This window comes from Lycium barbarum, chromosome 9 (genome assembly GCF_019175385.1).
Source record: "Lycium barbarum isolate Lr01 chromosome 9, ASM1917538v2, whole genome shotgun sequence".
In the NCBI taxonomy this organism is placed as follows: domain Eukaryota; kingdom Viridiplantae; phylum Streptophyta; class Magnoliopsida; order Solanales; family Solanaceae; genus Lycium; species Lycium barbarum.
The window spans coordinates 80148746-80220834 of NC_083345.1; positions in this window are offsets into that span (position 1 = coordinate 80148746).

The window sequence follows — 72089 nt, forward strand, 5'->3', positions numbered from 1 at the left end:
TCCCGTATGTTCATACGTTAAATTATTCGCAAGCAAGTCGACTCAAGTTAAATGAAGAATCTCTTTTTGGACACGACATAGAAATCTTTTAATTTGCAATTTTAAGTAGAACATAAATTGTTTATAAATTTTATTTAGTGTAAAAATATTATTGGAGATTAGGGATTAATTAATTGTGATTAGATTACTAAGTAGGAATTAGTGATTAATTAAATTAATTTAATTAAGTCTAGTGGGCCCCACCCGAATTAAATAAATAAATAAATAAATAAAAAAAGAAGAATGGATGACTTATTAGGTTGGACACGTGTAGGATTCAAAGGACCTATATATATAAGTCAAGAATGACTCGTTGAGTCATCACTGTCACACTTCAATTGAACAAAAATGGAGATGGAAAGAAAAAAAAAAGGGAGCAGCCATGGATGCTACTGTTCACGGCCAGCCATGGCTGTTGTAAAAAGAAATTGCTTTGATTTAATTCCAAGGTGAATTACAAGTTCAAGGAGGTGATAGCAACATTTGATATTAAGTCGGTGAAGAAGAAATTGTAAAATTGGAGCAATTGAGCGTAGAAATTCCTCCGAGAAAAATTTGGTAAGATTTTATTATTTTATGGTGTAATTGTGTTAATAGTATTATAATGGAATTATTAAAATTGGATTGGACGAAATTGGAAGTAAGAAAATGCATGAAATTGATGTTATAGGAAATTGTGGGCTGAAATGAATTTAGAGAAGTTGTTGGGTTGTTAGAATTGTTATGGGCTGAATTGTGAGAATTTTATGTGTATATCATTGTTGTTGGTATTTCTGTGTTGACAGGAGGACAATTAGAAATTCGTGTTAGGCGGATATATAGGGGAAATGCTGCCCGATTTTCGTTAAGCCCTTAATTAATGGAAAACCCTAAACGAGAATGTATAGGTTAAAGAACAAGTTCTATAATGTGATGGGCTACGGATTTACGAACTAGAAAGTATAGTTACTGACGATAACGTTACCTTTATGTTAACTAGGCTAAAAGAGCGACAAAGCGAACGGTTTTGCGATTAGTCGTCAACAGATATGTAAAGCTGTCCCTTCTTTCTTTTGGCATGTCTTAGATTTAAGTGATGAACGATATGAAATTTGGGGTAATTCAATTCATAAGCTTTGAGTGATATTTATGATTCTTATTCACATCTTGATGTTACAATTCGCAAGTGATTGAGCCTCCCTCTTCAGTTTTCTGTACGTTGGTTAATAGTCGATATATATTTGTTCCTATTCTTAGGAACTCTATAATAACTAGTGACATATGACTATGATCCTTAAGGCTTTGTGATATACTTATGATGACGTCAAGGGATTTTGATATGTTTCCGATGACCTTCGAAAGGTATTTGATACGACTATTGTCTTGATTTTCAAATGGTAATTCGTGTTGATTATTCTATTGAGTCTTTGAAAATGTTTTTAAATTGCATATAGTTTCTCACTACTCTGCTCGTGCATGCCTCAATATGTCTTTCACTGAGTCCCGTGCCAGGATATGTATTCGTGCACAGTTTCACTGCATTGTTCACCAAGTCCCTCACTAGAGGGCCGAGTACGGTATATATATATTATGGTGTTATGCTGTGTTATGGAGTTATGCTGTGTTACGGAGTTATGCTGTGTTATGGAGTTATGTTGTGTTCTGGAGTATGTTGTGTTATGGCGCCAAACACGGGGTGGCGACCATTTTCACCGAGTCCCATAATGGGCCGGATATGATATGTGATATTGACATGCATGATTTATGTTCAAAGGCAAGAATTTTTGTATTCTGGTTATTGTACTCGTTTTCGGTACTACTTATTTCAGTTATGATCCTGTTTACTGTATTTCATGCTTTACATGCTCAGTACATATTCCGTACTGACCCCCTTTCTTCGGGGGGCTGCGTTTCATGCCCGCAGGTGCAGATACTCGCTTTGGTGATCCGCCAGCTTAGGACTCCCTTTCTGCCGTCTTTGAGAGCTCCGTTGTTCCGGAGGCTAGACTTTTGGTTTGAATCTTATGATATATATATATATATATGTATATGCTATCCAAGGGTACGACGGGGCCTGTCCCGTCATATTTCGCTATTCGAACTCTTAGAGGTCTGTAGACATATGTGTGGGTTGTGTATAGGTTCTGTTCAGCTGTGTCTATACGATGTGTTGTGGTATGATATTCGTCTATAGTGGCAGCCTTGTCGGCTTGCATATGATATTGAGATGTGATGGAAGCCTTGTGGGCTTGCGTACTATCTGATATGATTAGTTGTGACTCCTCAGGTGACAGTGATCTCGAGGTATATATATATATATATATATATAATGATGTTACGAATTTTGGAGTTCCTTTATAAGTTTCCGTATTGTTGCAGTTTCAGTTTGGTTATATGTAATAGGTTGGTATATGGGTGCCTAGTTCGGGCACCAGTCGCGGCCCACGGGGTTGGGTCGTGACACCGTCACCATATCTATATGTCAAAATAGCATACCAAATGGGACTACAGCTCCTATCAGAGTAGAGCGCACTGTCTGCAGCTGAGTGGAAGACCTACTGAGCTAGATCGCCTGTCTGGCTATCTGAACCTCTAGGCATGAACGCAGCGACCCCAAGCAAAAGGGATGTCAGTACGAAATAATGTACCGAGTTTGTAAGGCAACCGATAACTGAAATTGAACTGAAAACAATACAATTTGGGGACTAAAGAATTCCCAGAATATCTCAGCTGACCTGTCTTATATGAAATGCAATATATTATTAATATATATCTCACTGGCCAAGTGGCCAGGCAACTGTAAAATCTCACTGGCCAAGTAGCCAGACAATATGTCTCACTAACCCGTCGGCCAGGAGATCTGTCTCACTGACCCGTAGGTTTGGCAATCTGTCTCACTGACTCGTAGGCCAGGCATATCTGTCTCACTGACCCATAGGTTAGGCATATCAGTCTCACTGACAAGTAGGTCAGGCAAAAGAAAATGTCTCATAGACTAAGTGGACAGGCTAAAGAAAATACATGTATATCATGCATATGCTAAAAATATTGATACTGTAATATGCCTCTTCTGTCTCTCTATAAACTCAAGGACATAGGGATGGGATATGGTCCCTCAGAAAGAACAACATAACACTCGGAAACTATGCAATAATATGACAAGCTCTACTTTGACAAATCTCTACTCATAAGGTCCATTACATCCTTACCACATATGGAATCATGCCAAGAAAAGAAGGAACAACCTTAACATACCTTTTGGGTCTCCTTAACTACTCAATTCTTATCCTCCCGAGCATGTAAATCTACATTCAAAAGAATTCATACTCTTATTTGGCTTATCGTCACTTGCTTGTCTTAAACCTTCAAATTAAATCCTCTTAGAATCTTCCGAAATTCGGGCAGTATCTCCCCTGTATTATTTACTTCATCCAAATTCCAAAACAACTCCCAAATATCATTAACAATATCAACCATAATGTAATCAAGATACTACATGACAAACGTATACAAATCCGTCCGAAACTTCCTACGAAAATCAATCCATAAGCCAACAACACCAACATATCTATCTATGACCTTTATGCCATGTTTTCCCTTACTTTAAACCATTAAAATCCTCAAAATAAACGATTTAATATCAACGTCAAGATGAAAAACATACCTTATAACTTGAAGATCTTCACCTCACACGATTCACCCTAAAGCCTATTTACCACAACTTCAATTAAAAGTACGAACAAGCTCCTTCCATGAACTAGTTAAGGATTTTATGGCTTGATCTTCTCTTGATTTGATTTGGAATGGTTTGGAGTGTTGGAGAGAGCTCATAGGGTCTAGAAGGTTCGGATTATTTTAAAATATGAGCCCTAAAGTCATGGCCCTTTTTTGATTCATCGAGATTTGTTGTTAATTTTACAAACCCGAGCTTAATTGGATATAGGAACTCCTAAATTTTCTATATCTTGGTGTAAGAATGTTGGATGAATGTTGTGGGAGCTTCTAAAGAAGTGTGGAGATGAGAAATAGTGAAAAATGAGGTGATGTAGATGTTATAGCCCGTATTTTGTACATTCGGATATTTCAAGATAGTCGTGGTAAGTTAAGGGCAAGACTATTTTCCAAATTTATTTTAATATACAAGTTGTTTATTAGTATGGAAATATTGAGAAAGGCTTAGGGTAAAAAGGGAAATTCACAAGGTGATTCATGGTAATATTGTGGAAGGCTAGGGGCAAAACGGGAATTTCACAAACAATTCAAGAAGGTTCTTGAAGGGACCACTTTGGCCGTGTGGCTTAAGTGTGTGGGTCCCACCCATGTCTTGGCCAATTGCCTTGAGCCATGAGGTGGAGCATGTGTCCACTCTTTCATAGGCTATGCATATATATATATATATATATATATATATATATATATATATATATATATATATATATATATATATATATATATATATATATATATGAGAGCTTACAAAGCAAGACAATTATTCATCTTCCACAAGTTAAGAAATTTCAAAAAGAGAAAGAGGAGCATTCAGCCATGGCTAGCCAAACTTGGCCCCATGGAAAGTTTATCAAAAAAATATTTTCTTCTAGTATTTCAACCAATTGGAAGGTCCTCATTAACATGAAGGAGTTGTTGGAGCATGCAAAACATCCATTGGGCAAGTTATGTACCCTAGCCGAGTGGAGGAATCAAAGGATAAAGGTAAGGTTTAATCTTCTCTTCCATGTATCATGAATGATTGTGAGTGTTGTAGTATGTAGAAACGGATGAAATTCATGAAATATGGATGTGGAGGTTATGGCCGAATATAGAGTGTGTTGGTAATATAAGATGAATTGATTTTATTTAGTAGTTTGATTGTTGTTGTTGTGGATTCCATAATAAAAATGAAGGTTTGATGGCTTGAAATGAAGTTGTAATTGTTGTGGGATTGTTGAAGAAGTTAATGTGACATTAATGTGGTTTCTTATAATTGTGAGAATGAAGTTGTTAATGTGTAGATTATTGCCGTAGTTCATGAGTTTGGAAGAAAGAGAATGTGTTGTTATTGTTCTTGTTGAATTTGGAAGGTTTCGTGTGAAGTGGTATGTTGGTTGGGTTGTTTGAATATTGTGTGAATTGTTTGAAGTGTTCTTGAATCAAGTTAGAATGATTTCGGATTATTGTTGATAATTTGGCCGAGTTGAATTCTAGAATTGTTGTTGATAAATTGGCCGAGTTAAATTCTCGGATTGTTGATTTATAATTTGGCCGAGTTAGATTCTCGGGGTTGGTTGGATTTAAAGGAGAAATGCTGCCGAAATTTCGGCAGATTATATGCGAATTTATTTGAAGAACTAAGACAAGCGTATGCTGCCGAGTCTAATGATTGTGTAAATCTTCTTGAATGTAGACTAGCGATAGCGAGCTTGGACAATTAAGCGTAGCTAATAGGACGTGGAACAGGTATGTAAGACTTACTCTTTCTTTCTTTCTTTTGGCATGTCCTAGAGCCAAGTAAGGTATGATATGCACCTTGGGGTTACTCTATTCTTTGATTCCGAGCTTGTTTGTGTTTCTTATTCACTTTTTGATATTTTTTTTAAAAAAAAAAGAAAAAGAAAAAGAGAAAAGAGAGAGCTCTATAAGAATTAATGTTCCTAACTTTCGTAGACGGTCTCGGATTGCTTTAAAACGTTCGTAGAGGTTTCTATAGTGTAATGTCCATAACTTTCTTATACTAACTCGGATTGCCTCGAAACATGTTTGTGATCCTCTAAGTATCGGTTAGCATACGTATTCATCGAGTCTTAAAAATTGATTTGTATGCATACGGTTTCTCACTACTCTGCTCGTGCATGCCTCAATGCATCTTTCACCGAGTCTCGGGCCGGGTATGTTATCGTGCGCACTCCACTGCATTGTTCACCGAGTCCCTCACTAGAGGGCCGGGTACAGTATATATATATATATATATATATATATATATATATATATATATGTATATGATGACATGATGATACGGGGATCGCGGCCAGGAGGGCATATGATGACTTTATTCACCAGGTCCCTCACTAGAGGGCCGGGTACGGTATATATATATATATATATACATATATGCATGCATGATGATATGATAGTATGATGACATGATTTTATCCACCGCGTCTCATAATTGGCCGGGTACGAAATATGATAATGATATGCCTGATTGATGTTTTAAAGGCAAGAGTTTTGATATTCTGAACATTGTACTTGTTCTTGTACTCCTTATATCAGTTATGATCCTTTTACTGTGATTCCTGCCTTACATACTCAGTACATATTCCGTACTGACCCCTTTTCTTCGGGGGCTGCGTTTCATGCCACGCAGGTGTTTACAGATGAGTAGAACACATTATAGAAGATGTTCCAGCGGAATTGGCAAGCTCCATTTGCTCCTGGAGTGTTGCTGAGGCAGAGTATTCATGCTATTGTATCTTGGTCGATGTTAGAGACTTTGCAGGCAGAGTTGTGGGTATAGAGTGTCAGTCTTGTTGGCGGCTCCACCAGCCGATGTGTCATTATGCATCATGTTATGAGTTTCATTTGATTACAGATTTTACTTGACTTAAGAATGATGAAAAGAATGTTTCTGAAAGCCCTTTCTATGTATTTCATTTTTATTTGATTTAAGAGATTAGGAGTGTAAAAGATTCAGCGGGTTCGCTCGGCTCCGAATATGGGGTCGGGTGCCCATCACACCCTAGCAAGATTAGGGTGTGACAAAGTGGTATCAGAGCAGGTTGTCTGCAAAGTCGTGTCGAGTAGAGTCCTGTTTATGGGTGTGAAGCCGGCCACATTTATAAACAGGAGGCTGCAGGGCATCTAGGGATTGTTGACCTTCTTTCTGTCTTAAATTGTGCGATAGAGCCAAGTCATAGGAAAATGAGATTCCTTATACTAACTTTTGATTTCAGCAAAAGCATAGTATCGACGGAAGAAGGTGAGTGGCGATATGGAAAGTCACAGGGGTAAGTTTTGGTATTTTCATTCTTCTACCCGAGATTGGAAGCTCTGGATGGCTGGGATGTGTCGTATAACTGTATGCCCTGTGAGGCATTGTTGGTATTTGCTGCGTGCAGATTCTGAATAGTAAGGATTGTAAAGGAGATTCTGCCAGAAATCTTTCAAATCAGGTCATTTAGTTAGGTATGCCTAACAGAAGGAAGTGTGGGAAGGAAATATTATAAATAGACGATAATTGAGGTGTGTTGTTTCAGAAGGGTTATGGACTTGGCATGGCATGAAGAATAATAGCGAGGAAGACGGTTAGTAGTCCGAAGGATTAAGATGGATAACATTCGAGGTTTAGTAGGAGCAAGGTCTGTTGGAGGATTCAGAGAAAGTCGACGATCAGTTTTGCTGTAGATTATTATATAAGGATGGTGAGTGGAAATCTGAACAGGCTGATACCCGAGTACTCATTGGTAACGGCGACGAAGGTGTGTTCCCTATCTTTAGGATCTAGGAATCTAGGACGGAAGGTAGTCATACACGTAAGTGAAAGGTGAATATTGAGGATTGAAAAGGGTATAATAGTAATTGTAAAAGAGAAAGACGTGTTACGAGAGTGTCTCGGAATCTGTAAGGCTTCGACTTGCTCCAGATCAAGTAATGAAGGTCATACAATGAGGTGGATGTGATTATATCAGCACTAATGCACCGGATTTCATCAAAGTTTCGAGGTTAAGCGTGCTAAAGTGAGAGAAATCTTAGGATGGGTGACCCCCTGGGAAGTGTGCAAGAAATCCTATAGATTTAGACATAAGAGACAAATGAGAAGCTAGAGTAGCCTAAGGGAAATTAGAGTATACGAAATGGTTGGAAACCTTAGGAGGTCGCGTAGGACGAGGCAGACTAGACCGGTGAAGAGACAGAGAGTGCATCACAACTCTGGAATTAGGATAAGCTTGAATAGCGTTTGGAAGTATTTTGTGGGCGAGATGGTAGTAATTATATATATATATATATATATATATATGAATGTCTATGATATCCCACATGTGATTGTATCGGTGGGCATGTGTGTCCCAGCAACCGGTGCTACGGTATGGAAGGCATCAATCGAGTAAGGGTACCGAAGTTCAAGTGACAACAAAAATAAATGGTACCAGTGTCACAAGGTAAGCTGATGTTAATTTCTCTATAGGTTATGATTGGAAAGTTCTAATACAACGATATTTGGAAAAGAAAGAGAGTGAGTAAATGGAAGACAAGGGGATCAAGATGTCGGAAAAGGGTGAAAGGTAAGAAACCTCAGTGAGTGAAGTCCCCAAGAGAAACTACCGGCAAAGCACGGGACTACTTGGGTAAAAATTTAAAGGTAGACACGTGAAGAGGATAAAGTGTGGTAATATGGAACAAAAGAGGAAGGTGTGGGGTTCGAGAACCGATTTCGTTAAGTGGGGCTAAAAGAATAGTGATTATGACAAGGAATGTGAAGTAAGAGAAAGAATGATTAAGCCTTGTGACGATGTTAGGAGATTTCTGCCCTTGAAAGGTATATAGAGGAATAAATGTGCAGCCATATTAATGTGGTTGCCTCGGACATGGAAGAGCTTTCCTGAAAGGATGACTTAAGAATGGAACGGATCTGCGCGTTTGAAGGAATGTTTTACGAACTTCAGAACCGATACTACAAATAACAAGAGAAGAAAAGTACTCGAGGAGGAAGAAAACCAAGGAGGGTTAAGGATGAAAGTAGGGAAGGTATATTAACGGGTTGGTCGAAGGAAGAGGAGAACATTTGGGAGTAAAACAATTGGAAATCTTTAACCATAAGAGTAAGAAGGTAGATAGGCTAGACTATACAATAACGGAACCCCGGTCTTAAGTAGAAGGTGAAGGGTGGTAAGTAATTACCGTAAACGAGGACACCCGAAGACTATTGGCGTATAAGGAGCCCCTTAAAGACGAGGGGGGGGGGGAGAACATATTATATTAGAATTAAAAGGAATCGCAACATTTTCGGGCTCCAAAGGAGGAAAATTTGTCAGCTCGGGGACAGAGTTCAAAATATATCGGCACATCAGAAGGATACCTGAAAGTAGTAGAAACGAATTGACAATAAGTATATCATTAGGCAGACATGAGGATAAAGGAGTAGCCTATAGCCACACTGGATCGTCAAGTGAAGATTGCGTACCAAAGGCGTGGCTTCTGTTAAGGTGTTGTGACGAAACGATAACAGAAAAGAGGTGACCTGGGAAGGACAAGGATAATAAGTTGGCGCAGTGGATTAGAAAACCCATGACACGGAATGAGGACTCATGTAAAGACCGAGGAGTTCAATTATAAAGGAAATAGGGTGAAAGATAAGGAGTGAGCATGAAGTAAAGGACAACTATAAGAGGGACCCTCCCGAAGTATTATAACACCCCATGAGGCCAGTTGAACATTTGAGGACGAATGTTCTAAAGGGGGAGAGGATGTTATAGCCCGTATTTTGTATATTCGGATATTTCAAGATAGTCGTGGTAAGTTAAGGGCAAGACTATTTTCCAAAGTTATTTTAATATACAAGTTGTTTATTAGTATGGAAATATTGATAAAGGCTAAGGGTAAAAAGGGAAATTCACAAGGTGATTCATGGTAATATTGTGGAAGGCTAGGGGCAAAACGGGAATTTCACAAACAATTCAAGAAGGTTCTTGAAGGGACCACTTTGGTCGTGTGGCTTAAGTGTGTGGGTCCCACCCATGGCTTGGCCAATTGCCTTGAGCCATGAGGTGGGGCATGGCAAGCAAAACTTGGCCCCATGGAAAGTTTATCAAAAAAATATTTTCTTCTAGTATTTCAACCAATTGGAAGGACCTCATTAACATGAAGGAGTTGTTGGAGCATGCAAAGCAACCATTGGGCAAGTTATGAACCCTAGCCGAGTGGAGGAATCAAAGGATAAAGGTAAGGTTTAATCTTCTCTTTCATGTATCATGAATGATTGTGAGTGTTGTAATATGTAGAAACGAAATAAATTCATGAAATATGGATGTGGAGGTTATGGCCGAATATAGAGTGTGTTGGTAAGATAAGATGAATTGATTTTATTTAGTAGTTTGATTGTTGTTGTTGTGGATTCCATAATAAAAATGAAGGTTTGATGGCTTGAAATGAAGTTGTAATTGTTGTGGGATTGTTGAAGAAGTTAATGTGACATTAGTGTGGTTTCTTATAATTGTGAGAATGAAGTTGTTAATGTGTAGATTATTGCCGTAGTTCATGAGTTTGGAAGAAAGGAAATGTGTTGTTATTGTTCTTGTTGAATTTGGAAGGTTTCGGGTGAAGTGGTATGTTGGTTGGGTTGTTTGAATATTGTGTGAATTGTTTGAAGTGTTCTTGAATCATGTTAGAATGATTTCGGATTATTGTTGATAATTTGGCCGAGTTGAATTCTAGAATTGTTGTTGATAAATTGGCCGAGTTAAATTCTCGGATTGTTGATTTATAATTTGGCCGAGTTAGATTCTCGGGGTTGGTTTGATTTACAGGGGAAATGCTGTCGAAATTTCGGCAGATTATAAGCGAATTTATTTGAAGAACTAAGACAAGCGTATGACGCCGAGTCTAATGATTGTGTAAATCTTCTTGAATGTAGACTAGCGATATCGAGCTTGGACAATTAAGCGTAGCTAATAGGACGTGGAACAGGTATGTAAGGCTTACTCTTTCTTTCTTTCTTTTGGCATGTCCTAGAGCAAAGTAAGGTATGATATGCACCTTGGGGTTACTCTATTCTTTGATTCCGAGATTGTTTGTGTTTCTTATTCACTTTTTGATATGTTTTTTTTTTTAAAAAAAAAAGAAGAGAAAATAGAGAGCTCTATAAGAATTAATGTTCCTAACTTTCATAGACGGTCTCGGATTGCTTTGAAACGTTCGTAGAGGTTTCTGTAGTGTAATGTCCATAACTTTCTTATACTAACTCAGATTGCCTCGAAACATGTTTGTGATCCTCCAAGTATCGGTTAGCATACGTATTCATCGAGTCTTAAAAATTTATTTGTATGCATATGGCTGTCACTACTCTGCTCGTGCATGCCTCAATGCATCTTTCACCGAGTCCCGGGCCGGGTATGTTAAACCTGTGCACTCCACTACATTGTTCACCGAGTCCCTCACTAGAGAGCCGGGTACGGTATATATATATGTATATGATGACATGATGATATGATGATACGGGGATGGCGGCCAGGAGGGCATATGATGACTTTGTTCACCGAGTCCCTCACTAGAGGGCCGGGTACGGTGTATATATATATATATGTATGCATGCATGATGATATGATAGTATGATGACATGATTTTATCCACCCAGTCCCATAATGGGCTGGGTACGGAATATGATAATGATATGCATGATTTATGTTTTAAAGGCAAGAGTTTAGATATTCTGAACATTGTACTTGTTCTTGTACTCCTTATATCAGTTATGATCCTTTTACTGTGATTCCTGCCTTACATACTCAGTACATATTCCGTACTGACCCCTTTTCTTCGGGGGCTGCGTGTCATGCCACGCAGGTGTTTACAGATGAGTAGAAGCCATTATAGAGGATGTTCCAGCGGAATTGGCAAGCTCCATTTGCTCCTGAAGTGTTGCCGAGTCAGAGTATTTATGCTATAGTATCTTGGTCGATGTTAGAGACTTTGCAGACAGAGTTGTGGGTATAGAGTGTCAGTCTTGTTGGCGGCTCCACCAGCCGATGTGTCATTATGCATCATGTTTTGAGTTTCATTTGATTAAAGATTTTACTTGACTTAAGAACGATGAAAAGAATGTTTTTGAAAGCCCCTTCTATGTATTTCATTTTTATTTGATTTAAGAGATTAGGAGTGTAATAAGATTCAGCGGGTTCGCTCGTCTCCGAATATGGGGTCGGGTGCCCATCACACCCTAGCAAGATTAGGGTGTGACAGTAGATGACTTAAGAGGGTATATATAGTAGTCCAATTTTGTTTGGGCTGATGGGCCAAAATTGGGGGAACCTTTTTAAGTGGCTTCTAGAATTTCTGCATATGTTCGCAGGCTTCTGGCAGTCCATTTTAAAATGCCCATAACTCCCTATTCCGTTGTCATATTGACGAACAGTTGTTGCGTTGGAAACTACACTCGAGAAACTTCATTTTAGGCTATTGAAACACCTCAAAACTCCTAATATACTAGGAGATATACCTCTCTGAAGTTGACCCAAAATTCTACCAAATTTTTGACAAACTTATTTTCTTCGATTTGCTTCATCCCGGAATCTTCCGAAACTTTCCATACATGATATTTATCATTAATTATACTTGATAAGGATCATGCCCTTTTATTCCAAGGTTGTCCTTCCCGGTTACGACTCATGAGATCATAATTCATCATTTACTTCATTGTTACGTACTTCCCATGGCTTGTACCTTTCAAAACTTCACATGACGTCTCTGATACTTCATTAATACGGTGAAATACGTGGCGTACTCATGCTCAGAAAAGTGCAAGGTGTAACAATGATTAGGAACTATAAAATAGCAAGAGGATTAGGAGAACTTACGACCAAGATTGTTCACCAATAATCCCCAAGAATAGTTCCCAAGAGCTTAAATTTCGAAATAGTATTAAATGATAGACTGAGGGCTTTTAACACTTTATTTAATGAACTAACTGCCCGTCACCCGCTTCTGTGATGCTAAGGCCGCTCCAGTGGTGCCATGACGGCTACAACGGTCATGCCCAAATTGCAAGGATCGCTTTAGCAGCACCGCTGCCACGGTGCTGGTGCTACCAAAGCGGGCACCAGACACCAGAAAGTTCTCCATGTTTTACACTTCAACCCGAATTTCCAACTAATTTTCGAGGCCATCTTCTCAAAAACCACATACGCAGACACACATAAAAACATGCTATGAACGAGCTCGTGGCCTCGGAATTCCCAACGGAGGTGATGTTGACTGAGTCAATCCCGATACCTCAATTCTAATTTCCCAACCCAAGTACAATAATGCATCCGAGTGCATTAGGAACCAAACCAGATATACACATAAGTTCTAAATGACCATCCGAACCTCTCAAAATCGTTGAATTTCCGAAAAAAGGTTCGTTTACCAAAAAGTCAGTTTTGAGTCAACTCTTTTTCGCTTAAAGCTTATATTTCACAAAAAGTCACCCGAATCAAGTCTAGACACCTCGAGAAGCATGTCAATGGCCACCTTGGGTCAAAAGTGAGCTAAACAAGCACGAAAAGAGGCGAAAATGCCAGAAAGACTATAACTACCAAATGAGTCGTTACATCAGATACCAATTGAACCACCGTTCGTCCTTGAGCGAAGAAAGGAAAAGAATGGGGAAATACCTCAATCAGCTAACAACTGGGGATATTGGCTATGTATGTCAGACTTAATCTCCCAAGTAGCCTCCTCAACAAGACTATGCTTCCCTTGTACCTTCACAGAAGCAATCTCCTTCAACCTCAACTTCTGAACCTACCTATCTAATATCGCAAGAGGCTCCATCTCATAGGTCAAATTCTCATCAAGTAATATCGTATCCCAACAAACACTGTAGGTACCGTCGGCATGGTACTTTTTCAGCATCGAAACATGAAAAATCGGATGAACTCCCGCTAAGCCTGGCGGCAATACCAACTCATACGCTATATCGCCCTCACGGTCCACAATCTCAAATGGGCTAATATATCTGGGACTCAACTTGCCCCTCTTCCTGAACCTCATAACACCCTTTATGGGTGATACCTTTAATAGAACCTGGTCACCAACAACAAACTCTAAATCTTGGACCTTCCGGTCCGCATACATCTTCTGCCGACTCTGAGATGCCAAAAGCTTGGCCTGAATAACTCTCACTCTATCAAGGGACCCTCTCAACAGATCCATACCCTAAGGCCGAACCTCAAACTCATCAAATCAGCCAACCGGAGATCTATACCTCTGTTATATCCCGCGTTTTCGTATAATTAAAAATCGTGAAATAATTATGACTCGGGTGTTAGAAGGACCTAATTTAATTTTTGTGAATATGGCTATGTTGGTTGTGGAATCTTTAAATGCTAAAACCTCGGGAAGGGCCAAGGATAAATTTGGAACTCCGTAAATTAGTTTCGGGAATTTCAAAACGGGGCATTTTAAGAATTGGGCCCAAGATAATTCAATGCAAAAACAAGGCCCAAAAATCAAGTGAGGGCCGGCCATGGCAAAGCCCAAATCCATTAGTTTATGTCATGTGCTATGCACATGACTATTAAGTGGATATATATGATGCAAATGCTTGGGATTTTCTAGAAAACAAGATCAAAATTTCCAAGAAATCATAATACTCCCTCTCGGCCGAACCCCTTTCCCCTCCTTCAAATTTTTTTTTCTTGCCTTGTGTTTAATCTAAAAATCTTGTTTCTCTCATATTCGTAGTAAGTTCGAGACGCTCTCCAACTTGATATAATTGATTTGGCGAAAGAGCGACGTGTGCGGCGAATTGAAATTTCAAGGAAAGGTAAGAATTTGGCCCTTTTAATGTTATGGAATTGACATAAATGTGTTAAGGATTGGTAATAGACGAGAATTTCGTTGTTTGATGGTGTGTATGAAGCCGTGTGTGTGTGTGTGATTGGTGTGGTGGCCGTGTGCCCTTAAGAAGAGGAAATAAATGTGAATTGATCTTGCTTAGTCTGCTTAATGCGTCGTCGTGACTTTTATGTCATAAATAATCGATTGATGAACTAAAGTGGCGTTGGGAAATGGTTTTGGACGTTATCGGAAAGTGTATACCTTCGGTATAACTGTGTATATCATTGTATATCTTTGATGCTAAAGGCTTTAAATATGATTTATGGTTGATATTAATGAATTCGGAATGAAATGACACAAGTTAGAACGTTTGTTGTGAGTTTCGATGGTTATGGGGAAGTTGTGGGTCTTGGAGCAATTTTTTGGTGTATGGCTTGGATTGTAGTTGGAATGTGATTGAATAATTTTAAGTGAGTGAATGAATACCATAATGTAGACATAAGTTTAGAAATTGTGAAATTTGAATGAAAATTGTCGACTTGTGTATTAAGGTAGAATCTTGAAACTAGAATGCTTTAAATTGTAGTTGCGTTGCTGTGACGTTTGGGTTGTTGTAGTTACTGTATTTTGAGCCGAGCTAAGTCTCGGGGGTGTTAGATTTATAGGGGAAATGCTGCCGAAATTTCGGTAGACAAAAATCAAGTTAATGGAAATTTTAAGCCTAAGAATCTCAATTGGTAACTTTGACCATTTGCAGATTTTTGACGAAACGGGACTGGACTTTTGGAAGGGCTTACGACGTCTGTGAGGTATGTAAAGCTTCCCACTCCTTCATTTGGCATATCCTAGTATGTTAGTCGAATATGAGACCCTCCGGATCATTTTTGTTCCTCGAAACCCGATCCACAGAAAAGTTACTATTCATTCAATTCAATTGAAGCCTAAGGGCTCTATTTTGGCTAGAATGCCACCATTCGCCTCCAACCTATCGAAATGTGGTCGGGTAACCTAGTAATGATTATGTATGACCCCTGGCATATAAATGTTCGTAAAAATATGTTCGTCACCTCACTTGACTCGAGGTGGGCCCGCTAACCCCGAGACGCCCTATGTGTCTCATTGGGCTGTCCTTTGAATAACGTTTGGAATAGCACTTTCGATTTTGGAACTTCCTCCTACGGGATGTATTTTGAATGTTACGATATGTTAAGTTACGTTTTGAGCTATACGTACTACCTTGGAAATATTTCGTGAAATGGAACTTTATATTGACTAAGTATGCGATTATTTTGTATTATGAAATAATTTATGAGACTATCATGTTTTGAAAGACTATTTTGAAATATGATTTGCATTGTCCGCTCACGACTCCGCTCGTGCCTTGTTATGACTTCGTTCACCGGTTCCCGGGCCGGTTTTGATTCGTGCGCTTTGTGATAATTCGGTCGTATGCTGTGCTACGGTTCCCGAGGCTTCGCCATAGGGCCAGGACCGTTTGGAGTTATGCTGTGATATGGCTCGTGATGCAATACGCTCACCTATGATTATGTTTGTGTTCGGGGATGTACGGAGATTTGAAACCTTCTGGTGTTATGCTGTGTGTGGCGCCTGCGTCGGAGTGGCGACCACGTTCTGTAACGTTTGCATGATTTCATTTGCATTACGTATATGTATGTGATTTTGACACTGATTTTGATGTACCGGTTTATACTCCACTTTACTGTCTGGTTTGCTATCAGTTTTAATCCATATTTCTGTACTCCGTGCTTTACATACTCAGTACATATTTCGTACTGACCCCCCTTTTCTGCGGGGGGCTGCGTTTTATGCCCGCAGGTACAGACATTGGTGATCCCCCATTGTAGGCTCCACTTTTCTGCTATCTCGGAGTACTCCTACTTGATCCGGAGTCCACTTCTGGTATAGACATCTGTTGCTGTATATATTTTGTATATTTGGCTGTTTGGGTACGGCGGGGCCCTGTCCCGCCATATGATTCTGTCGGTCTGTTAGAGGTCTGTGGACAGGGTTGTGGGTTATGGTCCTTAGGTATGGTTATGTGAACATGTCGTTGTGCGATTCTCATATACTGAGGCGGCCAGTCCGCATGTTTTGATTAGGCGATTCTATACGCCGAGGCGGCCAGTCCGCGTTTGATATATGTATATATATTGTCCTGTTAGCCCTGAGTGGCTTTTGTTGGTATTTTCTGCGTGCAGGATATACTGGGTAGTCCGTAAAACAGAGGAAACTCTGCCGAAATTTTCCTGGAAATGGTCCAAGTCTGTTTATGTAGCCTTACTGGCTTTGGCTAATCGTTTGTATGTAACTGGAATATGTAACCAGGTCTGGGTGCCCAAGTAGGGCGCCAGTCGCGGCCCACGGGGCTGGGTCGTGACAACCTCCTTCCATATAAAGCCTTAAAAGGTGCCATGCCATAACTCAAATGATAATTGTAATTGTATGCAAACTCTTCCAATGGTAAGTGCTTATCCCAATGACCACCAAAATTAATAACACACGCTCTCAACATGTCCTCGAGCACTTGAATGGTCTGCTCGGACTGGCCATCAGTATGGGGATGAAAAGTTGTACTGAGATCCAATCGGGTACCCAAGTCCTCATGAAAAGCCCTCTAGAATAGGGAAGTGAAGATAGTACCCCGATAAGATACAATAGAAATAGGGACCCCATGCAATCTCATAATATCCCGAATATACAACTTGGCTAACTTCTCTACGGTATAAGAAATCTGAACCGGAACAAAGTGAGCGGACTTCGTCAACCAATCAACTATCACCCAAATAGAATCAAACTTTCACAGGGTCTTCAGAAGACCCACCACAAAATCCATGGCAATCCTCTTGTACTTTCACTCTGGAATGGGCATCCTCTGAAGTACACCACCGGGTCGCTGCTGTTCATACTTTACCGGCTGAAAATTTCCACACTTAGCCATGAAATCAATTGTATCTCTCTTCATTCGACGCCAACGATAGTGCTGTCTCAAATCACGGTACATCTTAGTTTCCCCCGGATGAATGGAATAGCGAGAGCTATGAGCCTCAGACAAGATCAACTGAATCAAATCTCCAACACGAGGAACGCATACACGTCCCTTAATCCTCAAAATACCCTCAGAATCAATCATGGCCTCCTTGGCCTCACCCCTCAAGACTCTATCTCGAATCTTGCTCAACTGAGCATTCTCAAACTGATTAGTCTGGATTTGGTCCAACAAAGATGACCTCGCCTCTACACAAGCCAAAATCCTGCCTGGGGCTGAAATATCAAGGCGAACGAAATGTTGGCTAGAGTCTGAACCTCCATGGCCAATGGACCCTCGGAAATAATCAAACGAGCTAAACTCCCCATACTCACTGCCTTCCCACTCAAGACATCAGCCACCACATTAGCTTTCCCGGGATGATAAAGAATAGAGATGTCATAGTCCTTCAGGAGCTCCATCCATTAGCGCTGCCTGGAGTTAGGATCTCTCTTGGTAAAAACATGTTGAAGGCTACAGTGATCGGTGAAAACATCATAATGGACACTGTATAAATAATGCTTGCAAATCTTCAAAGCAAAAATCACGGCCAACAATTCTAAATCATGGGCAGGGTAATGCTTAACTGGTAGGAAGCGTAAGCTATTACTCTACTTGTAACACCCCAATTTCTTTTTAAAAAATTCATACTTGAAGTTTCGAATGATCATATCTATATAGTTAGGATATATTTACTTCGCACTCCCTACGTGAATTTGACCATATATGAAAATTGCTTACTTTAGATTGCGTTAATATTTACAAGGATGTTTTGTGATGTTGTTATGTTTACCACTTATCATCCTCTTGATAAATTTATTATGAAATACAATAGATATAGATATGTTTGGGCAGCCTTTTTTTCCATCCTTATCCAAGTAACATATATACCTTTTTGGGCTCTTATCTTCTCTGCCTCCTCCAATTTAGTTTTCTCCAAGAAAATAAAACCCCAAAACCCCTCTCCACTCATAAAATTCTCCCACTAAATCAATCATCAAGACTTGTTTTGGTTGAGCCACAAGCAACTCAACACGATTGGGGTAACTTACAAAACTCATTTTTGAACTGGACAGTTGTTAGTGTTTTCAGCATATTTCCTTGTATAAATTTAGTTTTAAGTGACCCAAGCTTTTCTATAAAGCTATTTCATAGCCCTACAACTTTTTTTCAGGCTCCAAAACCTAGTTTTTCTTGTATTTAATCAAAAAGGGGTGATGAAGTACAGGGCAGGTGCTGCCTATATTTTTGTTTTGCAAATCCTAAATGTACTACTGTTAGTATTTTTTGGCATATATTGTTGTACAAAACCGCTATAGGAGTGATTTAAATTTCTCTAAAACCCCAATACATGTATCTACAACTGTCATTAAGGCCACAAAGTCTATTTTTGGAGTTTACCCTTTTGAAACTGAGCGACAATACAAGATCGTAGTACTGTCCAGAATATCTGTTTTGATAGGTTAGGGTGATTTTCACTGGTATCATGTTTAGTTTCGATGTGCTGAAACCATTGAACTTAATTAGATATTTGATTGTGTATTTGAGGTATATATACTCTTGTACAAGCTAAGAGGAATTGTTTGACGAAGTGGACTTTGGTTGGTCTATGTCGTAGACGATTTGAACTCCTCGAGTTGTGGTAGAACTTGTAGTGTGGTAAAACACCAAGGTGTGTGTATAACCTTGAACTTTTAATTTCTTTATTTTTTGGAATTTCTTACGTATCTTGAGGTGTTGTTTCCTTTCTCTTCATCTCTTATCATTGTATGGTTATTATCTCAAGTATTACAAAATATTCCCCAAATCGCCCACTTGTACGAATTGCTTGATCATTTTGCATTCTTGTTGGGATTTTGTCCTTTTTATTGCTGTGACCATGTCACCGATATCGGCATGCCTCTTGACTTGGATCTTTTGCCATCTTGACTTTGGATTTGTGGTTCGTATTAGTTATGGAGCTTCTGTATGTTAAGTATGAACTAGAAAGCCATCTTTTAATATGGTTCTTGATTCTCTTGATTATTGGGTTTTGGCCCTGCTTGATTTGGGGCTTCGGTCCATCTTGATATTTATGTTCTTGGCCTGATGGCATGACGTACATATTGGGAGAAATTAGTTATTTGACAAACTCTCTTGAATCAAATTATAAGCTTTCTTGACACTTGAGCCTTCGAGTAATGATATTGATATTTTGAAACTCTTCAAGGTGTGATATTTGATACTTTTGATATGCTTGTTTACTTGATTTATTTTTATCTCATTGAGCTCCTATGATTTCTAAGGGAATTGGAGAATCTAATGGCTCCAAGCCCAAAGTTTATACGCCACTAAGCCTTATGCTTAGCGATAGTTGTTTTCTATCGTAGGTAATGTATGGGCAGAGATTTGAAGATGGCCATTTGGGGTAGCCTTTTTGGGAGCTTAGTGAAGATCACATTTGCATATGCATCTAGGTTTTGTAAAATTTTGGGGACTTGTACATGATCCATATGTCACACTTATATATGTAATTTTGGAGGCTTGTTGGACACAAGACCATATGCTTGTAACTTATACTTGGTGACTTGTTTTGCTATTTTGGGTTGTGCTTTCAACCCAAAACATGGCATGTACTAAATTTACATTTTGTGTTGTAATTATGTACCAAGGAGGAGAATAGTTTTCTTTTGATGTTCACAAGTTTGAAATTCGTGTGTAATATGAACCTTTAATGGTGTTGAATGGAAAATAGATTTCTTTTGAATGTTGTAAGTATGAAATTAGCTGTTGTTTCATAAGTGGCATCCTCCCAAAGGTGGTTCTACAAGTTTTTGTATCAGAGCCTTAGGTTTGTTATTCTTGGACTTTTGTTGTGACTTGTTGGTATACTTGTTTCTTTTTAACATGTTTTCTTGCGAGTATTGTGCATATACATCATGTGCATATCCGTAATGCAATGTGATATTCCCTTATGTAGGAATTAAGTTACGGCCTCTTCTTCCTATAATAGACCCATGGAAGCTGCTCGTGAGGGTTTAGATAACTCTAGTACCCAAACCTCACTTACAAGGAAGGGTTGGAGAACATTTTTCTGATTCTAAATTTCCTCGTACTAGTGGATCTGAAGTGAAAAATAATCAGGGTGCAAGAGTTGGGCCACATCCTCAAATGAGTCATAGTACTCCTGCTGTTGATCTTCCTTTTCAACAAATGGCTGATTTCTTTCGTCATATGGCTAGAACAATGCCCGACCCTAATGAAATGAACTTTTAGAAAATAAGAAAATTGGGCGGAGTTGAGTTTGAAGGCACTGTTGATCCTACTAATGCTGAGCAGTGGCTGGAGTGCATGGAAAGAGTATTTGAGCAATTAGAGTGTTCAAAAGCTGCCAAATTTAAGTATGCTGTCTCACTGTTACAAAAAAATGCTTATGACTTGTGGGTAAGTGTACCGAATGCAAAGGCAAAACCTTCTGTTCTTACCTGGAAAGATTTTGTGAAAAAATTTCATATGAAATATGTCCCACCTGCTTATCATGATGGAAAGAAAAAAGAGTTCTTGAATTTAGAGCAAGGGAGTATGTCTGTTGCCGAATATCAACACATGTTTCTCACGCTTTGCCGTTATGCTAGTGGTATTATCAATGATTAAAAAAGATAAGTGCAGGCGATTCAAAGACGGTTTGAATGATTCCATCAGAAAGTCTGTGGCAGTCCTGCAATATGAGAACTTTTGTAAACTAATTTCAACTTCTCTTACTGGGGAAAGAATTGACCAGGAACAAGCTAGTAGAAATGAAAACAAGTTCAAAAAAGCTGATGCAGATTCAGGAGGTCCATCTAAAAGGGGAAGGTTTGATAACTCCAAAACCGGTAGTACTTATAGGTCAGCCCAGCATAAGCAAAATAGATCAAATTTCTCTACTGCTAGCACTCCAAGCTATGGCCAAGGCAAGACTCATATACTCACTTGTGCACAATGTGGAAAGAATCACTATGGTACTTGCCGAAGAGTTTCTGGTGCTTGTTTTAATTGTGGGAGTTCGATCATAAAGTGAGGGATTGTCCTAATCCTAACCCTACTTCTTCTCTGCATACGGAAGGCTCAGTTCAGAAAACTATTACCAATCATTCTCAAAGGAATAGAGGTGCAAGATCTAGAAACACACAAGCAATAGGTGCAGGTGGAGCCAATCAAGCTAGTGGGTCAAGAGCTACTGCACGAGCTTATGCTATGAGACAAAGGGATGACCAGGACGGGGCGGACGTGGTTGTTGGCAAATTTCACTTATTTGTCTTATGTGTTGTTACAGTATTCGATCTTAGTTCTACACATTCCTATGTTTGCTCATCATTGGTTTTTCTTAAAAATTTGAAATCTGTGAGACTTGATTGTGGTGTGCTAGTCCAAAGTCCTTTGGGTTAACAAGTTTTTGTAATCAAATCTATCAAGGTTGTCCCGTGGTGATTCAAAATCTAGTCTTCCCTGCTGATTTGATTGAAATGCCTTTCCAAGACAATGATATCGTCATCGGTATGGATTGGCTTCATAGATACCATGCAGTAGTGGATTGTAGTTCAAAGCGTGTGACCTTTAGAGCTCCTTCATTTTCACACATCATTGCTGAAGGTCAAAGATCACTAACATCTAATATTATCTCCGCGGTTGTGGCAAGAAAGATAGTTAGTCAGGGTTGTAAAGTTTATCTTGCCCATATATTTGATACACACCTGGAAAGTCCAAGCCTTAAGGATATACTAGTATGTGAATTTCCTGATGTTTTCCTGAAAATCTTCCGGGATTGCCTGTTACACCCCGTATCTTCGAAGAAGCACTTATCAAATTTGAAACGTAAGTACGTTGAGTTATGGTTAAGTAAAACCACTTTGGAATATAAGGAGCAAGCATTATTAAGTTTATTTAATGAGGAAGGATTTATATAAGGTATACCAGAAGGTTTTATAAGGAAATGAGTGGAAGAAATGGAGTAGTACGACTTTGGAAAAAGGATGGGTAATGTTTTGTGTGACAATTTTGATCCACCTTGGTGGACGAATATCTCTTAGAGCGGATAGATTTCTAAATTTGAAGCAAGGAAATATGAGTGCCTGGGAGTATAGCATGCAATTTAATTCTTTGGCTAGATATGCCTGACTATGGTGGCCGACATGGGAGATCGGGTACATAGATTTGTGAGTGGTTTGGGGCCACATTTGTTCAAAGATTGCTTGACGGCTTCGATGCAAGAAGGGATGGATATTTCCCAAATACAAGCCAATGCCCAGAACATAGAGGGACGACAGCAACCACAAAGGAGTGATCATGATATTGATAGAAGGCAAAGCAAGCGGGCCAGATCTGTGGGGACAGGTAGCGACTATAGAGGGGGATCGAGGCAGACTTATTCCCGACATTCAGGCCAGTCAGTGACTAGTGCGCCTCCACGATTTGCAGATAGGAAATTTGATCGCTCTTTTCCTGCAGGACAGGGTCAGAGTTCGAGATCTTCGGGTTCTCAGTTTGGGGGTGATTATACTCAGAGGAGACCACCAGTTCCACGATGTAGCCGGTGCCATAAATTTCACTCAGGGCCATGTCGCCAGTACATAGATGCTTGTTATGTTTCTGGACAGACTGGGCATTTGATGCGAGATTGTCCCTCACGGTATGGTAGAGGTGGGGTTCAGCAGCTGGTTCTTCCTCAGTGCGCCCGGTAGGGCGGACTCCTCAGATGTCAGTAGGTCGAGTTAGAGGCAGAGGGGGAGCATCTACTTCAGGTGCCACTCAGCCCCGTATATATGCTTTAGCTGGACAACAGGATCATGAGTCCTCCCCGGATGTGGTTACAGGTACATTGTCCAAGATTTCCCGTGATGTGTATGCATTGATAGATCCGGGCTCTACTTTCTCTTATATTACTCCATATACTGCTAGTCGTATTGGGGTGAAACCTCAGCCAATCAAACCTTTTGAGGTATCCACTCCGGTTGGTGATCCCGTGATAGCGAGACAAGTGTATAAAAATTGTGTACTTGTGATATGTGATCGCCAGACCAAAGCCGATTTAATTGAGCTGGAAATGTTAGGTTTCGATGTAATAATGGGTATGGATTGGTTGGCCTCATGCTATGCTAGTGTTGATTGCCGATTGAAAGTAGTTCGATTCCAATTTTGGGGAGAGCCCGGGCTAGAATGGAAGGGTAATGCAGCATCTCCGAAAGGTAGGTTTATTTCCTACCTTAAGGCAAGAAAGATGATAGCTAAGTGCTATATTTATCATTTAGTCCGAGTTCATGACACCGAGGCAAAGTTGCCAACTTTCCAATCCGTTCCGGTAGTGAATGAATTTCCAGGTCTTCCTCCAGAAAGAGAGATTGACTTCGCCATTGATGTATTGTTGGACACTAAGCCTATTTCTATTCCTCCATATCGAATGGCTCCGACAGAATTGAAAGAGCTAAAAGCACAGTTGAAAGATTTACTTGAGAAGGGGTTTATTAGACCCAGTTCATCACCGTGGGGAGCACCAGTCTTGTTCGTGAGAAAGAAAGACGGATCTCTATGAATGTGCATCGATTACAGGCAGTTGAACAAAGTGACGATAAAGAACAAATATCCTTTCCCAAGGATTGATGACTTATTCGATCAGCTACAAGGTGCCAAGTGGCTTTCTAAAATAGAATTGAGGTCGGGTTATCATCAAGTGAGAGTTAGAGAAGGAGATATTCCCAAAATAGCTTTCAGAACGAGATATGGCCACTATGAATTCCGAGTAATGTCGTTTGGGTTGATTAATGCTCTGGCAGTGTTCATGAATTTAATGAATAATGTGTTCAGGCCACTCTTGGACTTATTTGTGATAGTATTCTGGTGTACTCTCGCACAGAATCAGAACATGCAGATCATTTGCGAATTGTTCTTGGCATTCTTCGAGCCCGGGAGTTATATGCAAAATTTTCAAAGTGCAAGTTTTGGCTAAATTCTGTAACATTCCTGGGCCATGTTATTTCAGATGATGGCATTCGAGTCGACACTAAGAAAATTGAAGTTGTGAAGACTTGGACAAGGCCTACGGCGCCTACAGAAGTTTGTAGTTTTGTGGGATTGGCAGGTTATTATAGAAGATTCGTAGAGGGATTTTCTTCTATTTCAGCCCCATTGACGATGCTAACCCAGAAGTCAGCTAAATTTCTTGGAATGATTCTTGTGAACGCAGCTTCCAAGAGTTGAAAGACAGATTAACCTCAGCTCCAGTCTTAACACTTCCAGAAGGGTCAGATGGTTATGTGGTGTACTGTGATGCTTCCGGTGTTGGGTTAGGATGCGTGTTAATGCAGCATGGTAGAGTTGTTGCTTATGCTTCAAGGAGCTACGGACATGAAAAGAACTACCCAATTCATGATCTCGAATTAGCTGTAGTCATTCATGCATTAAAAATGTGGAGACATGAGCTTCACCAACTAGCTAACCTTGGAGTACGTGTAATTGATTCGGGTAATACAGGGATTAGTATTGATGATCCCACAGTTTCGTCCTTGGATATGGAAGTCAAAGAGCGGTAATATGAAGATCCTCAGTTGAGCCATTACAGAGACATATCTTATGAGAAGAGAAGTCTCCATTTGTAGTTTCCACTGATGGAATTCTTAGATACCGAAGCAGGCTATGTGTGCCGAATGTCGCAGAATTGCGCCGATGAATTCTAGAAGAAGCCCATTATTCTCGGTATTCTATTCACCCAGGTGCAACCAAGATGTATCATGATCTCAAATTGATATATTGGTGGGATGGCATGAAGAGAGACATAGCAGAATTTGTAGCCTAATGTCCAAATTGCCAACAAGTAAAAATCGAACATCAAAAGCCAGGAGGATTATTGCTAGCCATGGAAATCCCTACTTGGAATGGAAAGTGATCAATATGGATTTTATCATGGGGTTACCTCGTTCTTGAGGCAGGTATAATTCTATATGGGTGATCGTGGATAGATTGACGAAAGCAGCTCATTTTCTTCCAGTTAGAACCACATACTCAGCAGAAGATTATGCGAGGCTTTATCTCAAAGAAATTGTTCGACTTCATGGTATTCCACTATCTATTATCACAGATAGAGGAGCACAGTTTACAGCCAAGTTCTAGAAGTCCTTCCAAGAAGGGCTAGGTACCCAAGTGAAGCTTAGCACGGCATTTTATCCGCAAAACGATGGACAGGCTGAACGAACTATTCAGACTTTGGAAGATATGCTGCGAGCATGTATACTAGATTTTGGCGGTAGCTGGGATGATCATTTGCCTCTAATCGAATTTGCACACAACAACAGTTATCATTCCAATATCCAGATTGCTCCGTATGAGGCATGATATCGAAGGAAGTGCAGGTCCCTAATAGGATGGTTTGAAACAGGAGAAGTACAGTTAATAGGCCCTGAATTGATTCAGCAAGCGGTAGAAAAAGTTAAAGTGATCTGAGATCGACTGTTGACAGCCCAAAGTCGCCAAAAGTCTTATGCGGACAATCGCCGACGAGACTTGGAATTTCAGGTTGATGATTGGGTATTTTTGAAAGTGTCGCCAATGAAAGGGGTGATGAGATTTGGAAAGAAAGGGAAGTTAAGTCCTAGATACATTGGACCCTATAAAATTACCCGCAAGGTGGCTCATGCAGCCTATGAATTGGACTTGCCTTCAGAGCTTGAATCAATCCATCCAATCTTCCATGTTTCGATGCTCCGCAAGTGTGTTGGAGATCCCATAAAGATTGTTCCGATTGATGATGTGCAAGTGACAGAAAAGCTAACGTATGAGGAAGTGCCCATTGCCATTCTAGACAGGCAAGTGCGAAGACTTCGAAATAAGGATGCAGATTTAGTCAAAGTCTTATGGAGAAACAACAACCGAGAGGAAATGACTTGGGAGGCAGAAGAGAAGATGAAATCCACATATCCGCATTTATTTCAGCCCCCGGAAAAAATCTATGATGAGACATTGAGATTATGAGGTATGTATGCTTTTCTTTTATGTACATGGGTCGTGTGTGCCCAATTTATAATGCTATTATGTTGTAGCCCCGTGAGGCAATGATATTATGGGTATTTGTGATAGGTTGGTAGTGCCATATTACAGGGGAAACTCTAGCGTAATTTTCGTAGAATTCCGAGTGTTTAACATTCGACGACGAATGTTCCAAAAGGGGTGGGGGGAGAATGTTGCACCTTGGAAAATTCGCCGTTAATGTACATTGAATAGGATAGCGAGGGGCACGATGTATACGGTGATTTGGATATGTAAGAAATAGCATATTATGATCTTAATCGAGATTCAAAGACATTTTACTAAAAGGAGGAAGTTTGGCAAAGGAAGTAAAGGATATGATACGTGTCGGGTAGGAATTATGGATGACGAATTAATGATGGCATAATGATGTCTTAGAGAATAGTAATAACATCCCTTAGATTGGTATTGAGCTGTTAAACAAGTGTCAAGAAGGTCCCATAAGGATCAGAGATCAAACGAGTCGACGAGAACGAAAACGGAACAACTGGGCACTATACGGCCAAACATACGGACCGTATAAATTATACTGGCCGTATGTGAGGCCATATAATTAGCCAAGAGGGACACCACTCTCTGGACCAAACATACGGACACACATACGGTCCATATAAAATGTACGGACCGTATGTTGGTCCGTATAAGTTGGTCGGGACATCTTTCAATTTAATATAAAGGACCCTTTCCCATTTCATTTCATTTCATTTCCACCCTCTACACTTCAAGAAACCTCTAGAATATTCTCCATCATTCATCCATAAGAATTCAAGGGGAAAACCAAGATTAACAACACCAAATCCATGAAAACAAGTGTATGAAACCTAGCTAAAGTTCATCTACACCAAGAAAACTCAAGGTGAGAGAAATAGGGTTTTGGTGCTAGAAGAGTAATTCCATTCAAGGCTTGTTCATCCATCATATAAGATAGGTTTCATGACCATACCATGTTTTTTAAGGTATTGGAAGGCTAAGACACATGAATTGTAGAAAGACATAAAATGGGTCATAATTGAGTGAATAGTGTCATTGTTGAATAGTGGTTGGGATGAATCATGAATGTTGGTATGTTGTGATCGTCAATACGTTATAAATGACATTTATACCATGTAATAGGTATTATATGTGAGAAAACGAGATAGGGATTCATAACCATAATTGTGGAGAAATTGAAGGGAAATGGTGAATTATGGTAAATGTAGATAAATGATGACTGCCGTGTGCGATATTGTGAATGTTGATATGAACGTTTGGGAGTTGATATAGAACATGAGAAAAGTAGTATAAACAAAGGAAGTGCTGCCCAATTTTCTCTAGCGTTAGTAAGTCCGTTCTTATAATCGTTAGCTAATGTCGATACGAATTCTCTTGAAGGTAGAACGTGCGCATTAAAGGAGAACAAGCAAGCGATAGATTAGTTAAACGAAAAAGGTATGTAAGGCTAATCCCTTCCTTCAAAGGCATGAATCTTCCAAGTTTTTCCATGATCCTCTTATATGATGGAGCTTATGAGTTCGTAAATATACCAAACTACATTCGAGCATGATAATGATGATGATGAGTTAAAGTATAGAGATTCGATAGTCCATGATATGATGATCCGATAACGTTAATGATGTCATTATTGTTAACACTCATCTTATACACTATTTCCTTCAAGGTGAGCCAGAATACTCATAAATGTTCATAATATAATCGGGGGTTCACGACCTTACGTCACCCCGACATAGCCATGATTTCTTTCAAAATCTAATGTGTGCTCCTATTGATAAATGTGAAATTATACTAAGTCATGATATGTCTATAAGATGATCAATAATGCTAGCCTATAACATGCATATGTTATCTGTGAAAATGTCAAGCTATAATAAGATTATGATATGTTCATGAGATGTGTAAAAATGATGAATTCATGAATGATTATATGATGATACAATTCCACTGTGCCAAGATGGCCGGGCATGTCACCGCCAAGGCGGGCTGCATATGATTCCACCGTGCCTAAATGGCCAGGCATTTCACCGCTAAGGCGGGCTGCTATGTTTACACCGAGCCTAGAGGGCCGTGCATGATCACCACTAGTGGGCGACATATGATGGTTACCCAGACGCAGGTTAATGATAAGGATATGATGTGATGATATAGGTGATGTGATGACATATGTACCATGATTATGTAAAATATTATATATGTACAAAATGTATTTGCCTATGAAACTCATGCAGGTTATATCTTTCTCTTATGGCTCATGGTCCTTCTATTATATTTATTTCATTCCTGTCTTACATACTCAGTACAATGTTCATACTGACGACCGTTTTCCTTTGACGTTGTGTTCATGCCCACAGGTAGACAGAGAGGTGAGCTTGATCCAGACTCGTATGAGTTGTTAGCTGATTGAGAGCACTCCTTTGTTCCGGAGGTGCTGGATTATTCTCTTTTGTATATTTGTATATTTTGGGCACGACGGGGTCCTGTCCCGTCTATATGTCTAGTACTCTAGTAGAGGCTCGTAGATACGCAGTGTGGGTTATGTGGTCTCACAAGGTTGCTACTATGTATATATATTATTTTGATGGCCGAAGGGCTTAAGTATATAAAAGTATTTAGGTTTTAAAATGAAAGATGATTTTCTTATAATTTAGGTATGAAATTGATAAAGGAACGTTGAGTGAGTATAATGAGTAATAGAACAAGCGGTACTTGGTAGTTAGCCCCGGGTACCCGTCGCGGCCCCTAGCTGGGTCGTGACAGCTGCTTGGAGAGCTCTATTGTTCCGGAGCTTGAGTCATTTGGTACAGATCCTTTGGTATAGGCTTTGTTATACTCTTAGAGGTCTGTAGACATATGTGGGTTTTGTATATACGGTTTGGTCAGCTATATCGATGTAGTTCGTCTTGGACGTCCCCGTGTATAGCGGCAGCCTTGTCGGCTTGCGTATTTGTTATGTTTTGGTTAACTGTGCCTTCTCAGCAGACAGGTTCTTTCTAATGTATGATATGGTGAGTTCACAGCATGATTTTACAGATTTCCATGTTGTTTTCAGTTTCAGTCTGATTATATCTAGCGGGTCGTATATGGGGGCCAAGCTCGGGCACTAGTCATGGTTCATTGGTTTGGGTCGTGACAAAAGTGGTATCAGAGCAGTTCATCCTCGGAGTGTCTACAGACCGTGTCTAGTAGAGTCTTGTTTATCGGTGTGTTGAGCACCACATCTATAAACATGAAGCTACAGGACATTTAAGATGTCATCTGTCTTTCTGATCATAGATGGTGCAGTAGAGCCAATGATAGGAAAGGTCGTTCTTGGTACTAATTTTGTTAAATTGCAGGATTGTATTGGAGAAGAGGACAAGTTCAGTTAATGGGAGCGTAAGTGAGGCTCCGAATGGGGACATGAGACCCATATCACCCGTCGACTCAGGATCGAGGATGTCAAGAGGTATAAGAAAGAGCATCAGTTATTCCATTGAGGCGGACCCATCGGAGGATGTGGCTCCAGTAGGAGGAGACCCGACTAAGTAATCATATGACAAAGACCTGTTTAAGGGTTCACGAGACTCCTGTGGGCGAAGACGTAATTGAGGAAGTACAGAGTTTGGCACATCTAGATTTTCCTTACGTTCTAGCATTATGTTAGGCCAGACTAGTAGACAGTGGGAAGACAAGGATGAAGAGCACACTTCACTCTGTAGTCCACCTGATCAGGCTAAGGACCGATTGGCTACAGGTATACGAGTTCTTATTGGAATTTCCTATGTGCGTATGTAATTACTTCAGGGTAATACTGAATAGTGATGAGCGGAAATCCTAAAGGGGATCAGTGACTTAAGTATTTGGAGGTAGCTGCTATCAAGATGCCTTCTCCACCATTGGGAATCTTGAAATCTACGATGGAAGGTAGTCATATACACAGATGAAATGTAATTATTGAGGATTTCAAAGGCCAAAATAGCATTTGCTTAGTCGGAAGAGTAAGAGATCCTTTTAATCCGAAGGGAGATGCATTACGAGAATTTATTGGGGCTCGTTAGAACTTCAACTGGTTCTAGGTCACATGAGGAAGGTCACACAGTAAGGTGAATACGATTATACCTGCACTAACGCACTGGATTTCATTAAGATTTCAAGGTTAAGCGTGCTGGGGTTAGAGATATACTAGGATGGTTGACCCCCTGGGAAGTATATTAAGAGTCCTACAAATTCAGACATAAGAGACAGATGAGAAGCTAGAGTAGCCTAAGGGAAATATGAGTATGTGGAGTAGTTAGAAACCATAAAAGGTCGCGAAGGATGAGGCGAACTAGACCGGCAAAGAGAAAGAAGGTGCATCACCGCTCTAGAATAACGATGAGTTCGAATAGTATTGGGAAGTACTTTGTAAGCGATGCGTTAGTAAACATATATATGTGTGTGTGTGTGTGTGTATGACATCCCATGTGTGGCTGCGCCAACCGGTATATGTGTCCCAGCAACCGACGTTGCGGTATATTTAAGGCATCAATCGAACTGGGTAGTGAAGTTCAAGTGATAGATGTTACAAGGTAAGTTGATGATATTGTCACCACAGGCTAGAGTTGGAAAGTCCTAATGCAACAACATCAGGGAAAGGAATAAAGTGAATATATAGAAAGTAAAGAGATTAGAATGCCTTGAGAAAAAAAAAGTGTAAGAAATGAGGGTGAGTGAAGCTTTCAGAGGGACGACAGGTAAGCAAGGGACTATTTAGATAAAATTCGAAGGTAGGCATGCGAAAGGGATAAAGTATGGTAGTGTGAAACAAAAGATGAATGTGTGGGGCCAGGAAATAGACTTCAATAAGTGGGACTAAAGAATAGTAATCACAAATAGGGATGTGAAGTAAGAGAGAGAATGATCAGTCCTTGCAACGATACTAAGATATTTCTAGCTCTTGAGAGGTGTCTAAAGGGATAAATGTGTAGTCATATTGACATGGTTTCCTCGGCAACGGAGAAGCTTTCCTAAAAGATGATTTAAGAATAGAACAGATTTGCAAGTTTAAAGGAATATTTTACGAACGTTAGGGTCGATACTATAAAATAACAAGTGGAGAAGGGTGCTCGGGGAGGAAGGAACTTAAGGAAGGTTTGAGGATGAAAGCAGGAAAGGTACACTAATGGGCTGGTCGAAAGAAGAAGAAAGGAAGAAAAGAAAAATTGAGCAATCACCAAGGACAAGCGAGAGGTTAATGAACTAACAAAGCTAACCGGGAGGTAGTACATCAATGACATGGGATGAGGATAAGGATTACCGAGGTTTAATTATAAAGGAAATAGAAGGATGTATAGGAAATATTCATGAGTATGGACTAGCCTTGGCGGCAGGAAGGAGAAGAAAGAAGAGGGCATATTTGTAAGGAATTCATGACACGAACAAGAAGTGGCAGAACACTGGAAGAACTACAACGCATAGGTGGGACGCAAATAAGTAATCAAGGAAAATTTCGGATAAGTGAGCTAAGTGAATAAAAGGATTGATAGTGGAAGGGGAAGAGTGTAGCATATTAACTCTCAATGATATATTGTAGACGTAAAGTGAGATCGGAAACTCAGAGTAAGTAGAATTTTAGTGATAATAGTTGTGGAGGAAGATGATGGATAAAAGAGAAAAGTGTGACCAAACGTTCCGTAAAATATTTTGATGGATTCCAATGTTTCCATTAACCCGTTGATTAGGGAAACGTTCAGTCATAAAAGGCAGAAGTAGAAAGGCCTTAAAAAAGGCAGCGAGAATGGATCTGTAATGCATAAGAGCTTCATTCAAATGCAAAGCCCTCGATTAGCAGAAAGGAAAATAAGTCAAGCTATACGATGAGAGAATTTCGGTATTATAAGAGACCAAAAGAGTCGATGGATCATTAGGGTAGGCCGATGACTACTGATACTCGGGAGTTACTAGTGTATAAGAACACCATTAAAAAGGGGGGAAGGGCAGATCTAGTCCTGAAACGAGGTATGGCATTATCAAAAGTCCAAGGAAAGAAAGACGTTAGCTTAAGGAAGCCAAAATTCGGGACATAGTGGCATACCAAGAATGCATTAAGATGGAGCAGGAACGAATTAAAGATAAGTGTACCACAAAGCAGGTATGAAAAGGAATTAAAATGGATTAAGAGAATACTTCATGCGGACGTGAGATATGATATTTCTAGACCAGGAAAGTTTGTGCCTCACCTAAATAGCCAGCGATGTATCCTAAAGAGTAATAAAGAGAGAAAGAAAGCTCTGCAAGTTAACTACAAAGAGAATGATGAAATGGATGATGAGTACAATGGAATAAAATCTTGATATTAAAGGAAAAATTTGAGAATCTTAACAAAGGGAGTAACGATAAGCGGTGTGGCGATCTCTAAAGAGAGGAAGAACGATGTGGGTTCAGATAGAAAGGCAGCAGCATTAATAGAAATTAGAAAGTATATCAAGGGTCACTAACCATACTGAGCATAAGGGTATGTATTATAGAATTATGTGAACCATCAGCGTAAGGTTATGCCCCACAAATGGGAATGGACACATCGGAAAGTCAACAAGGAATGACAGCTAACTAAGTGATCACTGGAATAAGGAAGTCAAGGGTAAGTATACCATACCGATGTTGGAAAGAAGCTGTGGTAAAGTGAGAATTGCCCTAACCTTATAATTATAAGTTATATTGCAAGATTTGAGGCAAAGGAAGTAAAGGGAGAGTTTGACAAGAACTCGAAGATATTGTGAGCTATAGACCAGTTCGAACTATGATTATTAGTTCATCGCAATATATAATCCTCCTACGAGGAATAATAGTGATGGTGATGGACCGTTAGGAATGTACGTATTTAAGAAATCGTATTGAGGACATGGTTATCACCTATCATGGAAAGGAATTAAGATGGATTGTTGAAGAAACGTAGGCATTAAGAGTAAGGGTTTCTCAGTAGCAGAGTAACGTTGAACAAGCAACGAGACATTAGTATAAGAAAATCTATGATGAATCAGAAAGCTTGGCTGATGAATTACGAGGGGATAATCTAGCACGTATCTAATCTCAACAAGTACAAGTAGGGATAGCCAAGATAGAATCGAAGGAGTCAACAAGAGAAAGAAGAAAGTGCTATATTCGAGCAAGGGAGTTATCCGTTAACAAAGAAATGAGGAACGAAGAGGAAGGACGCTCGCAGGACGACGAGTAACCATGGCGTGGCTAGTTAAACCACAGGAAGGAAGACAGAATGAGAATGGAATACTAGCTAACTTTTATACATGAGGATTGAAGACTGTACGACTCACAAATCAATTTGATAAGGAGCTAAGAAAGAGCAGGACGAGACTAACCAAATTATAGTATAAGTATATGGTAATCGAACAAAAATTCAATGAGGATATTGAGGATCAACTCACTACAACATTCGAGGACGAATGTTTTTAAGGGGGGGAAGGATGTTACACCCCGTATCTTCGAAGAAGCACTTATCAAATTTGAAACATAAGTACGTTGAGTTATGGTTAAGTAAAACCACTTTGGAATATAAGGAGCAAGCATTATTAAGTATATTTAATGAGGAAGGATGTATATAAGGTATACCAGAACGTTTTATAAGGAAATGAGTGGAAGAAATGGACTAGTACGACTTTGGGAAAAGGATGGGTAATGTTTTGTGTGAACATTTTTGTCCAACTTGGTGGACGCATATCTTCGGGGTAGAGAATTATGGACGTTACAAGTTCAGCTGACAGAGCAGAAACGCATTTTTTTCACATTTGAACTTTATAAAAGGGGAAAACCCCCATTTTTTTCAAATCTTGGCGCATGAGACAAAAGAGCTTAGAAACAAGAAAATTCCAATAGTAAAAGTCCTTTGGAGAAATCATTCTGGCAAAGACGCTACCTAGGAGCGAGAAGAGGATATGCGAATGCAATATGCCCATTTGTTTCGAGACTAGCATAAGGTAAATTTCAAGACGAAATTTCTTAAGAGGGTGAGAGTTGTAACACCCCAAAAATTATTTTAAAATTTATACTTGAATTTTCGATTGAACATATCTTTATAGTAAGGATATATTTACTTCGCACTCCCTACGTGAATTTGACGATATACGAAAATGGCTTACTTTAGATTGTGTTAATATTTACAATGAAGTTTCGTGATATTTTTATGTTTACCATTTATCATCCTCTTGATAAATTTATTTTGAAATACAATAGATATAGATAAGTTTGGGCAGCCTTTTTTTTCCATCCTTATCCAAGTAACATATATACCTTTTTGGGCTCTTATCTTCTCCGCCACCTCCAATTTAGTTTTCTCCAAGCGAATAAAACTCAAAAACCCGTGTCCATTCATCAAATTCTCCCACTAAATCAATCATCAAGACTTTTTTTGGTTGACCCACAAAAAACTCCACACGATTATGGTAACTTACAAAACCCGTTTTTGAACTGGACAGTTTTTAGTGTTTTCAGCATATTTCCTTGTATAAAATTTAGTTTTAAGTGATCCAAGCTTTTCTAGAAATCTATTTCATATCCCTACAACTTGTTATCAGGCTCCAAAACCTAGTTTTGCTTGTATTTTCTCAAAGAGGGGTGATGAAGTACAGGGCAGGTCCTGCCCAGATTTTTGTTTTCCAAATCCTACATGTACTACTATTAGTATTTTTAGCATATCTTGTAGTAAAACACTTCTATAGGAGTGATTTAAATTTCTCTGAAACCCCAAGACATATATCTACAACTGTCATTAAGGCCACAATGTCTATTTTTGGCGTTTACCCCTTTGAAACTGAGCGACAATACAAGACAACAGTACTGTCAAGAATTTCTGTTTTGATAGTTTAGGGTGATTTTCACTGGTATCATGTTTAGTTTTGAAGTGCTGAAACCATTGAACATAGTTAGATATTTGATTGTGTATTTACGGTATATATACTCATGTACAAGCTAAGAGGAATTGTTTGACGAAGTGGACTTTGGTTGGTCTATGGCGTAGACGATTTGAACTCCTCAAGTTGTGCTAGAACTTGTGTGGTAAAAGGCCAAGGTTTGTTTATAAACTTGAACTTTGAATATCTTTATTTTTTGGCATTTTTTAAGTATCTTTAGGTGTTGTTTCCTTTCTCTTATCTCTTGTCATGGTATGGTTATTATCTCATGTATTACAAAATATTCGCCAAATCGCCCACTTGTACGAATTGCTTGATCATTTTGCATTCTTGTTGGGATTTTGTCCTTCTTATTGCTGTGCCCTTTTTACCGATATCAGCATGCCTCTTGACTCATATATTTTTCCATCTTGACTTTGGATTTGTGGTTCGTGTTAGTTATGGAACTTCTCCTTGTTAAGTACGAACTAGAAAGCCATCTTTTAATATGGTTCTTGATTCTCTTGATTATTGGGTTTCAGCCCTGCTTGATTTGGGGCTTTGGTCCATCTTGATATTTATTGTGCTAGGTGTGATGGCATGACGTACATATTGGGAGAAATTAGTTATTTGACAAACTCTCTTGAATCAAATTATAAGCTTTCTTGACACTTGAGCCTTCGAGTAATGATATCGATATTTTGAAACTCTTCAAGGTGTGATATTTGATACTTTTGATATACTTGTTGACTTGATTTATTTTTATCTCATTGAGCTCCTATGATTGCTAAGGGAATTTGAGAATCTAATGGCTCCAAGCCCAAAGTTTATACGCCACTAAGCCTTATGCTTAGCGATAGTTGTTTTCTATCGTAGGTAATGTACGGGAAGAGGTTTAAAGATGGCCATTTGGGGTAGAATTTTTCGGAGCTTTAGTGAAGATCACATTTGCATAGGCATCTAGGTTTTGTAAAATTTTGGGGACTTGTACATGATCTATATGTCACACATATGTATGTAATTTTTTAGGCTTGTTGGAGACAAGACCATATGCTTGTAACTTGAACTTGGTGACTTGTTTTGCTATTTTAGGGTGTGCTTTCAACCCAAGACATGGCATGTACTAAATTTACATTTTGACTTGTAATTATGAACCAAGGAGGAGAATAGTTTTCTTTTGATATTCACAAGTTTGAAATTAGCAAGTAATATGAACCTGCAATGGTGTTGAATGGAAAAAGATTTCTTCTAAACGTTGTGAGTACGAAATTAGCTTTTGTTTCATAAGTGGCATCCTCCCAAAGAGGGTGCTACACTACCCTCCTGCATCAACACAGTACCCAGACCCATACGAAAGGCGTCATAATAGACCGTAAAATCCTTACCCTCCACGGGTAACGCTAAGATTGAGGCTGAAGTCAAAAGAAGATTGAGCTTTTGAAAGCCCTCCTCAAAATCATCTGACCACTGGAAGGGAGCATCCTTCTGAGTTAATTTTGACAAAGATGAAGCAATAGCAGCAAAACCATTCACAAAGTGACGGTAATAGCTGGCCAAACCCACAAAACTACGAACCTCAATAACAGTAGTGGGCCTAGCCCGACCTATCACAGCCTCAATATTCTGTGGGTTAGCCATAATCCCATCCTTAGACACAACATGGCCCAAGAATGCTATGGACTCCAACCAAACTCACACTTCAAGAACTTACCAAACAGGCTATGCTTCTTCAACAATCCAAGAACAGTACGTAGATGGCTCTCATACTTCTCTCTACTCTTGGAATACACCAAGATATAATCGATAAACACAATAACGAAGGAAACAAGGAATGGCCTAAAGATGTCATTCATCAAGGTAATAAATGCAGCCGGGGCATAGGTAAACCCAAAATACATCACAAGAAACTGATAGTGGCGATACCTCGTCCGAAAGGCTGTCTTCGGAATATCCTACGCCTTGATCATCAACTGGTGGTACCCTGAACACAAGTCAATCTTCAAAAAAACTGAATCACCCTGAAGCTGGTCAAATCAATCATCAATATGAGGTATAGGGCGCTTGTTCCGAATAGTAATCTTGTTTCGCTGGTGATAATCAATGCACATCCTCATGGTCCCATGTTTCTTCTTCGCAAATAACACAGGAGCACCCCAAGGGGAGACACTCGGTCTAATGAACCGTGTTATACCCCGTATTTTTGTACGTTGGATTATTCGTAAGCTAATCGACATGAATTTAAGGAAACAGTTTTTTTTTTTTTTGAGATACGAGACAAGGACTGTTAATCCCGATTTTAATAAGTGCACGATTTGCTTGTAAATTCCAATTAGTGTGGAAATATTAGTGGATATTAGGGATTAACTAACCATGATTAGATTATTAAGTGGGGATTAATGATTAATTAAGTTAGTTACACCTTGAGTGGGCCCCACCCGATTTATTAATTAATTTTTTTTAGCACAAATGATGACATGCCAAATGGAGGGGGTGTGTGTCAACATGGTGGGATACTTGGAAACATTGAAGCTTGTATATAAATAGCACATGATGACTCATAATTCATCTTCTTCATTCACAAATTGAATTGAAAGAGAAAGAGCTCATAGCCATGGAGGCTCATGGCCATGGCAGCTCTTTGAAGCTCATGGCCAGCCCCCTTCAACACAATTAATTGCTAATCTTCATCTTGATGTGGAGAAAGAACTATGAACAACCATGGCTGCCAAGAAAACCATACGGCCAGCCCCTTTTAATGCAGTTTCTTGCAATTTTCAACTTGGTTTTGAAGGTGTTGTTTGTGGAAGTGTTGGGGAGACTCCTTTTCTATCCATCCTACTCCATTTTCTCTACTAATTAAGGTAAGAATTCAGCAACCTTTTTAAATAAATTCATCCTCACTTTGGAAGACTTCACCTTGAATTCTTCTTGATGTAAAGATAAAGGTCCATGTAGTGTATTTGAGGATAAATTGTTTATGTTGGAGGGCTGGAAATATAATTATAGATAAGTATAGGTGCTGTTGTTCATGACAATATTATGATTTTTCCGTATGTTTGCAATTTTACGAAGAAAGATCGAAAATCGTATTTTTGGTGTCGTAGTTTTGGTGGACTGTTTCGAGCTTGTATTAAAATGATATTGGGGTAATTTTATTGTACATGGATGGTGGTTGATGTTGTTGTCATGTTATTCTTGATATGCCACGTAAATTTGGAAGAAAGCAAGTGTATAAGATATCGTATAAGAAACGTATGTTGGTCTGGTTGGTGTATAATCTTAGATGTTAATGATTTGAGTTGAAAAAGAATTAAGAAAGGTTATTTGGTTGCTATTGTTGTTGTTGGTATTGCTGTGCTAATCGCAGATTGATTGGAAGTTTGGGTTAGGCAAGATATATAGAGGAAATGTTGCCCGATTTCCGTCAAGTTCTTAACTAACCAAAATCCTAATCAAGAAGTATGAACTAAGAAGGATACTTGATATGATTATTGTCTTGATTTTCAAATGATAGTTCATTTTGATTACTCTATCGAGTCTCAGATATAACTTAGTTTGCATATGGTTGCTCACTACTCCGCTCGTGCATGCCTCAATATATCTTTCACCGAGTCCCGGCCCTGGTATGTTTCCGTGCACAGTTCCACTGCATTGTTCACCGAGTCCTCACTAGAGGGCCGGGTACGGTATATATATATATGAAGATATGATGATGTGATGATATGATGATATGACGATATGATGATGTGATTATGGCGCCAAAGATGGCATGTGATGACTTTATTCACCGAGTCCCTCACTAGAGGGCCGGGTACGGTATATATATATATGATGATGATATGATTATGTCATCGAGTCCCATAATGGGCCGGGTATGATATACGATATTGATATGCACGATTTAAATTTCATAAGGCAAGTGTATTGGTATTTTAAATGTCATACTTGTCTCCTGTGATCTCTAGTTCAGTCAGGATCTTCTTTACTGTATTTCATGCTTTATATACTCAGTATATATCTCGTACTGACCCCCTTTCTTCGGGGGGCTGCGTTTCATGCCCGCAGGTACAAATACTTGATTTGGTGATCCTCCAGCTTAGGATTTCTACTCAGCTGTCTTGGAAAGCTCCATTGTTCCGGAGCCTAGACTTTGGTACAAATCTTTTGATGTATATAAATATGTTTATCCAGGGGTACGACGGGGCCCTGTCCCGTCATATTTCACTATTGATACTCTTAGAAGTCTGTAGACATATGTGTGGGTTGTGTATAAGTTTTGTTCAACTTGTTACGACCCAACCCCGTGGGCCATGACTAGTGCCCGACCTGGACACCCGTATACGTACCTGTTAGATACAGCTAAACTGAAACTACGAACAATATGAAAACTTGCAAAAGAACTCTAACTGTTCATAACGTCATCATATATATATTTATATATATGTAGATAGACTGTCTCATGAGAAGTCACAACTGATCAAATCATAAAATGATCCGCAAGCCAACAAGGCTGCCACTACACATCAATATCATGTCATATGCTAGCCGACAAGGTTGCCATTACAGACGAACATATACATAGCACAACGTATAGACACAGCTGAACAGATCTTATACACAACCCACATATATGTCTACAGACCTCTAAGAGTACGAATAGCGAAATATGACGGGACAGGGCCCCGTCGTACCCCTGGATAACATATACATATATATATCATAAGATCTGTACTAAAAGTCTAGACTCCGGAACAACGGAGCTCTCCCAAAATAGCTGAGTAGAAGTCCTATGCTGAAAGGTCACCAACTGACTATCTGTACCTGCGGGCATGAAACGCAGCCCCCGAAGAAAGGGGGTCAGGACAGAATATGTACTGAGTATATAAAGCATGAAATACAGTAAGAAGGATCATAACTGAAATAAGGAGTACAGAAAACAAGTACAATGTCCAGAATACCAAAACACTTGCCTTTGAAACATAAATCATGCATTTCAATATCATATATCATATCCGGCCCATTATGGGACTCGGTGAACATGGTCGCCACCCCTTCTTTGGCGCCATAACACAGCATAACACTATAAACACATCATAATGCCATAACACAGCATACTCCATAACACAGCATAACTCCATCATACATATATATATCATATTCCGGCCCTCTAGCGAGGGACTCGGTGAACAATGCAGTGAGACTGTGCACGATAACATATCCTGGCCCGAGACTCAGTGAAAGACATATTGAGACACGCACGAGTGGAGTAATGAGCAACCATATGCAAATTAAAGCATTTTCAAAGACTCAATGGAATAATCAAACGAACTGTCATTTGAAAATCAGGACATTAGCCATACCAAATACCTTTCGGATGTCACTGTGGGTTATATCAGAATAGAACTTCTAGAATCACATATACGTATCAGGGTATATCAAAGCCGCAATGGAATAATCAGCACGAACTATCATTTGAAAATCAAGACAATAGTCATATCAAATACCTTTCGAATGCCACTCGGAAACATATCAAACATCCCTCGGATGTCATCATAAAGTAGAACAAAGAGCCTTAAGATTCATAGTCATATGTCAACATAGTATAAAACATCTTATAGAAGTCTTGACATTAGTTATCATAGAGTTCCTAAGAATAGGAACTGATAAACATCGACTATTATCCAACGTATAGGAAACTGGAGAGGGAAGCTCAATCACTTAAGAGTTCTAACATCAAGAAGTGAATAAGAATCATAAATCACATGCAAGACTTATGAATAGGATTACCCCAATGCTTATATCATTCATCACTTAAATCTAAGACATGCCAAAAGAAAGAAGGGACAGCTTTACATACCTGCTAACGACTATTCGCAAACCCGTTCGCTTCGTCGCTCTTTTAGCCTATTTAATATAAAAGTAACGTTATCGTTAGTAACTACACCTTCTAGTTCATAAATTTGTAGCCCATCGCTTATAGAACTTATTCTTTAACTTATACTTTCTCGTTAAGGGTTTTTCATTATTAAGGATTTAACGAAAATCAGGCAGCATTTCCCCTATATATTCGCATAATCCGAATTTTCAATTATTCTCCTGTTAACACAGAAATACCAACAATGAAAACAATAGAAATATTCATATAGAACCCTCACAATTCAGCCCATAAACAACTCTAGCAATCCAATATCCCTTTTTAATCCTTTTCAACCCACAATTTCGTATAACAACGATTTCATGCAATTTCTTACTTCCAATTTTGTCCAATCCAATTTTAATAATTCTATTGCAACACTATTAACACAATTACAACACAAAATAAGAAAACCTTACCAATGTTTTCTCGGAGGAATTTCTACGCTCAATTCCTCCAATTTTACAATTTCTTCTTCTCCAACTTAATATCCAATGTTGCTATCACCTCCTTGAACTTGTAATTTACTTGAAAATTGATCAAAATATTCAACAAAATAAATTTTCCTCCATCACCATGGCTGGCCGAGAGCAGCCATGGGAGTTTTGTAATTTTTAAACTTTGATTTTTCTTTGAAATGAAATCAAAGTTGATTTCTTCATTAGCCACCAACATATATATGGTTTCCCATATGTTGACATTTCCCTCCCCACTAAATGACTCACCAAAAATATTTTGTTGAGTTATTATTATTTATTTTTTAAATCGGGTGGGGCCCACTTTCAATAATTAAATTAATTAATTTTAATAAATCATTAATCCTCACTTAATAATCTAATCACCATTAATTTAATCCATAATCTCTAATAATATTTCTACACTAAATAAAATTTATAACAATTTATGTTCTAATTAAAATTGAAAATTAAAAGTTCCTATTTCATGTCCGAAAATAATCCCGCCTTTAACTTGAGTCGGTTTGCTTGCGAATAATTCGACGTATAAAAATACGGGGTATAACACAGATGTGTCTATATGGCTCGCGTATGGTATTGATATGTAATGACAGCCTTGTCGGCTTACGTATGGTATTGACATGTTGTGGCAGCCTTGTCGGCTTGCGTATGGTATTGATATGTTGTGACAGCCTTGTCAGTTTGCGTATCATATTATGTTTTGGTCAGTTGTGACTCCTCAGGAGACAGGTTATCTGGATATATATGTATGATGTCGTTATGAACCTTTGGGGTTCTTTTACAAGTTTCCATATTGTTCTTAAGAATCAATTTGTCTATATTTAACATGTACGTATACGAGTGTCCAGCTCGGGCACTAGTCATAGCCCACGGGGCTGGGTCGTGACAAAAGTGGTATCAGAGCAGTTCATCCTCGGAGTGTCTACAGACCGTGTCTAGTAGAGTCTTGTTTATCGGTGTGTTGTGCACCACATCAATAAACAAGAAGCTACAGGACATTTAGGATGTTACCTTTCCTTCTTACTCTAGATCGTCCGATAGAGCAAAGAGATAGGAAATGATATCCCTTATATACTGACCTTTGATTTCAGCAGGAGAGTGTTGTCGACAAGAGAAGGTAAACGACACTACTGGGAGTTACAGAGGCAAGATATTTCATTGAGGTTACGTTATCAGAAATTATATATACAGAACGGCGACTGGCCATCATCAAGGTAAGTTATTGAAGTATAGTAAGAAAATGGATTGAATGTATATATATTTTTGATAAGTTAAGTTATAAAGTGTGAACAGAAGAAGCTGAAGGAATTAAGAAAAAGATAGGTAAGCAGGGTATATGTCAGATACGGTATGAACGTTGCAGGTATGATTGAAACCTGCAGTTAAAGATTAAAAGGGAAAATCAACAGGAAAGTGTAACAAGTGCAGTTTGAGTTGGACATACGAGGTAAGTTCATCATTTTCGTATTGTTATTGATATGGGGAGCCCTGTGCGGCTATGATACGAGATAATATATATGTATATATGTTGGCCCTGTGAGGCATTGTTGGTATTTCCTGCATGTAGGTTTTGAGATAGTAAGGAATACAGAGGAAACTCTGCCAAAATTTTCTTAGAAATAAAAAGGGAATGAGATATAAGTTCGTAATATGTCTTGAAAGGTCGTGTCAACAGTAATAATAGGATTTGACCAAGTTGCAAGTCTGACTTCGAGAAATAAAGTTAAATGTTGAATTGATAATAATGGTAATTATGAGGTCGATATCGATAGGGTAAATTTATCATGTTGGATTAAAACTTTAAGAGATACCCTCCATGTCATCCGTAAGAGGCATCATTCTTATTTGGGAAATTTTATTTCGAAGAAGCAAATATGAGCAGCAAAGTTTGGAATTTATTTGAACGGACCAAAATACTTTCTAGCCATATTTTACCTTAGAAAAAGCTCATGTTGAAGAGCAAAAACGTCCAGCAATTAAGTTTCACTTTTATTTGAAAAGTACAAAGCATACAACAAGTAGTTTATGAACTAAATAGTTCGCTCACGACCCAAGAACAAATCTAGAGGTAAACTATGTGAATCAAGCATTAGAAGTCCCGTGGTGCTTGTCGGATTCTAGTTCTTCTTCTTGTGGTGGTTTGGAGGATGCTTCATGGTGATGTAATCTTGGAGCTGGAGCATTCTGGTGTTCTTGAGATAACATTTCATCATATCTTTATGTCCTTGAGTTTATTAGTTCTTAATCAACTAATTGGAGATGGAATTTGTAGAAGGAAAACTCAAACTTGTGGGCTGTCTTGGATCATGTGTTTCACGTGTTGTTGATGAAATGCTAGGATAATTTGGAAAGGGCTTGTGACACTAAGGGATGATTTAGAAAAAGGTGGCAAATCTTAACAAAACGTTTTATTGAGGTATCTAGTGAACTGAGAAGTAGGGATAAATTACGACGAGTTTATAGTTAGAAGGAGTAATAGTATCATTGAGGCAAGAGTACAGAGGAAGAAGAATTATGATGAATACGAATGTATTGTTAAGACAGCTTGTGAGGTATTAAGGATGAGATTGACCAGAAAGGGTAAAGGGTTAAGAAGTGTTACGCTATAGGATTGATTATGAACAGGATTTAATGTGAATATCATGCGGGTTGTTATGAAAATGAGTAAAGCCCAGTGAGGAAGTGACTAAAAGATATGACGTGATCTATGTGACTAAAGTATAAAGGCTAGTGTGAAATTGGAAGGCACGGTATAAAACGAATGAGAAAGACTTATAAAGTTCTATAGGGAAAGTTCAGAATAAAGATTATGCGATAATGGAAGTGAAAGCGAGCACAAGAAAAGAAGGAGGAAATTAAAAGAAGGAAATAAGAAGGAAGCGAGCGAGATAACAGTTCAGTAATAGTTTATGACATGTATAGCTGAGGACACGAGTAATATAAGTAACGGAACTGTGAAAGACCAAACTATAAAAAAGATGAGCAACGAAGTAGAATGAGTGCCAGAAAATGACTGGGATGATAAGAACAATTAGGGATGAGCAGAATACACTTTGAAAAAGAGACAGGGATTATGCAGGAGTAGTGTTTTCCGAAGGATACGGGAGTAGCATGAGATTCCTCATGCACAAAATAAAAGATGGACATGGACTGGAGCAATGACAGGAATGTTAAAGAAAGCACTCAAGATAGACGTAATTAATTAAGTACGAGTATAAATAAAAAGGGAAATATTTAGCTACGAACTTAAAGGTGTAATACGAGGACAAGGTGATAAGATAAGACCGTTATTAAGATGACCTTGATATGATTTTGAGAAAGTTAGAAGTCGATACCGGGTACACAACAAGGGTAAAAGAGCATAAGGCATAAAGGAGTACTGCGTATATAGGACTTCACCTCGGAAATAGTGAAATCCTTAAAGGATTGTGTATTTAAGAAACAACTGAGGTATTGTAAATTTAGTAGAGGAAACAGATTATATTCGCTAGGATAAAGATAATGTTACAAGAAAGCTTTGGAAACTTCTCATCAGAAAATAAGTGCTACCTAATTAAGAATTTGGAACGACTACAAGTACTAAATAATTATTGATTGGAGTAAGTGGGATGTGGCCTTGGATGAGTTGCTACATTGGTTGTATTACTCGATTACGGATTATCAGATGAGATTTTATACTACACATAGAAAGGTTCTCGTCGCTTCGAGATTTTGTTAAGGTTTCATACGTGGATAATCAAAGGTATAAATTATAAAGAAAAGATATGGATATTGTACAGTATACCAAGTGAATTGAAAAAAAGATCAGATAAATTTGAGATTGGGAATGGGGATATGTAGCAGAATATAAACAGATAATAAGTACACCCGTAAGGGGGGAAGCGAGTGAGAAAAATGCAGGTGCAAGATGGAAACAATAGACACTGAAATATATTTGATATAGATGCTTAAACTTCAAGTGAGATCCCTGGCTGAAACAAGTTAGTAAGATCTGAAAGCCAGCAATGAATGGATAGAAGACAGGATGGTATTTGAGATCTTGAATGATGTGGCATTACAAGTGGGTGCTTATAAAAATAAAGAGTACGACAGAAGAATGGTAACGAGTAACTTAAGAGATATTATAAAAGATAGCAATGCTATACTATATTAAAGGCTAAGGTGTTGGAAATAGGGTTGTTCGCTAATGACATTGCGACTTATAAGTAGTAAGGAGAAGGGATAGAGAATCTCCTATAGTAGGATACAAGAAAATAAAAGGGTGAATAAAGGAGGGGAAAGAAGTATGACAAGATAGGCTACGAGCGCATTTTAGAATGGATGAATTAAGTAGAGCATAATGAACCAGGTAAAGGAAAGGCTATGACTAAGATTAGATATGTTTTATATAAGTTGTACAAGAATAGTTATGCAACCTACGAATATTTGTATACTAAGGATGACACCAAGTGAGTACTTGATAAGCAGAGTAAGGATTCGGTAATAACAATGTGGTTACAGTATATTCGGGCGCATTAAGGAAAGGTGTAAAGATTGTTTAAGCCAAATTACCGAGGTAGAAGTAGTACTGAGGGCAAATAGGCCTGGCCATGATTGAGCCGAAGATTTATCTCGATACTGATTGTAAGATACGAGAGGAAAATGCAAAGATAAAGTACGTAAGCTAGTGAAACAATGCTAAGGTATTTCTCGGGCTAATTTGAGTACCTTTGCATATTCTGAAAAGATTGCAACATAATGTGAGACAGAAAAAGAGAACTAAGAACAAGACCTGGGTAAAGAGGCAATGAAAGAGTTTGAATTAAAGATAAAGAAATCACACGAGATGATATACCTAAAGCGTTACAAGTTGGATCAAGGGAAATTGCGAAGTGGTTGAAGTGAGACGAACAGAACGAATTGGTTACTAGAAGACAGTGAATTTATATGTCAAATCAAGAACTCTTTTAGAATTATACCAGTTAATACTAGACAGATCATAGTGCAGCTATGTAAAGTTATAATATGAGGAAACCCCCGCGCTACTTGATAGCCAACTCTAAGGATCGAGATTAAGAGCTAAAAAGTAGAGCGACAGTTAAAATCTTTTAAAAGAGGAAGTCGAGAAGTGATATATGTTGCTGAAGATTTCAGAATATGGACCGTAACAGCAGAGCGATGTAAGGTTATTGAAGTAAAATAATGTTACACCCTGGGAAATTTCATTTTATTCGTAGAATCTGCGAAGGGTCTACCGGTTACAAGAGGCATGGAATACTCCAAGGATTGTAAAGTCTAATAAATTGACGAGGGACGTTTGCGCGTTATAAAATCTTATTCAAAGATTAAGAGGTAAGATGAAGTGAGCGATACAACTTCAAGGAGTAACTATAGAATAAGAAAGAGTCGAGTTAAGACTAAGTGCACCAGGGAAAGAGTAGAAGAGCTCGCAATACAACCGTCAACCGACTGCGAAATAAAGAAGGGGAGTAAAAACAACGACGTAGAATTATCACCTCGAGAGGCAAGAGCATGAAGAAATATTATGGGAATGGTTCCTTAGAGAGCTAGAATGCGTGATAATAAAGTGAAGGGATTCGACCAACGAAAAGAGCACCATAATTCAGTAAAAGAACGTTTAAGGAAGTAGTGGGAGTGCAGGATTAGTTTAACATTCGAGGACGAATGTTCCAAAGGGGGGAAGGATGTTATACCCCATATTTTTGTACGTTGGGTTATTCGTAAGCTAATCGGTATTAATTCAAGGACAAGGTTTTTTTTTTTGAGATACGAGACAAGGACTTTTAATCCCGATTTTAATAAGTGCACGATTTGCTTGTAAATTCCAATTAGTGTGGAAATATTAGTGGATATTAGGGATTAACTAACCATGATTATATTATTAAGCGGGGATTAATGATTAATTAAGTTAATTACACCTTGAGTGGGCCCCACCCGATTTATTAATTAAAAAAAAATAGCACAAATGATGACATGCCAAGTGGAGGGGGTGTGTGTCAACATGGTGGGACACTTGAAAACATGGAAGCTTGTATATAAATAGCACATGATGACTCATAATTCATCTTCTTCATTCACAAATTGAATTGAAAGAGAAAGAGCTCATAGCCATGGAGGCTCACGGCCATGGCAGCTCTTAGAAGCTCATGGCCAGCCCCCTTCAACACAATTAATTGCTAATCTTCATCATGATGTGGAGAAAGAACTATGAACAACCATGGATAAAGGTCCATGTAGTATATTTGAGGATAAATTGTTTATGTTGGAGGGCTGGAAATATAATTATAGATAAGTATAGGTGCTGTTGTTCATGAAAATATTATGCTTTTTCCGTATGTTTGCAATTTTACGAAGAAAGACCGAAAATCGTATTTTTGGTGTCATAGTTTTGGTGGACTGTTTCGAGCTTGTATTAAAATGATATTGAGGTAATTTTATTGTACATGGATGGTGGTTTATGTTGTTCTCATGTTGTTGCTGATATGCCACGTAAATTTGGAAGAAAGCAAGCGTATAAGATATCGTATAAGAAACGTATGTTGGTCTGGTTGGTGTATAATCTTTGATGTTAATGATTTGAGTTGAAAAAGAATTAAGAAAGGTTATCTGGTTGCTATTGTTGTTGTTGGTATTGTTGTGCTAATCGCAGATTGATTGGAAGTTTGGGTTAGGCAAGATATATAGAGGAAATGCTGCCCGATTTCCGTCAAGTTCTTAACTAACCAAAATCCTAATCAAGAAGTATGAACTAAGAAATGATTCCTATAAGTGGTTGGTTGTAGATTTATAAGCTAGAAAGTTGTAGTTTACTAACAATAGTGTTACTTTCATATTAAATAGGCTAAAGAGGCGACGAAGCAAACTTTGTTACGGTTAATGTATAACAGGTATGTAAAGCTAACCCTTCTTTCTTTTGGCGTGATCTTTATGAAACAAATAGACGACGTGTATATGACTTCAAAAGAAAGCTCCTATTCTTAGAGCCACTAGGATGGTTAATGTTCTTGATTCCCAGAACTTTCTTCATTATGTCTTGATACGTGTCTATGATTCCTGAAGTTCTATTTTTATATAATCCATTGTGACATTCGGAGAATACTTGATATGATTATTGTCTTGATTTTCAAATGATATTTCATTTTGATTACTCTATCGAGTCTCAGAAATGACTTAGTTTGCATATGGTTGCTCACTACTCTGCTCGTGCATGCCTCAATATATCTTTCACCGAGTCCCTCACTAGAGGGCCGGGTACGGTATATATATATATATGATGATATGATGATGTGATGATTTGATGATATGACGATATGATGATGTGATTATGGCGCCAAGGATGGCATGTGATGACTTCATTCACCGAGTCCCTCACTAGAGGGCCGGGTACGGTATATATTTATATGATGATGATATGATTCTGTCACCAAGTCCCATAATGGGCCGGGTATGATATATGATATTGATATGCACGATTTACATTTCATAAGGCAAGTGTATTGGTATTTTTAATGTCATACTTGTCTCCTGTGATCTCTATTTCAGTCAGGATCCTCTTTACTGTATTTCATACTTTATATACTCGGTAGATATCTCGTACTGACCCCCTTTCTTCGGGGGGTTGCGTTTCATGCCCGCGGGTACAGATACTCGATTTGGTGATCCTCCAGCTTAGGATTTCTACTCAGCTTTCTTGGAAAGCTCCATTGTTCTGGAGCCTAGACTTTGGTACAGATCTTTTGATGTATATAAATATGTTTATCCAGGGGTACGACGGGGCCCTGTCCCGTCATATTTCACTATCGATACTCTTAGAGGTCTGTAGACATATGTGTGGGTTGTGTATAAGTTTTGTTCAGCTGTGACTATATGGTTCGCGTATGGTATTGATATGTAATGACAGCCTTGTCGGCTTACGTAAGGTATTGACATGTTGTGGCAGTGTCGGCTTGCGTATGGTATTGATATGTTGTGACAGCCTTGTCGGCTTGCATATCATATTATGTTTTGGTCAGTTATGACACCTCAGGAGACAGGTTATCTGGATATATACGTATGATGTCGTTATGAACCTTTGGGGTTCTTTTGCAAGTTTCCATATTGTTCTTAAGAATCAGTTTGTGTATATTTAACGAGTGCGTATAGGAGTGTCCATCTCGGGCACTAGTCATGGCCCATGGGTCTGGGTCATGACAGACCCCTTGCTCAATAAATCCTGTAACTGCTCCTTATGCTCTCTCAACTCTGTAGGTGCCATCCAATATGGCGGAATAGAAATAGGGCGAGTGCTCGGATCCAAGTCAATGTAGAAGTTAATGTCGCGATTGGGTGGCATACCTGGTAGATCCGACGAGAATACCTTTGCGAACTCGCTCACAATAGGAATGGCCTCAAGGTTTGGAGATGCAACAGTCGTGTCACGCACATAAGCCAGATAGGCTAAACACCCCTTATTTACTAACTTCTTCGCCTGAAGGAAGGAAATGTTCTTCTTCGGGGCGGGACTAGGAGTACCCCTCCACTCAATCCTAGGAATGCTGTCACGACCCAACCCCGTAGGCCATGACTAGTGCCCGAGTTGGACACTCACACACACCTGTTATCTATAATCATCTACAGCTAGCATAGCAAGAACTTATTTATATATAAGGCTAGACGTTATTCTAAAGTTGTCGTATATATGCATATCAAAGCCACCTGTCTCATGAGGAGTTACAACTTTCAACAGTTTATATCGCACGTAAGCCGGCAAGGCTGTCATATATAGGGGAACGTCCCAGTAATATATAAGCCGACAAGGCTACCATTATACACAGCTCCCACAGAAAATATATATATCTACGCAAGCCGACAAGGCTGCCACTACACACAACATCCCAAACATATATACATACGCAAGCCGACAAGGATGCCACTACAAATGGGTATGCCCCAAACATAAGTAATGTCCACACAACGAAACAACAACTATATACAGACCCACACATATGTCTATAGACCTCTAAGAGTAACGACAATATCATATGACGGGGCAGGGCTCCGCCGTACCCTGAACAAACATACATATATAACAAAAAGGATCTATACCACAAAGCTAGGCTCCGGAACAAAGGAGCACTGCAAAATAGCTGAATAGATACCCTAGGCTGGCGGATCTCCGACACGAGCGTCTGTACCTGCGGGCATGAAACGCAGCCCCCCGAAGAAAGGGGGTCAGTACGGAATATGTACTGAGCATGTAAGCATGAAGTACAGTAAAAATCATATCTGAAATGAGGAGTGTAGGACCCAGTGCAACAACCAGAAATCTATAAGACTTACCTTTGAACATAAATCATATGTGTCATCATCATACCCATAGCATTATAGAATTTAATAATCATAGCTAGATAATCATACTGTATATAAACATATATAACGTGTCCCGGCCCTCTAGTGAGGGACTCAGTGAATATTGATCATATGCCATCCTGGCCACCATCCCCATATCATCATGTAATCATACCATCACATACATATATATATAACGTGTCCCGGCCCTCTAGTGAGGGACTCGGTGAATAGTGCAATGGATATGCGCACGAAAACATGTCCTGGCCCGGGACTCAGTGAAGGATGTAACGGTAAGCACGAGCAGAGTAAGAAGCAACCATATACATACAAATCATCTTTTGAGACTCAATAGATAGGTAAACCAATGAGCTCTCAAGTATCAGGATAATAATCATAATAAGTTCTTTCTAAGTGTCATCACAAACTATAGCAAGGGACGTTTCAGGGATCGTATTCACGTAGCAAATTAATATAAGACAGCTTGTGAAAGTAAAGTACACCTCTAATTATGGAATTCTTTAAGAGTAGGAACTTTTAGACATCATATATTAGCCAATCATATACTAGGCTCGAGACAATAGCTCGACTATCCTAAAAGTTCTAACATCAAGGAGACGAATAAAAATCATAAGTCATGCTTGGAACTAGAGAGTAGAATTACCCCAAGGCTCATATTATATCTTACCTACATCTAGGACATGCCAAAAGAAAGAAGGGATAGGCTTTACATACCTTTAACGTTTAGTCGTAATACAACTCGTACATGTTGCCCGGTAGTACTTTATCCTATATTAAGATACCAAAACTACGATTAGGCTACGAGGGAATTCAATACGTATTTTAACGTTAATAATCCCTTTTAAACAATTTGACGGCGTTTCATTCGTATTCAAACCAACTACTACCATTAAGCCAATATTGCTAGTCATGCATTCAAGTGTCAACCCAAGACTATTTAAACATGATGCGAGGGAACTTCGGACAGCCCGTACATTATTCAAAAACAGTCCGACCAACATACCATACAACTCGCAATTGTCCAACTCCAACCAAAACAACAACACGTTTAGCAACATTGTTTATATAATCGCACGAAACTATATTAACAACATACTAACTTCTACAACAGCCCATAATGACTTCACTCCAATTTTTAACCATCAATATCCTCATTCTTATTTTAGAACCCATTGACAACAACAATCAACATTCAAAATAAATTAACCCATCCTTTTTACTAAAACAGTCCACGGTTTGGACTGTTTTCCTACTTCAACATATACCATTTCTTTTACACCTTAACTCACATATTCACGATGCATACAGTGCACCACAATGTCCATAACAACAACAACTAAAGCATCAATTAAATCAGTCCACTAATTTTCCTAAACCAGCCCCTACACGGCCTCAACATAACCACATACAAAATTCCATAATTTTCATTCCTTTCATACACACTACAACATTCTAACCATCCTCAATACATGTACAAGAAATTTGAGCATTACTTCATATAAGCCTATCACACACGACTCACTTTAAACTTCAACAACAACAATCCAATACCAACATGCAAAATTATCTACATTCAATTCATCAGAAAACACAAGAAAATGATCAAGTCTTACCTTGGATACTTGTCCTTTCAACTTGTTCTCAATTTGTACCTTGACTTCTAACACTTGTTCTTGCTATATCAATGGATGCTCCACGTTATTATACACCTCCTAAGGAGTTGAATTGCTTGAGAAACTTAATTTTTTTGATCAATTGGAGCAGTTTCATTCTCGGCCAGCTATGGCCGAGACTCTCCCTCTCTATCTCTTAACTTTTTTGGCTTGTGAAGATGAAATGACTTAGTAGTTGAAGTGTGAATCAGCATTTTAATATATATATGCAGTCCATGGGTTGGACATGTGTCCCACCCAAGGTTTAAGCCAATCATATTTTGCCAACTCACGGGTGGGGCCCATACGACCTACTAAGTGCCTAATTGTGAAGTGATTAAATTTTACTCCCACTTAATAATCTAATCATGGTAAATTAATCCCAAACTTTCAATAATATTTCTATGCCAAACGAAATTTATAGGAAACTTGTGACTTGAAACAAAATCGGGAGTTAAAGTCTCTACCTCGTACCTTAAAATAGTCTTGTCTTTAACTTGTCGCGTTTAGCTTAAAATATCCCAATGTACAAAAATACGGGATATAACAAATGCCCAGCATGGCTAAGGTAACTGTCTTGGAGTGAAAGTCCAAGATCATGTGATAGGGAGAAATCCAGGACATACCCAAGAAAATATTAAAGTCCACCATATCGAGAATTATCAAATCTACTCAAGTGTCATACCCCATAAAAGTAACCAAACATGACAGATAAACTCGATCCATAATAACAGAATATCTAACCGGAGTAGACACATGAACAGGTATATCTCTGCTAGTACAAGGCAAATCCCAACTAACAACATGATATGCAGAAACATACGAATAAGGTGATCCAGGATCAAACAACACAGATGCTGCTCTATGACGGACAGAAATGGTACTTGAAATCATAGCATCTGAGGCCTCTACCTCGAGCCTATCCGAAAAGAGTAACAATGGGCCCCACCATGTCCAATCTGAGATCCCCGTCTCATACTCTGGGACCCACTCTAACTGCTTGAGATCCACCTCTAGAACCATGAGAACTATCGCGGCCTAACTGAGCACTGCCCCTCTGAGAAGCACCACCTCGACCACCAGATGATGTCAGGGTCCTCGGTGGCTGATCATCCAGCCTGCGTCGGGGACATCTCCTAGCAACATGCCCAACCTTTCCACAAGCATAATAGGTCAAAGAAGTCGGAGGCTAATAAACTAAAGTTGAGGAACCAGATAAAACAACCCTGTCTATCGGTCGAGAGAATGAACTCTCGGGAGCTCTCTATCTGGGTGGCTCACTGGGGGATGCCTGCAAAGGTGAATGCACAGGGCTACCGTAATATGGCTAATACAGCCTAGACGGCTGACCAGCGACCCTCGAACTAGAACCACCATAACTCTGAGTCTGACGTGGTCTCTTGTTACCACCACCAAATGCAGTGGCCTTGGCGCCCTCAACCGAAGAAGCTTGTTCGACGATGTACTGGAAGGAAGCCCCCATAGCCTCCATCTGAAGGCAAGGAATCTGAAGAGAACCAACTAGCCCACCAATAAAATGCATGAACCTGTCAGCCTCAGTAGGATAAATGGAGTGGAATAACGGGCAAGATACAGATAGTAGGTCACATAGGACTCCACTGACAAACCCCTCTGCTGAAGATATAGAAACTCCTCCCTACGCGCCTCTCTCAAAGACCGGGGCACATACTTCTCAAGGAAGGCCCGGTAGAACTGAGTCCAAGTTAGAGGAGGGAACCCTCAGGTCTGCAAGCAACAAAATACCTCCACCAAGTCTTCGCGTAGCTACAAAACAGGTAGGACATATAGTTAACTCCATAGGTTTATATTATCCCTATCTTATGCAGCAAGTCATTCATATCCAGGATGAACTCAAAAGCGTCCTCTGAAGAAGTACCCAAAAATATCGGCTGCTGCTCTGAACCTCACAACAAAGTCCTGATCAGACACGGTAATAATAGTGCCCTCCATGGGCTAAGATCATCACCAGGAGTTGGTACCGCCTCAATACGGGGAGCCATAGCTGCAGCGGGGTGTGCTACCCGAGTAGGTCTCTACTCAGGGGTCTGCGCCCCAACTCTGGTCATTGAACCTCTGCCAGGAGTAGTAACACCAGCAGCAGTCTACTAGGAAACTAAATGAACTAGGACTCCTGCCATAGTATCCTGCATAGCCTAATCAGAAGTAACCTCGGGTTGTGTCCGTACTGGGGCCACACCATCCTCTGCGCCTTGGTCTTGATCATACTTGTCACGACCCGACTAGGGGCCATGACGGGTACCCAAAGCTAACGACTGAGCACCGCTCATTATGCCAATCTCCATACTTATCCAGAACATATATAATCTCTAAGGCAATGCATACAGATATATATAAGCCCTCGCGGCAGCAACAACGATATACAAATATACAATGGTGAATTCATAAGACCATACTACCCATACATCCGTATCTGTGAGCCTCGACTAGAGTACTAGACATAAGGACGGGACAGGACCCCGTCGTGCCCGAATATGTACACAAAATAATGTATCAAAAATGTATCTTCGGAATAATGGAGTGCTCCTGAAAACCTGCTGATCAGCTCCTATGAATCTAGGCCACCTCCCTGTCTACCTGTGGGCATGATCACAGCGTCCAAAAGGAAAGGAAGTCCATAACAACATTGTACTGAGCATTTAAGACATAAACAACAATAATACATCGATGAAATAAGGAGTCATCAAGTAAGGAACAACCTGTAACTGACTGTCACTTAATACTGAATAATGCATGCTAACTTACTTCATAAACATCATCATATGATGTATGCATATATAAGCTGCCCGACCATATAGGTACGGTGTGATCATCATTAGCCCCCGTCAAGGCCTCCCGCGTCCGAGGTAAACATCTCATGCCGCCCACTAGTGGTGTCTGCCCATGCCCTCTACACATGGTGTGTATGCCATACGCCTTAGCGGTGTCTGCCCGGCCATATAGGCGAGGTATAATATCATCATCATATACATCTCATAATGCATGCATAAGAACTCAAAGACAAAATGTAACTCTATCGGGGTGACGTAAGGTCGAGAACCCCCGATTCAATTATGGAGTAGTCATAATCATCATGCCTCACCTTGAAGGAACTAGCGTTATAAGGTGAGTGTAACAACAATGAATATCATCAAGGGATCATTAACTTCATAAGAATATCATATCATAGGCTTTGGATTCTTTAGACATAGACTCATCATTATTATTCATCTCATGAGAAGCTCTATATAAACATAGACTCATAGTTTTCGGAATATAAGAATGTCATGAAAGGATAAAGGAAGTCGTGTCATAGGAATCATGCCTTAAAAAAAGAAGGGACTAGCCTCACATGCCTTGGTGTTGCGCTAACTTATCAATTCAAGCGCTTTCCTCCAATGTTCGTAATTCTACCTTCAAGAGAATTCGTACTAGAATTAGATAATCGGGAACATACTTAAGCTTAAGCTAAAGCTAACGAAAATCGGGCAGCATCTCCATTGTTTCTACAACTTTCTCCATATAATATAACCACTCCCAAACATAAACAACACACCCGCAGTATCATAATCAATAAACTTTATTATGTTGGCCATTATTCAATTCTCATAATTTCCTTTCAAAGCCATCCATAGCCATGGTAGTCACCCAACATCTTATTCATTCACATATCATGCTTCTCCAACATTCTTAATATTATTTATAACAAGATTGTACTCATAAGGTCTCAAGATTTATGATTCATATCAACTATTATTCAAGAACACCCTCACTTCCTCATTTAGGCTCTATATTGTACCTTCTTTCATAATCCAAGTCTTTCAACCCCTCAATATTCCAAGTAACACGAAATGATCATAAAACCTACCTTTGATTATGTAGAAATAGGTTTTTGATAGAAATGCTCCACTTGAAGAAAACCCTAGTTCCTCTTTCAAATAAATTCTTGACTTCTATGAACCCTAAACAGCTTCCTTATACTTGATTCCCTTGGTTTGATGAAGTTGATCTTTCATTCGTCTTGAATTTATGTTGATGAAATATGTAGAACCCTCTAGAAGTCTTGAGAGAAGTGGAGAAGTGGAAAGAATGAGAAAATAAGCGTGGGAACACATTTATATACTTCAAAATGGCTCAGCCCGTTGGGTGCTATACAGACCCTTATATAGTCTGTATAATATTATACGGTCCGTATAAGTGACCGTATTTCACCATCAGGGATTTGGCTTTCCTGTAGGGGTTATACGGACCCTTATACGGACCGTATAAAGTTATACGATCTATATAAGTGGTCGTTTAACTCCAATTTTCCAAAGTTTGTCCCGTCGTTTCGTTTAAACTCCAATCCTTATGGAACCTTCTTAGAACTTGTCTACCACTTCATTAACAATCTAAGGAGCATTATGACGCTTTCTCAAGGCATCATTGAATCCACATTAGCTCGATACTTTGCAAACCCTTCTTCAAAACAAGACTTATGCTTGTCATTCTTTAACAAACTTTTTTCTCTTGCTTCTGTCGTCTTTGGAATCTTAATTAGAACTGTTAAGTACTACTTCTTACTTGTAGAAACATCATATACTTCTTTCCCTGCGTTAATCTATCTACCATACAACAGCATGAAATTCTCCGAGGTGTAACATTCTTCCCCCGTTTAAAAACATTCATCCTCGAATGTTAAGTTCTCGGGAATTCTACGAAAATTTCGTCAGGGTTTCGCCGATAATATAGCACTACCATCCTGTCACAACAGCCCACAATTACAACAACTCACAGGGATACAATATAATAGCAATAAAGTATGGCCACACACGACCAAAAGCATGAAAAGAAAGCACACATATCTCAAAATGTTGATGTTTCAACTTGGATCTCTCCCGGGGGTGGAAACAAGTGTGGGTGCTTCGACGTCATATTTCCTTCCGCTTTCCAAGTCATTTCTTCTCGGTTATTGTTTCTCCACAAGACCTTGACTGAAGCTACCTTTTTGTTTCTGAGTCTCCGTATTTGCCTTTCTGGTATAGCAATGGGTACCTCTTCACAAGCTAACTTTCCTGTAACTTGAACATCATCCACCGAGACGATCCTAGTAGGATCCCCGACACACTTACGGAGCATTGATACGTGAAAAACTGGATGGACTGATTCAAGTTCTGAGGGTAAATCCAGTTCATATGCTACTTGGCCTATCCTACGGACAATCTTATAAGGTCCAATGTATGGAGGACTCAATTTTTTGTTCTTGCCAAATCTCATCACGCCTTTCATCGGTGATACCTTCAGGAATACCCAATCATCAACTTGAAATTCTAAGTCTTGCCGACGATTGTCCGCATAAGACTTCAGATGACTTTAGGCTATCATTAATCAATCTCGGATAACCTTGACCCTTTTCCACCGCTTGTTGAATCAACTCAAGGCCTATTAGTTGTACCTCTCCTACTTCGAACCACCCAATTGGGGATCTACACTCTCTTCCATATAGAGCTTCATATGGGGCCATCTGAATACCGGAATGATAGTTATTATTATATGAAAACTCAATAAGAGGTAAGTGATTATCCCAGATACCACCAAATCTAGCACACATGCCCGTAACATATCTTCTAGGGTCTGAATAGTGTGTTCGGCTTGCCCTTCAGTTTGTGGATGAAACGTTATGCTAAGCCTTACCTAAGTACCCAAACCTTCTTGGAACGACTTCCAGAATTTAGCTGTAAATTGTGCTCATTTGTTAGTAATAATGGACACCGGGACACCATGAATTCGCACAATATCTTTAAGATATAACCTTGCTTAATCTTCTGCCGAATATGTGTTTTTGAGATGGAAGAAAATGAGCTGATTTCATGAGTCTGTCCATGAACACCAATATGGATTCATACTTGCTTCGGGAACGAGGCAATCCTACAATAAAATCCATGTTGATCACTTCCTATTTCTAGGTTGGGATTTCCATGGCTTGTAATAATCCTCCTGGCTTTTGATGCTCGATTTTCACTTGTTGGCAATTTGGACATTGAGCCACAAATTCTACTATGTCTTTCTTCATTCCATCCCACCAATACATTAATTTGAGGTCATGATACATCTTTGTCCCTCCTGGGTGAATGGAATACCGAGTGTAATGAGATTCTTCTAGAACCCGATGACGTAATCCTACCATATTTGGAACACATAGCCTGCCTCGTGTCACGACCCAACCCCGTGGGCCGTGACTAGTGCCCGAGATGGACACCCATACACGCTTACTTACCAAATCAGCGTATCAACGACTTATCCATATCCAACATATATTAATTATTACAGATATTAAGGGTGGATGTTATCTTAAGCGGTCGCATATATCATATACATCATACAGGAGCCGCCAAGGCTGTCGTAGAACATATCGTACAAAGCATATACATAAGTATATATACATACAAGCCGTTAAGGCTGTCATGACAAATAGGACCGCTTAGACGCAAATCACAAACATAACCGCACATTAACCACCCGTGACCCACATATATGTCCACAGGCCTCTAACAAACATAACAAAACTATATGACGGGACAGGGCCCCGCCGTACCCCTAAATAGTCATACATGCATGAATATGTACAACAGAAAGATCTGTACCAAAAGTGTGGGCTCCGGAACGAGGGAGCACTTCAACACAGCAGAATGGATGGCCTAAGCTGAAGGGACCACTCACGTGCGCGTCTGTACCTGCGGGCATGAAACGCAGCCCCCGAAGAAGAGGGGGTGAGTACGGAATATGTACTGAGTATGTAAGGCATGAAATACAACTGGAGAGATCGTAACTGAAATAGAGATGCTAGGAGTCAAGTATCATAGCAAAGAAACCACTGTACCTGTGCAGTACGAATTAGAATCAAACATTCTCATATCACATACCGTACCCGGCCCACTATGGGACTCGGTGACTGAAATCATGTCATTATGTCATCATGAATACATGTATACATATACCGTACCCGGCCCTCTAGTGAGGGACTCGATGAATGGAGTCATGCATATCAATATCATATATCATATATATATATACCGTACCCGGCCCTCTAGTGAGGGACTCGGTGAGTGAAATCATATCATCATATCAGTATGCCATCATGTCATCATGCATATACATACATACATACATAACGTACCCGACCCTCTAGTGAGGGACTCGGTGAGTGAATCATGTCGTACCCGGCCCATTAAGGGACTCGGTGGACAGAATCATGCATGTGAACATCATATATCATATACATACCGTACCCGACCCTCTAGTGAGGGACTCGGTGAATCAAATCATCATATGCCCTCCTGGCCACCATAACACATCATCATCATCATCATCATCATATCATCATAAACATATACCGTACCCGGACCTCTAATGAGGGACTCGGTGAACAATGCAGAGGAGTGAGCACGATACCATACCCGGCCCGGGACTCGGTGAATAGACATATTGGGGCTTGCACGAACTGAGTAGTGAGAAACTATATGCATATAAATGAAGACTCGATAGATAGGTGCGCAAATTGACACTTGAGGATCATAACTGAAACAGATATTTACCAGAATCAAGCATGATCTTTAAAAACATCAAAGCACTTGCCTTTTTAAAACGGAAATCATGTATGTCATCAGCATAGATCAAAAATGAAAGTCATGTATCAATTTAATGTCGTGGAACGTACGGCCCGATCCATATATCATAATGTGTTAATATAATGCCATGGAACGTACGGCCCGATTCATATATTATAATGTGTCAATTCCAAGACTCGATGGACACGTATACTTTCCGACACCCGAAGGCTCCGAAACAAGTTTCGGATCAATCCGACTTAGTATGAGAAAGTTATGAGCGTTTGAAGTACATAACCTTCTACGGACATTTCAAAAGCCATTTTTGGAAAATCGAAGCAATAATCATATCAAGTACCTTTCGGATATCGTATGGATCAAATCAATTATATCCTTTGGAATCATATATACATATCAAAGTGTATCAAGGACTTAACGGAATAGTCAGACGTGCTATCATTTGAAAATCAAAACATTAGCCAAATCGCTTATCTCTCGAATGCCAATTCGGGAACATATCAAGTAGATCTTTGGACAACATAGATACGCATCAAATCATATGAAACAACTTATGGAAATCAAGGACGTTAGCCATCCTAGTGGCTCTAAGAATAGGAATTTCTTTGCAATCATACATATACGTCATTTGTTCGTTTCATAGAGATCATGCCAAAAGAAACAAAGGTAAGCCTTACATACCTTGCCCACTTTCTATGCTAATCCGAACTTAAGTCTTTCGCTTCGCAAGATCTACAACAATATTCATATATACCGAATATTATCCATAAACACTTAGAGTCGAATTCTAAACCAACACTTAATCTACAGAAATTTTGGCAGCATTTCCCCTGAAAATGCAACATCCCCGAGAATTCAACTGGGCCAAACATTCAACAACAAATCCGAGAATTTAACTCAGCCAAAATATCGACAACAATACCAACAATTATTCTAACAATATCCACAATCGATTCAAAACGCATACTAACATTAACAACTTCTTTCTACAATCTTCAACGATGTTTCACTTATATTCAATTCATATTTGCTCACATATTCAAGTATTAATCCGAAACCATTCAAACAATATTCAAGAATACTTCAAACAATTCGTACAATATTCACAATAATCCAACCTATATGCTATGCCACCCGAAATCTTCCAAATGGAATAAGAACAATAACAACACATTTTATTCCTTCAATCTCATGAACTTCACCAACAATTCACACACTAACACATTGTTTTCCATAAATATAAGAAATGGCTTCTAACATCACATTAGTTTCTAAAATAACTTTCCAACACTTCCAACTTCAACTTGAATTATCAAACTTTCATTACTAACATAGCATTCATGACAATAACAATCAAAATACTAAGAGAAATTGATTGATTCTCTTCTATACCACATAAACACCACACGGCCACAACACTATGCCCATATTTTCATGAATTTCACTCATTTCTACACACTGCAACATACACAATCATCCATAACATATAAAAGAATATTGATTCTTACCTTTTCCACTTATCTTCTCACTTGGCTAGGATTTGTAGCTTGCAAGAATAAATGTTCTACTTTCTCCAATGACCAATTCACCTTGCTAGGGACCTTCCAATTAGTAGAAAATAATTTTTGAGCAATTTGTTTCCAAGGTTCTTGCTCTCCCAAGCGTGGCCGAATATGGAGCTCTTTCTTTGCTTCTCTCAAAGTTTCTTGACTCTTCTAAGTTGAAGATGAATTTTCATGTTTTTACTTACATATATTAAACTCCCATGTGGGCTTGGCCCATACCACTTGGCCGGCCACACTTGGGCCTCTTTTTTTTTTCTTTTTCAAGCCCATTTATTTCGAGACCAATCTTTCCCCCCCTTTTTTTTTGAAAATTTATTTTCCAATTTCCAAATTTGCCCTTAGCCATTCTTAATATTTCCACATCAAAATTTTCATAACCAAATTATATTCCAAACAAGATAAAAAATATAGCTTTGCTCTTAACTTCCCGCAATTATCTTGAATTATCCGAATACGTAAAATGCGGGATATAACACCTCGGTATCTAAGAACTCCATCTGCAGAAATTTCAAATGGCGACTTCTCTTTCTCAAGAAATGTATCTCTATAGTGACTCAACTGAGGATCTTCATATTGGTGCTCTTTCACTTTCATATCTAAGGATGAAACAGTTGGGTTGTGAATACTAATTCCTGCATTGCCTGAATCAATTAGATGAACTCCGAGGCTGGCTACTGGTGCAACTCACGGATTAATTCTTTCTTCTCTGGAGAGATCTCACATACACTACCCAGGATGGTATAAAATACTCACATCATAATCTTTCAATACTTCCAACCACCATCTCTGTCGAAGATTCAACTCCTTCTATTTTAAAATATACTGGAGACTTTTATGATATGTATAAATATCAACATGTACACCATACAAGTAGCGTCTCCACATATTTAGTGCAAGGATAACTGCAGCCAACTCAAGGTCATAGGTCGGATAATTCTTTTTATGTTTTTGCAACTGCCTTGAAGCATAGGCAATGACTTTACCATGTTGCATCAACACACATCCTAACCCAATACCAGAGGCATCACAATATACAACATAACCATTTAGCCCTTTTGGGAGTGTCAGAACTGGGGCTGAAGTCAATCTACCCTTCAATTCCTGGAAACTACATTCACAAGCATCAGTCTATTGGAATTTTGTAGATTTCTGAGTTAGCTTTATCAATGGTGCTGAAATAAAGGAAAACCCTCCCACAAATCTTCTTTAGTAACCTGCCAATCCCAGAAAACTACGGACTTCGGTAGGTGTTGTGGGCCTTGGCCAAGTTTTCACAGCCTCTATTTTCTAAGTATCAACTTGAACGCCATCAACTGAAATGATATGGCCTAGAAAAGTCACAAAATTCAACCAAAACCTGCATTTCAAAAATCTAGCATACAATTCACGAGTCCGAAGAACTCCAAGGACAATGCGTAAATTGTCTGCATGCTCTGATTCTGTCCCAGAGTATACTAAAATATCATCAATAAGCACGATCACAAACAGATCTAAGAGAGGCCTGGATAGGTTATTCATCAAATTCATAAACACCGCCAGGGCATTAGTCAACCTAAACGACATCACCTGAAATTCATAGTGGCCATATCTCGTTCTGAAAGCCATTTTAGGAATATCTTCTTCTCTAACCCTCACTTGGTGATACCCCGATCTTAGATCAATTTTGGAAAACCACTTGGCACCCTATAATTGGTCAAACAAATCATCAATTCTAGGTAGCGGATATTTATTCTTTATCGTCACCTTGTTCAGCTGCCTATAATCAATGCACATCCGTAGGGAACCATATTTCATTCAAACAAATAGGACAGGTGCTCCCCATGTGTTATATCCCGTATTTTGTACATTCGGATATTTCAAGGTGGTCGTGGTAGGTTAAGGGCAAGACTATGTTCCAACATTATTGTAATATACAAGTTGCTTATTAGTATGAAAATATTGAGAAAAGTTAAGGGCAAAAAGGTAAATTCACAAAATGGCTCATGGTAATATTGCGGAAGGCTAGGGGCAAAATGGAAATTTCACAAATATTCGGGAAGGTTCTTGGAGGGGCCATGTTGGCCGTGTGGAACATGCCATATTTTATTAAATGGGGGCTAATTATATATATATATATATATATATATATATATATATATATATATATATATGGACCAAAGCTTGCATTAGAAGACAAAGGATCATCTTTGTTTATTTTAAGAAACTTCAAGAAAATTGGAGAAGGGGACATGTGTTCACTTTGCATTTGGAGGGGCTAAATATATATATATAGGAAGTGATGACAAAACAAGACTTACTTATCATTCACCATTCAAAAAATTTCAAGATAGAATATTGTGGTGTTCGGCCATAGCTCCAAGAAATGACCCCATGGAAATTGATCAAGAAAAATAATTTTACTCTAGTATTTCCACCAAATGGAAGGTCCTCATTAACATGAAGGAGTTGTTGGAGCAAGCCAAGCATTTATTGGAGTGATTTACAAACCCTAGCTAAGTAAGAAGACAAGTGGAGAAAGGTAAGGTTCAATCTTCTTTTACATGTGTTAGAGATGATTATGTATGATGTTGTATGAAGAAATGGATGGAATTCATGGTACATGTGTTTGTTGATGTTGTGGCCGAATATAGTTGTGTGGTGTAGAACAAATGCATTGATTTTATTTAGTATTTTGATTGTTGTCGTTGTGGATTCTATGATGTAAATTGAGGATTTAATGGCTTGAAATGAAGTTGTAATCGTTGTGGTGTCGTTGTGGAAGTTAATGTGACACTAGCATGAATTCTTATATTTGTATGAATGAAGTTGTTAATGTAGGATGTTGGTGGAGTTATGAATTTGGAAGAAAAGAATGTGTAGGTTGTAAATATAATTCATGAATTTGGAAGTGAGACATTGCTTGGAAGATTGTAAGTTGGGTTGTTGTGATTGAATTTGAAAGAAGGAAATAAGTTGTTATTGTTCTTGTTGAATTTGGAAGGTGTCGGGTGAAGTAGTGTGTTGATTGAGTTGTTTTGAATGTTATGTGAATTGAATTGAATATAAATGAAATGTCGTTAAATTGTATGAGAAAGGTTGTTAATGTTAGAATGCGTCTTGAATTGATTGTTTATGTTGTTGGTATGATTGATGATATTGTTGTTGATAGTTTGACCGAGTTGAATTCTCGGGGATGGTGTATTTACAGGGGAGATGCTGCCGAAATTTCGGCAGATCATAATTGAATTTATTTGAAAGACTATGACAAGTGTGTGTGACGATGAATCTAATGATTATGTAAATCTTCTTGGATGTAGACTAGAGATAACGAGCTTGGACAATTAAGCGTAGCTAATAGGACGTGGAGCAGGTATGTTAAGGCTTGTCCCTTTCTTTCAAAGGCATGATCCCGATGTTATGATTTTATAATTGTTTCCATATCTTACTTGTTTTTCAAAAGTTAGATGTTTATGATTCCAAGGCATGATTCTCTTCCCAAAAACTCGTAAATGTTTTTCCAAAGTGTCCATATTCTACCAAAACAGAGGTTTACGATTTTGTAAGATTTTACGATAAAAACGATGGATATGTTTTACAATGACATTGATGATGCCAAGGATGAGAATGCTTCTATATTGACTATGACAAGAAGGATTTCATGGTTAAAGGTACTTGGCATGATTATTGCCTTGATTTTCCAAAAACGGCTTCTGAAACGTTCGTAGAAGGTTCTGTACTTCAAACGCTCATAACTTTCTTATACTAAATCGGATCGACCCGAAACTTGTTTCTAAGTCTTCAGGTGTCGGTTTATGTACGCCGTCATTCGTTGCTAGTCTCATCTTATAGTAATTGTTCCTTCAAGGTGAGACAAAGTCGTGATGATTATTCTATAATATAATCGGAGATTACCGACCTTTCGTTACTCCGATAGATACATGACTTTCTTTGGGCTCTCCTGCATGCTGTGATATGATATATGTATATGTATATGTATATGGGGTAAGGGGAAAGGTGAGAGCGTTATATACGCGTAGCCACCTGACCAGTTGGTATGATATGATATCGTCCCGGACGCGGGACATATGTGGGGGAGCCGACATTGTTCGGCGCTATGACATGTTCTATTTTCTAAATATATGGATCGGGCTGCACGTTCCGCAGCAATATATGTATATGGATCGGGCTGCACGTTCCGCAACAATATATGTATATGGATCGGGCTGCACGTTCCGCAGCAATATATTATAGTATATGTATATATGGATCGGGCTGCACGTTCAGCAGCACTAAGCATGCATGGCATCCGCCCTATGAGGCACTCAGATGTACAGGTTACTCTTTTACCTCATGATATGCTCGATATTTCCATTCTGTTATTATTCGTATTTATATCCCTTACTATGTTACTATTCATGCCTTACATACTTAGTACATTGCTTGTACTGACCCCCTTTCTTCGGGGGCTGCGTTTCATGCCGCGCAGGTACACCCAGATGCGTAGAAGCCATTATATAAGACGTTCCAGCGGAGTTGGCAAGCTCCATTTTCTCTGGAGTGTTGCCGGGTCAGAGTGCTATGCTATGATGTCTTGTTCGAAGTTAGAGACTTTGCAGACAGAGTCGTGGGTGTAGTATGTCAGTCTTGAAAGTGGCTCCATCAGTCGATGTGTCATTTGTGTTACGATATAAGTTCTATATGATTATAGGTTTTGTTTGATTGGAAAGCAACGAAAAAGAACATTTCTGAAAATTGTGTTATGCGTTTCATCTTTATTTGATTTAAAGGTCCAAAAGATTATGTATGTAATAAGAGTCAGCGGGTTCGCTCGGCTCCGAGTATGGGGTCGGGTGCCCATCACACCCTAGTAAGATCGGGGTGTGACACCATGGTGATGAACTAGGCCTAATAAATCCCTTCTCAAGCAAATCTTTCAGTTCTACCTTTAACCCTTTAAATTCTGCCGGAGCCATTCGGTAAGAAGGAATGGAGATTGGTTTAGTATCCGGTAACACATCAATAGCAAAGTCAATTTCTCTTTTTGGAGGAAGACCTGAGAGTTCATCTGAAAATACATCCGGAAATTCATTCACTACCGGAACGGATTGAAAAGTCGGTGGCTTTGCTTCGATGTCATGAACTCGGACTAAGTGATAAATATAACCTTTAGCTATCATCTCCTTGCCTTAAGGTAGGAAATAAACCTACCTCTGGGAGACGCTGTATTACCTTTCCATTCAAGCACGGGTTCTTCCAAAAATTGGTATCGAACAACTTTCATTCGGCAATCGACATTGGCATAACATGAGGCCAACCAATCCATACCCATAATCACATCAAAATCTAAAATTTCCAGCTCAACTAGATCAACTTTAGTCTGACGATCACGTACCACAATTATACAATTCCTGTATACTTGTCTAGCAATCATGGGATCACCAACCGGAGTAGATACCTCAAATGGTTTAATTGGCTCGGGTTTCACCCCAGTACGGCCAACAACGTAAAGAGTAATATAAGAAAACGTGGAACCCAGATCTATCAATGCATAAACCTCATGAGAGAATATAGATAGTATACCAGTAACCTCATCTGGGGAGGACTCAAGATCCTGTCGTCCGGCTAGAGTATAGATACGGGGCTGGGTACCACCTAAACTGGACGTTCCCCCTCTGTCTCTACCTTGACCTGCTGGAATGTGGGGAGTCTGCCCTATCAGGCGCACAGACGAAGAAGAACCAGCTGCTTATCCTGTGGGCTGAACCCTACCTCTACCGTACCTTGAGGGACAATCACGCATCAAGTGCCTAGTCTATGCACAAACATAACAAGCATCTGAACCTTGGCGACACGGGCCCGAATGTAACTTTCTGCATTAACTACATCGTGGAACCGGTGGTCGCCTCTGGCTATAATCACCTCCAAACTGGAAACCCGCAGATCTCGAGCTCTGACCTTATCCAGAATAAATAGGGCGGTCAAATCTTCTGCTCGCAAACCGAGGAGGTGCACTAGTCGCCGACTGGCCTGAATATCTAGAATATGACTGCCTCGATCCCCCTCTATAGTCGCTGCCAACACCAACAGATCTAGCCCTCTTGTTCTATCCTCTATCAATATCACGCTCACCCCTTTGCGGCTGTTGCTGCTCCTCTAAATTCTGGGCGTGGGCCTAAATACAGTAAATATCCATCCCCTCTTGCAATGAGGCTGTCAAACAATCTTTAAACAAATGTGGCCCTAAGCCACTCACAAACCAATGCACTCTATCTCCTATATCGACTACCATAGTGGGAGCATGCCGGGCCAATGAATTAAAGTGAAGGCTATACTCCCGGGCACTCATATTTCCCTACTTCAAATTTAAGAATCTATCTGCTCTAGCTCGACGGACCTCGGGTGGCAAATAGTTGCGGATGAAAGCATCTATGAATTCTTGCCAAACTAGGGGAGGTACATTTTCCTTTCTCGAAGATATCCAGTTATTATACCATAGGACTGCTATATCCCAAAGTCTATAAGATGCCAATTCCACAGAATCAGTATTGGAGGCATGGATGATTCTCAACGTTGGCAACATCTCATCACCAAAACCTTGTGGGTCTTCATCCGGCTTCAACCCAACTCTATCGTTGGGTTGAAGCAGGAGCTCTAGCACTAGTCTCCCTGTCACCTGAACCCGTACTCTATCGTTGTGCCTGAGCGGCCACTAACTGTGTCAATAGCTTCGGTCATTTGTTGACCCGAAGCACCCGGTGGAGGAACGGTTGGCATAGGAGCTGGAGCTGAAGCTGAAGCCCCCTCTTGTTCTTCTAGAATAAGCGGACTGTGAGAGGTATTGGATGGAGCCTCATTATTGGATTCACCTTCTTCAATATTTGTTGGTGGCTCCCTTTCCATCCGTCTTTCTGTCGTAGCTCTTGTCACGACCCAATCCCGTGGGCCATGACTAGTGCCCAAGCTGGACACTCGTATACGTACCTGTTAGATATAGTCAACTGAATCTAAGAACAATATGGAAACTTGCGAAAGAACTCCAAAGTTTCATAACTATATATATATATATATATATATCCAGATAACCTATCTCCCGAGGATTCACATCTAATCAAAACATAATATGGTACACAAGCCGACAAGGCTGCCACTACATGTCAATATGATACGCAAGCCGACAAGGCTGCCACTACATATCAGTATCATATGCAAGCCGACAAGAGTGCCACAACAGACGAACATATCCATAGCACATCGTATAGACACAGCTTAACAAAACTTATACACAACCCACACATATGTCTACATACCTCTAAGAGTATCGATAGTGAAATATGACGGGACAGGGCTCCGCCGTACCCCTGGATAAACATATACATATACATCATAAGATCTGTACCAAAAGTCTAGGCTCCGGAACAATGGAGCTCTCCAAGACAGCTGAGCAAAAGTCCTATGCTGAAGGGTCACCAAACCGACTATCTGTACCTGCGGGCTTGAAATGCACCCCCCCCCCCCTCGAAGAGAGGGGGTCAGTACGGGATATGTACTGAGTATGTAAAGCATGTGATACAGTAAAGAGGATCATAACTGAAATTGAGGTCACAGGAGACAAGTATGACATTCAAAATACCAATACATTTGCCTTATAAAACGTAAACAATGCATATCAAAATCATATATCATACCCGACCCATTATGGGACTCAGTGAATAAAGTCATCCTTGGCGCCATAATCACATCATCATATCATCATATCATCACATCATCATATCATCATATATATATATATACCGTACCCGGCCCTCTAGTGAGGGACTTGGTGAACAATGCAGTGAAACTGTGCACGAAAACATACCCGGCCCGTGACTCGGTGAAAGACATATTGAGGCATGCCCGAGCAGAGTAGTGAGAAACCATATGCAAACTAAGTCATATCTGAGACTCAATAGAATATTCAAAATGAACCATCATTTGATAATCAAGACAATAATCATATCAAGTACCCTTCGAATGTCACTGTGGATTATATCAAAATAGAACTTCTGCAATCATGGACACGTATCAAGACATAATGAAATAGCTTCTGGAAATCAAGAACATTAGCCATCCTAGTGGCTCTAAGAATAGGAACTTCTTTGGAATCAGATATACGTCGTCTATTTGTTTCATAAAGATCATGCCAAAAAAAAAGGGTTAGCTTTACATACCTTTAACGCTTATTTAAATGTCCAACGTCTACTTCTCGAGCTCGTAGGTCTAAAATTAAGATAACATAAGCCACAGTTAGATCATCCACATCACTTACTAACCAATCCAAGTACGAATGAAACTTAACGAAATTCGGGCAGCATTTCCCCTGAAAACTTAACAATCCTCGAGATTCCAATTTAGCTAAACATCAATCAAAATACCAACAGCAACAACACCAACCATTTCATATCAAACTAGAATTAAATCCATTCTTAAATCACTTCCAAAACAGCCCAATATACATTCGTATACCAATGTTTGTATACACTTCTTTATTTTCGTATATCTATAGTATAACAACAAACACAACAACAACAAAAATTACCGCCAATCCCATGATATTCCAGCCCACAAAAAAATTCATAACAACCACCAAACAGCCACAAAATATTGTCACAAAACAGCCACGAAAATCATATAAAAATAGCCCGGTATACGCTTTGTATATAATATCTTCATAAACTTTATTCTCCCAAATTCAAGAACAGCAACTTGTCAACAACATCAACAATTATTATATATCATAACTCAGCCAATTCCATCCATTTAATCCAACTAAAACAGCCCCCGATTCATAAATCTCAACAAAACAACAAACGAATTTATAACGCTATTTTCTCCGTTCTAATCCGTTAAAAATCTAAATAAACTTGTTAACAATGAAAAAGGGACCTTACTCTTACCTTAAGTATGCAGCAACCACGTCAACACGTTTCTTCTTGGCTGATTTTTAGCTCAAATTGAAGGTAACGCAACGTACAACACTTTTCTCTTCATGAGCTTCGGGATTCGGAGCTCAGATTTTGATCAAAACTTTATTTTTCTCTCTAAGGCTTTCCTCCCTCTCTCTCTCTAGAATTTTCTGGGTCTTTTTGGTCTGAATATGTGGAGGAAAAGGCTGAAACTTCCCTTAAATAACAAGGAAAATGGGCCTGACCCGGATTGGAATCGGGTTTGGCCCATTTCACTGCCCAGCATGACCTTTCTGCCTTAAAACGTCCATAACTCTTTATCCCGATGTCACATACAGGCCCACAACCTATGTTTGGAAAGGTATTTAAATTATCTACAACTTTATTTTTAGGAGTTTTCCCAAATTACCAAATAATGATGGGGTTATAGCCTCCCGAAGTCAGATCACCCGAAAACGTAACTTAAAAACATCTTTTTGGAGGGCTTACACTTGGATTGGGCTCTGATACCACTTTTGTCACGACCCGACTAGGGGCCATGATGGGTACCTAGAGCTAACGACATAGCACTGCTCATTATGCCAATCTCGATACTTATCCTGAACACATATTACACAAAATAATGTATCAAAATAGCATCTCCTGAATAATGGAGTGCTCCTGAAAACTCGCTGATCAGCTCCTATGAATCTGGGCCACCTCCCTGTCTACCTGTGGGCATGAACACAGCGTTCAAAAGGAAAGGACATCAGTACATTCATTGTACTGAGTATGTAAGGCGTAAACAACAATAATACATCGATGAAATAATGAGTCATCAAGTAAGGAACAACCTGTAACTGACTGTCACTTAATACTAAATAATGCATGCTAACTTACTTCATAAACATCATCATATGATGTATCCATATATAAGCTGCCCGACCATATAGGTACGGTGTGATCATCATTAGCCCCCGTCGAGGCCTCCCACGTCCGGGGTAAACATCTCATGCCGGCCATTAGTGGTGTCTGCCCATGCCCTCTAAACATGGTGTGTATGCCGCCCGCCTTAGCGGTGTCTGCCTGACCATATAGACGCAGTGTAATATCATCATCATATACATCTCA